This window comes from Silene latifolia, chromosome 10, assembly GCF_048544455.1.
Source record: "Silene latifolia isolate original U9 population chromosome 10, ASM4854445v1, whole genome shotgun sequence".
NCBI lineage: Eukaryota > Viridiplantae > Streptophyta > Magnoliopsida > Caryophyllales > Caryophyllaceae > Silene > Silene latifolia.
In genome coordinates, this window is record NC_133535.1 from 73,396,172 (window position 1) to 73,468,260 (window position 72,089).

Below are 72,089 nucleotides of genomic sequence, written 5' to 3' on the forward strand. Positions count from 1 at the left end.
CCTCTTCCATGTCTTCACCATCTTTATTCTCATGCTCATAATTGATTTCATCGGGTGGAGACAAAAGCGTTTCATTTGAAACGTTTTCTTCTTGGAAAAAAGTTGTATCAACTTGTGACCGTGCCTTTGTCTTAAAGATTTCACACCATGCATTTTGATTTCTATCATTTGTTGTGCTTGGATAAGTAGCAAAATACACAAGCCAAGTCATACATTGCGGGGTTCCTTGGCAAAATCAGGATACATCTGATCAAATCGTTTCCATTCTTCCCCATCACTAGGATGACTCATCTTCCCCGGAGCACGTGGGTTTTCTTTGTGCCATCTCATTTGTTCAGCAATGTTTTTGGTGGCATAGATTCTTTGAAGTCTTGGTGCGAGAGGAAAGTAAAACAATTGGTTACATGCTATTGGTTTCTTACTCTTTTTGGCCCTCTTACTACCGTTGCCTTTTTTCAACACCAAAACTGTATCTCCTTCACTTGTCTCATATCTATCCGCCCCACAATCTTTACATTTGTCAAGCAAAGTGTCATCTTTCCAAAATAGCATTCATCCTTCAGGACATGCATCAATCTTTTCATGCGGTAACTGAAGACCTTTAACTACTTTTTTGGTAGTATAGAAACTTCGGGTCATGATATTATCATCGGGGAAAGATTCCTCAAGGAACGAGGCAATGCCATCAACAGCAACAAATGGCATATTAAACTCACATTTTAAGGTAATTAGCCTAGAAGCGGCTTGTAACAATGTCATTCTGCTTCCTTCATACAAGGGTTTTTCTGAGGCTTTTAACATGTCAAGAAAGGCTTTTGCTTGTGGGTGTGGCGGTTGTTCTTCAGAAATAGTTGTATGGTCATCACTATTAAACATAGTGGAATCCATAGCATCAACAACCATCTCTCTATATGGGTTCTCATCATTTTGTATTTGTTGGGTGTGAGCTTGTTCATGAATTGGAGAATATGCTTCTCCATGTGAAATTCAATTGTAATAATTTGGCTTAAACCCGTTTATAATGAGATGTTTTCTACTACAATGTCAAGCTGGTATTTCAGGTTTTTGCATTTGGCACAAGGGCACCTAATTTTTTTGTCTACCAAGTCATATTCATCTTATTGTTTAGCAAATTCAATAAACTCGCTAACACCCTTTATAAATCTAGCGGTAGGACGTCTTTTCTTATTGGAATGGTCTAATCTTCCTTCATACATCCATGAACGTTCCAATCTCTTCATTTTAATCTAAAGAAGACCCCACAATAATTTAAACATTTTTAAAAAATAACAATAATATTACATACAAAATTTAAACATTATACTCCACATTATACAATAAACATATGAAAACAATATATAAATATTGTCAATAAGTAATCCATCTTCGAATGGGGTCCTTATCACTCCAACCTAAACCCGTCAATGTACGTTTCAAGTCACTAGCAAACACACTTGTAATTTATTAATGAGGAAAAAATTCGGCAGCAATTCCCTTTAGTTCTCCAAATACACATCTATGTAGAATAACTAATTAATCCACATATACATGTATTCGGAGAACATTATAGGGATCGCCACCAAACTCATTCCTCATTAATAAATCACAAGTACGTTTTTACTACCTAAATGACTTGAAACGTGTAAAGATAGTCCCAAAATGGGGACTATTCAAGAATTACTCCTAATGAGTAATTCTTGAACGGGTACTAAGTCAACATCAAATCAAACAACAACACAATCAAGAACTAAATTAATTAAGTCAATCAAGAGCACAATTCAACCACATAATAAAGGTTTCTATCCTAAAGTCCGTAGCATAATTTGAACTAAAATTAGTAAATTTAAAAGGTAACTGGTAAGAGGAGGTTACCTAATCAAGTAAAAGCAAAAATGAAAAGAAAACAAGAAGCAACAGCTACCGCGTACGGTGGTGCCTAGCAGCGCGGTGACAACCCTGAAAAGAGAAGAAAAAACAAAAAAATCAAGGTTATTCAACCTCAATTCATCAATAACATGAATTATCAAACTAAATTTATCAAAATCAAGTCCTAAAGAAGGTTCCAGTTAGCTAATAGCTAATTTCTCTTAATCCAAAAGGCGGTTCCACTTAACTAATTCCATTAATCCAAAAGACGGTTTCACTTAGCTTAATATTAATAATAATACGACGATTTCACTTAACTTAGTAATAATAATAATAATATTATTAATTAAGACGGTTTCACTTAGCTTAATACTAATGATAATGAGACGGTTTCACTTAGCTACCTAACACCATACACCACCCACGACCCACCTAAGGCCACCCCACGACCCACCCATCCACGGCCCACCACGGCCCACCCCCGACCAACCCCTCCCCCCCCCCCCCCATAACCCTAAACCTAAAGACAAACCTCTTAATCATTTCCTTTTAATTCAAACACAAATTAAACTAAATCTAACTACAAATTAATCTAACATACTAACTACAAATAAATCTAACAAACTAACCACAAATTAATCAAACTAACTACAAATTAATCTAACAAATTAAACTAATTAAACTGAAATTAAACAAAAAAAAACTAACCTAATTAAAGAGGGTGGAAGTGGCGGTGGAAATGGAGGTGGAAATGGCGGTGGAAGTGGTGGTGGTAGTGTAGTCTCGTCGCCGTTCAATTAACTCGTCGTAGCAATCGCCTTTTTTTTTTTTGGTTTCGAAAGAGTAAAGTAGGAGAGAGGGGGTCTGGTTTGTATAAAAAAAATTGGCGACTGAATTTTGATTTGGCGACTGATTTTCAGTCGCCAAATTGGCGACTACATTAAAATCCGTCGCCAAATCTGACATATCAGTCGCCAAGTTTGATTCCCTTTTTAAAAAAGACAGTCGCAAAATTGGCGACTGATTTCAGTCGCCAATTTGAAAATCAGTCGCCAATTTTGTCATTTGGCGACTGATTTCAGTCGCCAATTTTGTCATTTGGCGACTACCCAGAAAATGACAAAATGAAATGAATCTCGCGAACTTGCGTTTTTATATTAACGCGTCAACAGCAGCCATACTCGGTCGAGTATTGGCATACTCGGCCGAGTAGGCTCTACTCGGTCGAGTATAAACAATACTCGGCCGAGTAGCCTCTGCTAGGTCGAGTAAACACTCCGGTAAGGTACCTATTCTAACCTAGTCTCTCACCTATTCCTTCCTATGATCTTTCTTGGTCGAAGGGTCGGTCACAAGAGTCCTTAAATATCCTGGGTATTACAGTGCTACTGGCAATCCAAGTAGAAACAAAAAAAGTGTATTGGATTGACTCTCGCGAAGGCAAACCCTCTGACAGTTGTGTAAGGATGATAACTGAGTAAGTTTACAGCCTTCAATAATGTCATTTGTTATTGTATGAATTGAGCCATATATATGCAAATAATAATGTCATGTGTGTATATTTATGAATTGGTGTTTTTGAAGCAAAAAAAAAGATTATGTCCACTTGGGAAATATGAAAGCAACGTTGTTCCCAATTTTATCACGCCATTAGTAAGTGTATTCTTAATAATTACTCGTATAATTTAATTTATGTTTTTGCGAGAGGTTGATTATCTAATTCAGCTTATTTGTGTGTGGGTTATATAATAGTCTCCTAAAGCACCAGACGACAAACGATGCGCCTTTTACGTTTGTCAATCCATGTGGGAGGTTATCAAGAGAAACCTTTCTACCATTCCGATACGAGTTAGTGTGATTTAAAAACTATTTCACACGTAAATTGAATTCAATTATGTATACTTCCATGTATAATATCTATTTTGATTATGTATATTTTGAATTGTAGTTTCCACTAATACTCAACAAAGCCCTAGAATATTCGCCAGAGGACATCAACCAGATGAGAAATATGTGGGCCAGTTATGTTGTTTCATTAGCAGAGTCTCAATATTTTTCTCATGCTTTATGTACGAGTGTGTATATATAGAGCCATCGTGTATTGGCTTCTTTTGTTTTTCTGAGGAAGTTGTGTTTTGGCTTTTGATCATCCTGTTTGTACTGTTTAGAAACTGGGTTTAACTTTTCGCGGGGTGTAATATTTTGATGCAGGATTGAATTTTTGCAGTGCACAGCTGCTGGAATGCTATTTTCAGCAGCAGCTACAAACGCTGCTGAAAAAATAGCATTTCAGCAGCTGCTAGAAAAGCTAAAATCATTTTTTAAAAAAAATAATTAAAAATGATAACGGTTAAAAACAACTCGTTGAAAACAATTATTTGACCACAGTTTTATTTAGATAAATAACCGTTGACATATTTTCCCTCCAATTTCAAACCGCCAAAAATATAAGATAACGAACGATAACCGTTGTCGAGTTCAAAACTTTTACAACAGTTTATTTAAGCGGAACCGTTGTCAAAAGATGAATATAACAACTGTTTTGCACGCAATAAAGCCGTTGTAAAATTTTGACATTCAATTAAATATGATAACGAAATGAACCGTATCATATATAATATTTAACAACAGGTTTGGAACGATAATACGTTGTCAATAGTAAACTACGACAACGGATTTGAAACCGCTCTTAAGATTTAATAACAGTTTCTTGAAAGATTTTATAACAGTTCTTGATGTTATATAACGGTCACGTAATATTTGTACAACCGTGGTATATATTTAACAACCATCATTGCAATAACGATCCCGTGTTTCTATTTAAAAATGGTAATTACGTTATTTGACCGTTATTGAAGGTCTTATTTGGCGTAGTGCATTTGTTGTTCTTTATGTAAGTAGAATGAACCCACTTCACCCAAAGATGATCTTCTTTCTTCTCTATCCACCATACGTATTTTGATGCGTGCATTTTATATAGACTTTTTGTACCATATTTGCACGCATCTCTATGCATTTTGTGTAGTGTTTAGCTACAAATGTCCCCCGAATTGTCTACTTTGATTTCTCTTGCCATATTTGCAAGAATGAACGAAAGAGAAGCGAAATCAAGCTTAGAACATGTCCTTATGCATGCATTTAGGAGATGAGTTGAGTAGGAGCTTGGAAACTACTAATTTGTGATGCGCATAGAAGTAAGGTCGCTAGGCGAGCATAGGAAGAGCTTTATATAACTAGTGCCTACTTTGAAGAGCCATAACTTGATTTCTACAAATGATAATCAAGAGATTCAAATTGGAGATGAAAGCTTGTCCTATTATATTTCCAATGCCACCAAAAACGCTCTGTTTTCCCAAGTAACAAAGAAATGGAGGCCATTTGAAGTTCAGTACGCAAAGTAGGAATTACGCGCTGAACATTGGGCAATCGAAGGGTTAATCTACTCGATCGACCCCTTTAACCACTCCAACGACCACCTAATCTACTCAATCGAGCACTTAAGTATTCGATCGACCACTTTTGAGAAGTTTACTGTTCGATCGAAAGCTTTTTGGGAAGATACCTCTCGATCGACTAACTTATAGTTGGTCGATCGAGCAAATCATGTCCGACGCAGCATATTTCAAGTCGAGACCTTTTAATTCTATCATAGTTTATCTTATAATAATCATATCATATAAATCAGAGATTATTAGGTCATTTAGGGGGCTCTCTTCTTTTTTCCTTTTCACCTTTTATCTGACCTTGTAATCAGTTTCGACGTTGCTTATTCCCGGATCTACAATTGTGTATTTTCTTTACTCTCCCTTCATCTCTTTTATTACTATGTTTATTATAGCTTTATCTTTCATTGTTGCTTTATTCATTGTTATGCGTAGCTATATCCCTTATTGTTAGGATTAGGGGAGCCATGGTAGTAAAGCAATAATGTTATAATTAGATTAGACGGTTTTGACTATGAGAATTGATTCATAGCAATATAACTGTAATTATTAGGTTAAATGCATGCAATTGAAGTAATAAACTGGTTAAGTTCAAACTAGATCGGAAGATTGGGATGAACAGACCTGTTATGAACACTAGACTACTCTAATGAGGGCGGAAGCTAAGTTAGTAGTATTTTAGGGTGGATAGCGGACCGGAAGGACCTTTCCTTTACCTTTCTCACATCAGACCGACTGACCTTACCTTTAGCAGAATTGTCTAAAATCATGGTGAACCCACATCCTGGAATCTTTTTCTCTCTATTTGATCACATCTTTATTTCACTTTGCTATTTCAGTTCGATAGTCTAGAAAACAACTCAAATACCGCAAGAAACAGTTACTTAAACAGACTTAGTTTAGCTTATAGAATTCTCATCTCCCTGTGGATACGATACCCGAGTTACCTCTGCTGCATTAGTTAGAGCCGGTTGGTTTTTATTTTTGATAGGGTTGCGACAGGCGTGTCAAATTTTGGAGCCGTTGCCGGGGAGACGGTGATATTTTTTTGTTTTATTTTAGTTTGTCTTTTGTCTCAGGGAACTTCAATTCATTGGGACCATTCTCATGCTACTTACCATCAGGTTTCTGCAGGATGAGAACGAGTCTTTTGGTTCATATATAGACAGGTGCGAAGAGTGGCTCAATACAATAAATCATGGAAATTTGTCCGCCCTCCAAATTTGTTTGTCTATTATCCAGGGTATAAATGGCCCTACACGAGCATACCTCAACTCAATAGGTAAGGGAGACTTTAGCGGGAAACCTGTTAATGAGGTTTTGGAATTCTTTAACTGGTTTGCCATTGAGAGCGTTAAACCCGCTTTCTCACTTCAGTGAGACATGGATGAGGGTGTGGTTGAGACCATAAAAACCATTTCAAAGAATGAAAATGATATTGACAAAAACATAGAGGATGAGACCATATATTCAGTTGATAACCGCTTCTTTGACGACAATCTAGAACCCCTCTATGACGATTTTACAGACAATGAGTAACATAAGGAAGACTTGACAGACCCTTTAGACTACCCCTTTTGTGATGAGTCTTGGAATAAAGAGAGTGACGATGCGCGATTCGAAGATCTTGAGGTTAAATGGGACTCATGTGACGATTTACTGACTCTTTCTTTTGATACTTCCCCTTCAGTTGTTGCATTTGATTCTAATTTTGAGTCTAGTGAGGTTCATTTTATTACGCCTGCGCAGAATGCATGTTTTGATGTTTCTGATGTTGAAGATGATATTGATGAATACTCTGCACAAGGGCCCCCTACTACGGACCCTTTAGACGCTTTGATATCTGTTGAGACATATGCAGGTGAATCTCCCATTTGGAAAGCTGAGCTGGATGCCTTAGAGGCTGAAATATATAGGATAGAGCCTATCAACAAGGGGAACAAGAAGGTATATGTGTCAATGAATACTTCTAGCCCGGTAGAGGTAATATATTCTCTTGCCACTGATTCTGCCATTAGGAGTGATAAACCTCCTGAACAAGAGGTAATTGTTGACGATAACTTCATAAGGATTACTGGTGTGGTGAGTGATCAATCATCTCGTATGACTTCTACTTTGTGCTTTGATACTCCATACTCTTTTGGTTGGGCGAACAATTTGATGTGGTTTTGCTATAATTGTCATCAAAAATTTGATATGCTGAGACGATCTCTAACATTAATTTTCTATGCTCGTATTGTATTTTGGTGCTACTTATGCTTTTGTGTAGCACATGCGCAGATTTATGATCGATTGCTAAGAGCTTTGAGTTGTTTTGATTGTGACCAACTGGAGCAATTGAGATGAAGACAACAAGAGGTTGTGCGGGACCTATCTGAAACCAGCGCTGACCAGGAGGCAACCTGGATTTTTAATACTCGTTGTAATTTGATTTTGAGACATTTTAGTCGGTAGCGTGTGTTTTAGACTTTAGTAGTAAGTTTTACAAACGATAGACTGGAACGTTTGAACTAGTTTTGTTAGTTCTATAGGTTGTTTATCGCGTTTTTGAATATGTTTCAAATGACGCCTAGAAAATCAGGCCTAAAGAGCTCGATCGAGTACCCTTTTCTCTCGATCGAGTACTTTCCTCACTCGATCGAGTACTGCTGCTCTCGATCGAGCACCCTACATATCAAACCTCTCGATCAAGTGGACTTGTCTCTCGATCGAACGCTTCTGATGCCCCATTTTACTCGATCGAGTGCTGTACTCCTTTGATCGAGTTCTTTTACTTTAACTCGCGTGCTGCGATGTTATGGGACTATTTGCGACCTCCCATGTTGCTGGCTGGTTTGGGGAGGTCCCTACTTCACGAATATCTTGTAAGTTTTCCGAGCTTCATTCTTCTTTTCAGTTTGCATTCCCTTTCCCTATTTTTGAGTACAATGAGGGCATTGTACGGTTTGGTTTGGGGAGGGTATATGCATCCATATCTGTGTCTGCATTTTTTTTATTGCATTTCAGTTAGCACGTTTAATTTTTGTATGCATTGTTTATTTTGATTTCAAAAATTGAAAAATCTCATAAAAATCAAAAAATTAGAAAATTTTGAAAAATAAAAAAAAAATCACGTTTATTTTTGCATATAGGTTGAGTCGGAACGGTAGATTTCAATGATGAAATTGCACTACAATTAGTCTTTTTGCTTAAGCCTTGCGGTAAACTAATATTATTTTGGCATTGTCATATTTCATGATCTACGAGTTTATGTTGAAATTTAGCTGAACAAATAGACTTGATCTTAAATTTTGGCAACCTACTTATAATTTCTAAGTTTTAGAGCCTTAAAACTGGTGTCATTTATGACCAGTTTCATGTAGGATTGTGAGTTGTTTCTCCCTTCATAGCATGTATCATTAATTTGCACAAGTATGAAATTCAATTGCTTTTTGCCTGCATACATTCGGGTTAGCGGTTGGTGTCACATGCAGGGAGGTGCTTACATTCCCTTTTTCTTTCGTTTTTACCCATTAAACTCCACATTTAGCCAAATTTGCCTTTTGACCCCATAACTACATCCAAATTTAGCCTGCCTTGTCAAGCTAGTTTAGTGTATGTTTTTGCGGTATATAATATATCGTGCTGAGTTTGGTTTGTATTGTATAGAAGGGAGTTGGTATATGGAAAAAGGAGGATGAAATGATGAAAAAAAAGAGAAAAATAAAAAAAAACCGAGAAAAAGAAATGAAAATGGAAAATGAAAAATTTGGTGAAACGGTTTTTGCTTCTATGTTCTTATTATATCTTTTGAGGAGCTGATATTATTGATTTAGTGAGTTTGTATGCCAATTAAGGGCATTTGTGTTTATTTCTATTGGTTTTGAAGCTAATGTTGTTGTTTGGTTTTGTTAGGTTGCTAGCTTAGCTTATTACCTCACATATCGAAAAATGTTTTGCCTTTTCTTACCCATTGCCTCACTTTTCCATATTTTTGTAAGCCCTCGGCTGTGACGGGACCTTGATTGGTTGGAATGTATGTGCACAGTAGTTAGAATTGTCTATCATATTAGCTGCATGCATGTTTATGTCGGTCGAAGTTTAGGTGAGCGACTATTTTTTCTTCTTCTCTTACAATTAATTGCTTACCCTTTGCTTTATGAGAGAAGAGTGACCCGTGAGAGTCCATTATCAAAGGTCTTGTACGGTCGACGATTCAGCTTTATTATAGACATCTCATAACTCGTTTGCATTTGACAGTTTTTGCTATAAGTATTAGTTTGCTTGCATTAAAATGGTTTAAGTGGACGATTTGTAGCTAGCTCTGAATTTTTATTCCGTTCCATTAGTTAGTTGTATATAGTTCGGTTGGGGACAATCAAAGGTTTGGTTTGGGGAAGTTTGATGCGTGCATTTTATATAGACATTTTGTACCGTATTTGCACGCATCTCTATGCATTTTGTGTAGTGTTTAGCTACAATTGTCCCCCGAACTGTCTACTTTGGTTTCTCTTGCCCTATTTGCAGGAATGAACCAAAGAGAAGCGAAATCAAGCTTAGAACATGTCCCTATGCATGCATTTAGGAGATGAGTTGAGTCAGAGCTTGGAAACTACTAATTTGTGATGCACATAGAAGTAAGGTAACTAGGCGAGCAAAGGAAGAGCTTCATATAACTAGTGCCTAATTTGAAGAGCCATAACTTGAGTTCTACAAATTATAATCAAGTGATTAAAATTAGATATGAAATCTTCTCCTGTTAGCTTTCCAACGCCACCAAAAACGCTCTATTTGCCCAGGTAACGAAGAAATGGCGGCCATTTGAAGTTCAATGCACAAAGCAGGAATTACGCGCTAAACATTGCTCGGTTGAAGGGTTAATCTAATTGATCGACCCCTTTAACCACTCGATCAACCACCTAATCTACTCGATCGAGCACTTAAGTATTCGATCGACCACTTTTGAGCACTTTACTTTTCGATCGAAAGCTTTTTGGGAAGATACCTCTCGATCGACTAACTTATAGTTGGTCGATCGAGCAAATCAAGTCCGACGCAGCATATTTCAAGTCGAGACCTTTTAATTCTATCTTAGTTTATCTTATAATAATCATCTCTTATAAATAAGAGATTATTAGGTCATTTAAGGGGCTCTCTTCTTTTTTCCTTTTCACTTTTTATCTCAGCTTGTAATCAGTTTCGACGTTGCTTATTCCCGGATCTAGAATTGTGTATTTTCTTTACTCTCCCTTCATCTCTTTTATTACTATGTTTATTATAGCTTTATCTTTCATTGTTTCTTTATTCATTGTTATGCGTAGCTATATCCCTTATTGATAGGATTAGGGGAGCCATGGTAGTAAAGCAATAATGTTATAATTAGATTAGACGGTTTTGATTGTGAGAATTGATTCATAGCAATATAACTGTAATTATTAGGTTGAATGCATGCAACTGAAGTAATTAAACTGGTTAAGTTCAGACCTAGATCGGAAGATTGGGATGAACAGACCCGTTATGAACAATAGACTACTCTAATGTGGGCGGAAGCTAAGTTAGTAGTATTTTAGGGTGGATAGCGGACCGGAAGGACCTTTCCTTTACCCTTCTCACATCAGACCGACTGACCTTACCTTTAGCAGAATTGTGTAATATCATGGTGAACTCACATCCTGGAATCTTTTTCTGTCTATTTGATCACATCTTTATTTCACTTTGCTATTTCAGTTCGATAGTCTAGAAAACAACTCAAAATCCCCAAGAAACGGTTACTTAGACAGACTTAGTTTAGCTAATAGAATTCCCATCTCCCTGTGGATACGATACCCAACTTACCTCTGCTGCATTAGTTAGAGCCGGTTGGTTTTTATTTTTGATAGGGTTGCGACAGCCGTGTCGTATTTCTTTAGAGCAGCAAGGTTCCAGGCATACAAGTTCTTGAGTCCTAATCCCCCTTGCTTCTAAGGCTTACAAATCTTTTCCCAAGCAACTAAAGAACGGGATTCCTTTAACTCACTTCCATGCCATAAGTATCCTCTACAAATGGCTTCTATCTTACCAATTACTGTCTTTGAGATGACAAAAATACGAGCCCAGTAATTATGAAGAGTACTGAATACAAATTTAATCATAACTAACCTGCCAATGTAAGAGAGCTTTCTGGAACCCATACTTCTAATCCTTCCAATAACTTTCTCCACCAACACCTCACAATCAAGGACAGATAAACGTTTTGGTGAAACATTAACACCCAGATATTTAATAGGGACAGTCCCTTTTTTCATACCAGTAGCAACTTCAATTTCTTTAACCAGCCAATCATCCATGCCATTACAGTAGAAATTCGATTTACCTGCATTCATAACCAAGCCATAAGCTCTAAAGAAATACGTGAAAGCATTGACCAGAAGCTCAATAGAGGCTTTCTCCCCTTTACAAAACAAAATCAGGTCATCCGCAAAACATAGGTGTGAGAGATTAACCCTATTACAAAGAGGGTGGAACTTAAGATTCATATGTTGTTGCACCACCATAAGGATCCTACTGAGATATTCCAAATAGAGGGTAAAAAGCAGGGGGAAAGGGGATCCCCTTGTCTAAGTCCTCTTTGTCCTTTGAAGAATCCAAACACTTCTCCATTTACTGATAATGAGTGTGAGGGAGTTGAGATACACTACATAATAAGATTAACAGTCTGTACTGGAAATTTCAGACCCTTCATCATACCCTTAACAAAAGACCTGTAACACCCCCATTTATTAAGGAGCCTTTAGCAAGACATTCCCAAATAAATAGGACTGTTACCATCTCGGTTTTCCAAGGCAGTGAATAACAAAGTCCAACTCACCAAAGCACTTTAAATTAAAACTTAGCGATTACATGTTTATTACAATTTAACCAACTAAAACTTAATATAAAATAATTACAACTCGCAGCGGAATAAATGAAGTGATTAAATAATCTATGTGGTCTAAACTTCTAGGTAGACTGGCCAAATCCTCACGCATTCCCATAAACTCCCAAGTCAGCTAATCTTTAGTACCTGTCAAATCTACTCCCCATTATGGTTCATCACAGGTGTTCACGAATACACTCTCAACCACGAGGTTGAGTAGGAATAACTAACAACAGTAGATGATAATAACAATATGAGTATGCATAATATGACTTAATAGAACTATTCAGCCGAGTTCATCACTCGCAACACTATTCATCCCGCCAATCCCTGGCCGGGGCAGCCTCAACCCAAAGGTGAGAAAACATACTACATTACTATAAAGTAATGTCTGCCTCAACACACAGTTGATAAATATCCACCAGACGGTCTGAAGAACCAGCCTGGGGCCTGCCTCGAGAATTCACGATTATAATCGTCTGCCAGAATAAATTTGATAACCACTATACATTACTATAAGTAATGTCTTTCAGAATAAATCTGATAACTAATGCAAATGCCATACTTATATGAATGCAACGAACAATACTAATCATCAGCCGGTTATAATCCACAATACTCCATCAGAACGATATAACAAGTATACTTCCAACCACAAATACTCATGTGAAATACAATAATAACAGCTAGTTGAGTAGTTATCCCACCTCACAGCAAATCCAAATCAAGCTGCTCATCCAAATAATTAAAGCAGACGAACCCAATTATAAATTCTTCACAAACCGTCACCTAACATATATATTATAATTATTCAATATAAATTATTTATACTTTATTTATACTTTATTTATAACTCATTATTATTAATTATTATGATATACGAAAACTCGGGTTAACTCAACTTAGAACCCGACTCACAAATATTAACTAATTAATTAAACCCGTCTTAAATAATTAAAATAATTATACGATTAATACGGAGTTATTATATTTAAATCCCGACCTCTCAAAACTCATGCCAACACCCAAATAAACCCGTTCCCAAAACCCGTCTAACAACACCAACAATATAAGAATGTTTAAAGGTCACGTGTAAAACCACGCTTACAAAACCCACACCAAACGCACCCCCACACCCACGAAAACACACAGAACAACCACCCATAATCCCGACTCATAACCACCACCTAGCTACCACCTAGCCAGCCACCTCACTCACCCACTTCCACGGCACCAGCAGCCCAGACCCACTCTCACGACACCTCCACCGTCCTTAACTCAAAAACAACAAACAACAACACACAAAACACGACAACACCGCACAACCCATCCATGTAATTAGCCCAAACCCGACTCACTAGCTACATGGTACCGCCACCCCCATCTCAGCCCAGCCACCACCGTGGTCGTCACTGACCCACGGTGGCACCAGAAGTAACACCAGACCACCACCCACCTCCGGCAAGCCTGTCCTAACACCCAACATTAAACCACGCACAATTATTGAAAACCCGGCAATTATTCGAAAACCCGGCAACCAACTACACAAACCACCACCCCTGCCATCCTAACACCACCAATAGCGCCGCCTATCCACCACAAACCCAACCAACCCAAGTTCAAGTCAAACCAGACACGACAAGGGGTATAAAACCGGTTTCATCGTGTTTAGCATTGCCATGCCCTATCGCGTGTTTTCCGGCAACCACCGCGCAGAACACCACTTTAGACCACCCATGACCACCCACGGTGGTCGACTCCTCACCTACCAACCACCCTACCAACCACAGGTCAAGGCGCGCTCAATAAAGGGTCCAAAACCCGTGTTCAACGCACCCAAACAACCACCCTAACCCCGCCTTAAACTCCCTTTACCCGTGGTCCCTGCTGGTCAACGGTGTATCCTGGTAAATCCCTGGTGGTCCACGGTCATGGTGACGGTCTCGGGTCAGTCAACGGTTGTCTATTTAACGAGTTATATTAGTCTTAAGGTGAGTATGTTATGAGACGATTAGAAAATTACCTTGTGACGATCTCCCTGCTAATTCTTCCTTCTCTCTTCTCTTATTTGAATTATTTGTGTTTTATGATGAATAATGTCTATTGTTGTAGGTTGCCATCTATTTATATAGGTAGGTTAAGGTTATATGGATACCAATTAGGAATATTATTGTATTATTATTATTATTGTTTATTATTATTATTATTTATTATGCAAATACTACTATTATTATTATTACTGCTATATTACTCGACCTACACTCGACACGCGGCCCAATGCACACGACCCATCAATTAATCCCGACAATTACTCTATTAATTTACGCAAAATACATGGCCGGCCCAAGCCCTATAGTACACGGCCCAACTCCAATTCCGTCGTTCTTTATTTTATTATTATATTTATCCCGTATTATTTTTAATTATTAAATATAAATGCCTTTAATTAATTATTCGAATTACGTAAATTAGTTATATAAATTTCACTAAATTACGAGGTATTATAGTCTTCCCTCCTTAAAATGAACTTCGTCCCGAATAACTTTCACACAATCCAACCCAGGTCCAGGTCAGATAAGTCAAGCCACGGTGTTTAAATTGTGTAAACCCATATTACAACCCCCTTCAAACCACCCTCGAAACACCCAACGAACACCTTTTTCCCGTCGGTCAATGGTGGTCAAACAGAGGTCCACACCAATATAAATGGGGGTGTTACAAATTGCGTGAAATTATGGGTATCATATTAAGTTTTACTTATAATGTGATATTACAAATGGTTTGAGTTATTATTGTGACATCTTGTGATAAGATTGGTGTGGTTGATAATCGTAAATGGATAATTATGTTATCATAAGTTGGATTGTGTTGGGTTATGTGAATGTTTATAGATGTTGCTATAGTAGTTATGGGCGAACTTCGGGACGAAGTTCATTATAAGGGGGGAAGACTGTAATACCCATGATTTAATAATGACTTACTAGAATAAATTATATTATTTAAATAAATATAATTACTGGAATTTTTGATAATAGTTGCGAATAAGATGTTAGTTAAATAATAAACTAAGTAAGCATGTCGGGACTTGGGCTTAGCTAATAGTAAGGCCTTGAGCCGTGTGCTATAATAATAAAATTAGTAAAAGGAGTATATGGTAATCCTACTTATGGAAAGACTAGTATAATGTGTAATAATAATAATTATATAATTTATAATGGTAATAATAATTGTATAATAATAATAATAAGGTAATAGTGATAATTTCCTAATTGATATCTCATACACCCTAAGCATAGACTATAAATACAAAGTAATTGTAAAGGAAGTAATTCATAACATAGAGGAAGGAGATTTTGGAGACGAAAGAGGCAATTAGCGATAAAAGGTAAACCGTCTTAAATTCAATTAAATTGTTTTGAAGCCTTGTATACCGTGACCATTAGAACCACCATACACCACCGTGTACTCAACCTTCGGGTGCACCAACTTCGACCCTAGCAAGATTGAACCACATAGACTTGGCCTGACCCCGCTGTGACCTCTAACGACCGACCTAGGGTGGTGTTTGGGGGTGGTTTACGCTGGTAGGTGGTAGTTGTAGCTGTTAATTGGAAATGCGAATTACACCCATAAAAAGTGACCACCATGACCTGGGTTAGGGTTGGTTATGGTGTGGTGGTTGAGTCGACCATGAGGGATGTGTCAAGGGGTAGTGGTTGGTGACGGTGGTGGCGGTAAATAGAGGAAAACAGGGGTAGTGTCGTGACTGTCTTTGGAAGGATATTGTGGCCATGTTTGTGAATGTACCGGGGAAAGGGGACTACTCCTGGAGCCACCGTGGGACAATGGTGTCAACGGTGGTGGCCGGAGGTGGTGAAGGTGGCTGTGGTGGTGTTGGTGAGGGGTTCTTTATGCATGGGCTGGGTGTGGTTATGTCGGGTTGTTTTGAAGGGGGCTGTTAGGGCGGGGTGTTTGTGGGTTGATGATGGTGGTTTTGCTGGTGGTGTTTGGTTGTCGATGTTCGTCGTGGTGTGGACTAGGAGGTGGCAGGCTTGGGTGGAGCTGATGGTGGCTAGGGGTGTCGTGGTGCAGACAGGTTTTGATGGGCGTGTTGAACACGGTTTCGACATGTTGTATGTGGTTTGTGTTGTGGGTGTTTTCACGGGAATGTATGGGTTGGTTAATGGGTTTGGGGTTTTATTTGAGTCGGGTTTTAAGTCTGGTTTGACTCGGGTTTTCGTATATCGTAATAATAATTAATAATAATACGTTATAAATAAAATATGATAATTAATATAATAATTAATAATGAATTATAAATAAAGTATAAATAATTGATATTGAATAATTATTAAAATTGCTAGGTGACGGTTTTATTGAAGAGTGCTACTAGTTGATTAGCTCAGATTGCGTTATTGGAATTTGCTGACGAGGTAGGATAACTACTCAACTGGCTGTTATTATTGTTTTTCAGATGAGTATTTGTGGCTGGAAGTATACTTGTTAGTATTTCGCTGGATTATTATTGAGGTGAGGAATCAGTGAATTATTATTATACTGGAGTAGCATTTGAATTAATTATCAGACGTGTTCTGGCTGGGTTATCATTGTGGTCGATTATTGTGAATTATATCCGGCCGATTATTATTATTTATCGTTGCATTCATATAAGCATGACATTTACATTAATTATCAGATTTATTCTGGCAGACATTACTTATAATAATGTATAGTGGTTATCAGATTTATTCAGGCAGACGATTATAATCGTGAATTCTCGAGGCAGGCCCCAGGCTGGTTCTGGAGACCGTCTGGTGGATATTTATCAACTGTGTGTTGAGGCAGACATTACTTTATAGTAAAGTAGTGTGTTTTTTCACCTTCGGGCTGAGGCTGCCCCTACCAGGGATTGGCGGGATGAATAGTGTTGCGAGTGATGAACTCGGCTGAATGGTTCTATTATGTCATATCATGCATATTCATATTGTTATTGTCATCTACGGTTGTTAGTTATTCCCACTCAACCTCGTGGTTGACAGTGTATTCGTGAACACCTGTGATGAACCATAATGGGGAGCAGATTTGACAGATACTAAAGATTAGCTGACTTGGGAGCTTATGGGAATGCGTGAGGATTTGGCCAGTCTATCTATAAGTCTAGACCACATAAGATTATTAAATCACTTTATTTATTTCCGCTGCGAGTTGTATATTATTTTATATTAAGTTTTAGTTGGTTAATTTGTAATAAACATGTAATCGCTAAAGTTTTAATTAAAGTACTTTGGTTTGTTGTACTTTGTTATTTGTTATTCACTATCTCGGGAAACCGAGATGGTAACGCTCTCATTTACTTGGGTTTTCTAGCTAAAGGCTCATGAATATATGGGGGTGTTACAAATCACCTTCTTCTCAATTTCACGCAATTTCCGTAATACTCCACATGTTAATCATACTTACGCCTCCCACATATATGCCAACATACTTTCCCCATATCCATGTGCTTATAACAATGCTTAAAATCATATCACAACCTCTCTCCTTAAAAGCAAGGTTACGTCCCCGTAATCGCAATCATCAATGAAAACAATAATCATACAAGGCAAACAAAACTCCTAAGAGAAATAAACGATATTCATTTTAAATTACCCTAGACTGTAGCATCTCTCAAGGTAACCGGTTCAAAACTAAAAGGGCCAGAGTACGAATTAAGGGATCCTTCTTAACCGCACTGTGAGAGGCTCCTAACAGTTTCTACCCGGGGTTTATTTTACTAAACACATCCTAAGTTCATTATTGTTCATTGGTTAGGCCTGAGGATCGTATTGCTCTGATACCACTTTGTAACACCCCCGTTTATTAAGGAGTCTTTAGCAAGACATTCCCAAATAAATAGGACTGTTACCATCTCGGTTTCCCGAGGCAGTGAATAAAAAGGTCCAACTCACCAAAGCACTTTAAATTAAAACTTAGCGATTACATGTTTATTACAATTTAACCAAATAAAACTTAATATAAAATAATTACAACTCGCAGCGGAATAAATGAAGTGATTAAATAATCTATGTGGTCTTGACTTCTAGGTAGACTGGCCAAATCCTCACGCATTCCCATAAGCTCCCAAGTCAGCTAATCTTTAGTACCTGTCAAATCTGCTCCCCATTATGGTTCATCATAGTTGTTCACGAATACACAGTCAACCACGAGGTTGAGTAGGAATAACTAACAACAGTAGATGACAATAACAATATGATTATGCATGATATGACTTAATAGAACTATTCAGCCGAGTTCACCACTCGCAACACTATTCATCCTGCCAATCCCTGGTCGGGGCAGCCTCAACCCGAAGGTGAGAAAACACACTATATTACTATAAAGTAATGTCTCCTCAACACACAGTTGATAAATATCCACCAGGCGGTCTGCAGAACCAGCCTCGGTCCTACCTCGAGAATTCACGATTATAATTGTCTTCCAGAATTAATCTGATAACCACTATACATTACTATATGTAATGTCTGCCAGAACAAATCTGATAACTAATGCAAATGACATACTTATATGAATGCAACGAACAATACTAATAATCAGCCGAATATAATCCACAATACTCAATCACAACGATATAACAAGTATACTTCCAACCACAAATACTCATGCGAAATACAATAATAACAGCCAGTTGAGTAGTTATCCTACCTCGCAGCAAATCCAAATCAAGCAGTTCATCCAAATAATTAAAGCAGACGAACCCGATTATAAATTCTTCACAAACCGTCACCTAACATAAATATTATAATTATTCAATATTAATTATTTATACTTTATTTATAACTCATTATTATTAATTATTATGATATACGAAAACTCAGGTTAACTCAACTTAGAACCCGACTCACAAATACTAACTAATTAATTAAACCCGTCGTAAATAATTAAAATAATTCTACGATCAATACGGAGTTATTATATTTAAATCCCGACCTCTCAAAACTCATGCCAACACCCAAATAAACCCGTTCCCAAAACCCGTCCAACAACACCAACAATATAAGAATGTTTAAAAGTCAGGTGTAAAACCACCCTTATAAAATCCACACCAAATGCACCCCCACACCCACGACAACACACACAACAACAACCCATAATCCCGACTTCTAACCACCACCTAACTACCACCTAGCCAGCCACCTCACTCACCCACTTTCATGGCACCAGCAGCCCAGACCCACTCTCACGACACCTCCACCGTCCTTAACTCAACAACAACAAAAAACAACACATAAAACACGACAACACCGCACAACCCATCCGTGTAAACAGCACAAACCCGACTCACTAGCTACATGGTACCGCCACCCCAACTCAGCCCACCCACCACCGTGGTCGCCACTGACCCACGGTGGCACCAAAAGCAACACCAGACCACCACCCACCTCCGACAAGCCTCCCCTAACACCCCACATTAAACCACGCACAATTATTCGAAAACCAGGCAATTATTCGAAAACTCGGCAACCAACTACGCAAACCACCACCCCTAACCATCCTAACACCATCAATAGCGCCGCCTATCCACCACAAACCCAACCAACCCAAGTTCAAGTCAAACCAGGCACGACAAGGGGTATAAAACCGGTTCCATCGTGTTTAGCATTACCATGCCCTATCGCGTGTTTTCCGGTAACCACCGCGCAAAACACCACTTTAGACCACCCATGACCACCCACGGTGGTCGACTCCTCACCTAGGAACCACCCTACCAACCCGAGGTCAAGGCGTGCTCAATAAAGGGTCCATAACCTGTGTTCAACGCACCCAAACAACCACCCTAACCCCGCCTTAAACTCCCTTTACCCGTGGTCCCTGGTGGTCAATGGTGGGTCCTGGTAAATCTCTGGTGGTCCACGGTCATGGTGACGGTCTCGGGTCAGTCAACGGTTGTCTATTTAACGAGTTATAGTAGTCTTAAGGTGAGTATGTTATGAGACGATTAGAAAATTACCTTGTGACGATCTCCTAGCTAATTCTTCCTTCTCTTTTCTCTTATTTGAATTATTTGTGTGTTTTATGATGAATAATGTCTATTTTTGTAGGTTGTCATCTATTTATATAGGTAGGTTAAGGTTATAGGGACACCAATTAGGAATATTATTGTATTATTATTATTATTTATTATTATTATTTATTATACAAATACTACTATTATTATTACTACTACTATATTACTCGAGCTACACTCGACACTCGACCTAATGCACACGACCCATCAATTAATCCCGGCAATTACTCTATTAATTTATGCAACATACATGGTCGGCCCAAGCCCTATAGTACACGGCCCAACTCCAATTCCGTCATTCTTTATTTTATTATTATATTTATCCCGTCTTATTTTCAATTATTAAATATAAATGCCTTTAATTAATTATTCGAATTACGTAAATTAGTTATATAAATTTCACTAAATTACGGAGTATTACAAGACCATTCCACTAAGTCATAAGCCTTTTGAAGGTCTAGTTTCATCAGAATCCTGGGAGAGAAAGACTTTCTATTATAGAGTTTGATCAGATCCTGGCTAATCAGGATGTTTCTAATGATGTCCCTTCCTTTTATAAAAGCACCCTGCGAAGGATTAGCCAATTCAGGCAACACTTTATTTAATCTGTTACAGATCACCTTAGACAAACATTTATATATGGTGTTGCAGCATGCTATTAGTCTAAATTGCATCACATTATCTGGCACATCCACCTTATGAATCAATGTAATGATAGTGTTATTACACTGTTTCAGCAGCTGTCCAGTCTAGAAAAACATTTTTAATAGCATCACAGACCTCCTTACCAACTATATGCCAGGCATCTTTACAGAATTGGCTGCTGTAGCTATCAGGCCCAGGAGCCTTAGTGCCAGGAATGTCAAACATAGCACTTCTGATCTCATCCTCAGTCACAGGAGCAGTCATAATTTCACTTTGTACCTGAGTCATATAATGTCCTTGCCTGATAACTCCCCTGTGAACCTTTTTAACGGATTTGGAAGTACCCAACAGATAGACATAGTACTCCTCAAATGCACCTTTTATATCCTCAGGTTTAACACAAACTTTATTCCTAATATCTCGAATTTGATACACTTTGTTCATGGATCTTCTTTTCTTGATGCTAGAATGCAAAAATGCAGTGTTATCATCCACATCTTTTAACCAGATTGTTTTTGCCTTTTGAGCTAAGTATTGGTGACATGCCTTCCTCAAAAATCCCAATTTAGCAGCACTCCCTCTCAGTATTACAGAGCACCTCATTTAAAGGGTCAGTTCTCAAAAGTTGTTGTTAATTAGCCAGGGCTAGTTCAGTGACTTTTGTTAGGTTCTCAATGTCACTAAATTGGTCCTTGTTTAGCTTTTTCAACTCCCTCTTTAAAGCTTTCAATTTAACAACATTCTTAAACATGGGTGTCCCAATCACATTGCCCTTCCATGCTGTATTGACCATCTCCTCAAAACCAGCAGCTGCTGACCATATATTAACATACTTAAACGGGGCCCTTCTTCTATCAGTGCTTGCATCAAACCTAATAAGACATGGGCAATGATCAAAATTCCCCTCTGGCATAAAGTTTGCAAAACTCTCAGAAAACGTATCCAGCCAGTCATTATTAATCAGAGCTTTATCAATCCTGCTATACACTTTTGTCCCCTGTTCATGCTTATTGTTCCAGGTGAAAAATGATCCACATGCTTTTAAATCACTCAAATGACAATCATGGGTCAGCTGTAACAAAGGGATTATCTCTTCTCTTGTTACATCAGCCCCCCAAGCCTTTCATTCACTCCCAAAACAGCATTAAAATCTCCACAAAGCAGCCAAGGTCCACTCACAGTACTGTGAAACGTCATAATCCTCCTCCAAAGACTTTCCCTCTCAGCAAACTTGTTCATACCATACATTACTGTATACCAAAACTTCAATTTTCTCATCTTATCAAACACTAGAGAATATATGCATTGATCAGTAATGTCATACACCTCAACCTCAAACATTGTAGGATCCCAAATCACCCATATTCAACCCCCTTGATGTAAGGCAGAATTAGTGCATAAGGACCAATTCTCACACAAATTATTTCTAACGTGTCTCCTGTTAGCACTCTTTATTTTCGTCTCTAATGTTCCAACACCCACAACTAACCATTATCAGAATGTGATTTACTGGATTCACCCAGTTCCCTCACCCTATTCTCCACAATAGCATTCCTGGGTTTTTGAATAGAGTGTGTTAATGTTTTCATAAACATCAAACCACCTGGTGAAAAATTTCTCTTCTCCCAATTGTCATGTCTCATCATTATAGATATGATTCTCCTAGGAAAAGAAATTTCCACCACAGAGATATTGATGTAGCAATCGGGGTTGCCAACACCTCAACAGTTTGCTGAACTTCTTTTTGCTTAGGCTTCTGTATCACCACTTGCACAGGTTCCTTATATTTTAAGGGAACTTGCTGTTTAGGTTGAGGATTTTTATCCTTTGGCTTCCACACTTTCTTTACAGGAGCATTCCCATTACCCCTTCTATAGTTGACAGCTATGTGTCCTATCCCCTTACAAGCCATGCAAGACACAGGGAGCCAATCATACTCCACACTAAAGGTCTGGGTCTTATCATTCTCATCAATGAAGACTATCTCAGAAGGAAAGCTCTGTCCAATTTGAACCTCCACCATTAACCGAGCAAATCCAAGGAAATGTTTCTGATACGTAGCCTCATCACACTTAAAAACCACGGTACTAATTTTCCTCAAACATTCAAGGCCCCATAATTTGACATCCAAAACATATAATTTCATCCAAATTGGCACCTTCTGGATGTCATGCTTAATCAATTCTGTATCAGGTTGCCATTCCTTCACAATTACTGGTTTGTTGTCAAATATCAAATGACCATTTGCCAAAACTTCCTGTTGTTTCTCTTTTGTCTTAAAACGGACTAAAAAAATCCCATTCAGCGTGAAAGAGATTTTGTCAACCCCCTGAGCTTGCCATACTCTTTTCATAAATTCTGTGAGTACGCTGCTCATAGGGTTTGCCCCAAGAACATAACAATAGACAGAGGATGACCAGTAGTTAATCTCACCAGCAACGTCGTCTTTGGAAATTCGAAGCACCGGAGGCTGAGTAACAACTGGTTCCACCATCTCAGGAGGTGTCTCTTCAGGCTCTTCTTCTTCAACAATGGATTCAAGGTTTGATTCGAATTCAGCAGACGAAAATCAAATGTGTCGTTGTGGGGATTTCCCCTTATTTGTGGAATTAATACGTAAATTAACCTGTTTTTGTAAAATTTTTCCAGATTTGTTAGGACTGTTGGTAGATTTCCTATTCCTAGCCATTTCTTGAGTAATACGAAACCCTACGAAAATTTATAAAATTTTCTCTCTCTAAGTTTCTCTCTCATCCTAATTACCTTTGTCTTCTCCCTTAAGATTTCTTACCATTCTTTAGTCTTGTTGTGTAAGGCCATCACAAAAATTCACAAGTAGGTCGTCACCACTCAATCCATGATATGGAAATTGGGCAACCAACCATTTAAATCTCTCCCAATATTCAAACAAAATCTCACCAACATCTTGCTCCGGAGAGGTGATAGCTTTCTTTGCATGATTGTCGGGAATCGGGGTAGAACTTCTCAAGAAATGCCGACTTCATTGCTTTCCAAGTGCGAACTGTACCCGGTGGGAGGCAAAGAGCCAATCCTTTGCCGCATCTAGCAAAGAGAATGGAAAAGCCCTGAATTTGAATTGGTCTTCCGTGACTCCATTGGGTATTGCCCCCTCACACATCATGTGGAAATCGGAAAGGTGACGATTGGGGTCATCTCTCGAGTGCCCATGAAACTTTAGCAGATTGTGGATGAAGTAGCCCTTCAACTCAAAGTTTGCATTAGCCCCCATGGGTGGGTAGGCAATGCATAAAGGTTGCGTGTCATAGTTCCTAGCTCTTAGTTCCCGGATGGTTCTTGTATCATTAGCCATTTGGGAATACTCAACTTTTATAGGTTCAACCGAGATAGGTGTGGAAGGTTCCTCTTCACTTTGTTCTTCCCTTTGAGGTCGATTATATAACAGATTTGAGAATAACCAAGAATATGCTCCAAGTTATTCTTCCAAATCAAAATCACTATATTGGTGTTGAGACCTAGGCATATAACAATCCTACACACTTGCAAAAAACAAGTTATAACTTCCCCTCACTTGTAATAAGCAAGCAAAGTGAGAAATACCAATTATCCAACTACAACAATTAATAAGATTTTCTATGAAAATTATTAAACAATGTAAACTAACCAAATTCAAGTCTTAGCTACGTCGCCTCCCCCGGCAACGGCAACAAAATTTCATAGGATAAAACCAGTTGTTGTAAATACTAGAATTAAACTACCAAATTAACAATTTATAAGCCAAACTAGCTCTAGAGTACTCTAATTGATAAAGTAATATAGTGCAAGTAAGGGTCGAACCCAAGAGAAGGATGTTGAACTAAGGTGTAATACCCCGTAATCTAGTGAAGTTTGTATAACTAATTTACGTAATTCGAATAATAAATTAAAAGCATTTATATTTAATAATTGAAAATAAGACGGAATAAATAAATAATAAAATAATAAATGAGTCGGAGGGCGTGACTTGGGGTGTGATTATAAGTTGACTCGGGAATTCTAGTAACGGGATTATATAATTATAATAATAATAATAGTAACAAAAATAGTAATAACAATATAATACGATATAATATAATAATATTTCTTAGTAATTTCCTAATTGGTTTCTTATAACCTTAACCTATCAATATAAATAGATGGTAAATCTCAATAATAGTCTTTATAATTCATAAGTCTGAAAATAATTCATAAAAGAGAGAGGGAGATTTAGAAGGGAGAAAAGGGGAAGAACTCTGCTTTTATTATCGTCTCAAGGTAAGTTTATATAACCGTCTCACAATATAATGTATGCTTCTTAGGATTATAATAACTCGAGTTATAGACCACCATAGGACCTGATTTGACCGTGACCTTGACCATGAGACACCAGAGGGTGACCGGACCCATGTTGGAACACCGTTGACCGGCGGGGAGAAGGTGTTTGACCGGGGTTTTGTGATGGTGGTTGTTAGGGTAAATAATACGTTAGACTCGATTTTTTACCCTTTTTTTGTATGACCCAGACCTGACAGGGGCTAGGGGTGAGACCTAGGAGAGTAGTCGACCATGGTGGTGGGTTAGGGTGGACGTAGGTGGTAGTACGTGGTGGTGGTGGCCGTAAATTCGAAAACAGGGGAGGAATTGTTTGTTGTAGTTGCTGCCGATATTGGGTGCTGCTATGGAGGTGTTGTTGAGTCGAGGGGATTGAGGGACCACCCTGGAGTCACCTTGGACCAGTGGTTGCAACGGTGGTGGATGGGCTGAGCTGGGGGATGTTAAAACCGTGTGTTGGTGTGAGAGTGTTGTCGGGTTGGACTGTTATGTCGTAGGTGTCAATTGTGGTGGTTGTTAGGACAGGTTTGGGTGGCCGTGTCTTATTGGTGGTGCTGAGTACGGTCGGGCTAGGTCTGTGGTGGCTGAGTTGGGTTTTGGTGGTGTTAGAGAGGAGTTTTATAGGCGGCGTATGTTGATGCCGGGTTTTCGGTAATTTGTATGATTGTGGTTATCTTGGCTAGGGCGTGAATTTGTGGGTTGTAGGGAATGGCTAGGCTGGTGGTTGGTGGTTGTCGGGATACGTTGTGGTGCGGGCTAGGAGTTAACAGGCTGTGTGGTGGTGCTAGGTGGTCGGTGGTGTCATGTATGGTGGGTGTAAGTGGATGGGGTACAAAGGATAAAAACCGTGTATGGGGGGGGGGGTACGTGTTTGGGGTTGTTGCGTGGATATGGGTATGTGACATGGTTGTTTAGTGGGTTTACATGGGTATTGGCCATCGGGTTCTTAATTGTTTGTTTTGGGACGGGGTTTAAGTGGGTAATTTGGGTGACTCGGGTTTGTTTAAGTAATCGGGTTTTACACAATAATTATAATTCGTAATCTTTAATTATAATAAATAATTAGTTTGAATAATTAATATAATAAAATGAATAAATAAATAAATAATTGAATCGAATTATATTATTTTGATTAGGTGACGGTTGTGAAGAATTATATTTGGATTGGTTTAATTATTTGGATTGCTTAAGCTGCTTAATTGGAATCGCTTGCTAGGTAGGGATAAATCCTACTCAACTTTTACTCGATAATGTTTGTTGGATGATTTATATTAAAGTGAATTGATCATATGAGAATTGTGTTGGTTGATATCATTGAAATTGTTGGAGGGGAGAATCATATTGTAAATGTTGGTTGGATTAGTTATGATGGAGTTACTGTTATTGCATCGGTTATTCATTTATCTTGCGACATCCCTTCGTGGTGATGTAGATTATTATTGAGATTATATTGGCACGTCGTGTAAGAGCCTTCGGGTGACGTATTTCGATTTATTTATTCGAGACGATATTTTATCGTATTTACTCGAGGCAGGCCCCAGATTGGTCTACATGCCATCTGGTGGATATTACTCAACTATATGTTGAGGCAGACATTACCTTTTGGTAATGTAGTGTGTGTTTACTCAGCTTCGGGTTGAGGCTGCCCCAGCCAGGGATTGGCGGGATGATTAGTGTAACGAGTATAGCTCGGCTGAAGTGTGCTAAGTAAAAGGGAGGAGAACGTTGCCAGGGGGTTGTGCAATGAAAAAAGGAAATTGGATTGTTTATCGTATGTTTTTGTTGTTAGTATTTATTCCTACTAAACCTCGCGGTTGACTGTGTATTCGTGAACACCTGCGGTGAACCGTTTTATGGGGAGCAGATTTTACAGGTACTAAAGATTAGCTGACTTGGGAGCTTATGGGAATGCGTGGACTTGGACAACCTACCTAGAAGTCTAGACCACATAGAATGATTTATCACTTTATTTATTTCCGCTGCGAGTTGTAATTATTTTATGTTAAGTTTTAGTTGGTTAAGTTGTACTAAAACATGTAATCATTAAATTTTAATTAAAGTACTCTGGTTTGTTGTACTTTGTTATTCACTACCTCGGGAAACCGAGATAGTAACAGTTCTATTTATTTGGGAATGTCTAGCTAAAGGCTCCTGGATAAATGGGGGTGTTACATAAGGCTCGACTTTAAACTATTAAACACTAATTAAGACTCTAACTACTAATTCAGACTCACTAATCAACTTTATAAACACACAATTTTTATTAACAATGACAAACAATAGATGAACATAGACCAAAGGGGAGTTGAGTTGATTGCTAACATAAAAGTAAAAGAAAGTTGCAATCTTTTCTAACAAGGCATTATGACAAACACTTGGTATGTAAGAAAATTCAATATTAAAGAGAACTTGGTGTAACTTCCTCTTAGTAACCAACTATTAGCAAAGCTTGACCCTTTTTACTCTCTTAAAATTATCCACCCAATACTACCATCTCAAGATGTTGATACATGTAAATTAAACCATCTACATGCACCCTTCAAGCTTTGACAACAAGTCATTAAACCATGAAAAGAGACTAAGAATGAGCATTAAGATTTAACCAAAAGATGAAGCTAGGATCAATTCATCACAAGATTAAACCATACAGATGAGAAAAATACATAAAATTCCTATTTGTTATATGAATACTTTAAACCAAATCAACATACAACAAATTTGCTTTAAACAATCCCAGATAGATTAAACCATTTTTCTAGGATTTGCAATAGTTTAACAACAATAAGCATGGATGGCCAATCCAAACATAACTCATTCAACATATAAAATTAAGCACAGGGAAGGAGTACTAGATAAATTAAGAGAGATTAGAAGGTCTTACAATACTAAAGTTGGAAACTTTGAATGAAATTACACCAAGTAATAGGAGCTTAGCCAACCATAGTCATCTTACAACCCAATTTTTGTGGAAAGATTACAATGAAAATGGAAAGATTAAGGTCTAATTATTACAATATTAAAAACAAAGCACAAGATAAAATGTTTTTCAAAAGCTTGGGGTATTTATATTGTTGCACAAGAATCTGGGTTAAACCGTCTCACAAAAGCCCAATTACGTAAAATTTGGCCCGTGTTTCATTAAAAATGCGCAGGCTCTGGGGAAAGGCGCAGGCTGCGCAGTCAGGCATAGGATGCGCCCGACACGGGACTCCTTCTTCAGAATTCGATCATAACCTTGATCCTTTGCTTCCCCGTCTTCACTTGACCATGCTTGGTTAGTTGAACTTCATGTCTCGGTTAGTGAAAAATGAAATCTCCATCTCGACTTACCCGGTCAAGGTAATGGGAGAATGTTACCATCTCGGTTTCCCGAGGCGGTGAAATCGGAGTTGCAATTAAGAAAGAAATTAAATATAAATAAAGTATTTAGTGAATTACATAACCAGAAATGATAAATGTGAACTATACAACTTGAGCACCATTTACATCATCTAACAACTATCCATATACTCGACTCCAAGTCCAAGGCTCGTCCCATCTCCCACGTGACATCAAAACAACCTGTACCTAACCTGCTCCCCATATGATCGGAAATATCATATGGATCGATACAAGCCACCCTAGAAATAGGTGACAATTACACATAGACACAACACGTCAGTTTCAATAATTAAACATACGACACAACATGATAGGTAAATATGCAATATGCCAATAATATGAATGAGACACAATTATACAATCACTACGCTGTTACAGGGACACGCCCAGACGTACCCACAATAACCACTTATGCCAGAGACACGCCCACGACGTCACACATCACAACAAGATACCGGGACACGCCCAGGCGAACCGGGTCCGGAGGCCAACCGGATCCCCTGCCACACGTCGTGTCTCAACTACACGAGTCCCTCCGTACTCAAGTCATCCAGGTGCACATCCCTCTTGGAGTGAGAAGCTCGAAGAGGCGAGCCAAGCGGAAAACAGTCTCTCAGCCGCCTTCCGACTCCTCAACAACAACCAATCAATCACACGCCGACATATCCTCCAATATACATGACAAGCACAATAAATGCAAGACACTACATATTATACCAATTCTGACTCATTATGCAACACAATCCATAATTACGATATAAACATCAATTCCTCAATATCCCGACTCCCCGAGTCGATACAATCCAACATCATGTCATAATGCAACACCAATACACATGAGACTCACCCGAATGCTCAACAAACATGGTATAATGTAATGACTACACAATAACGACATGTATGACCATCCAAACTTATTGAAACCGAGTAGGATTAACCTATCTTTTAGCATTCTTCATAAGTCCAATTAATAAGCAAGATCCGTCTCATAAGACCGTCTCATCTAACAATACCACATAATAACTATCACAAATCATCCTACACTATAACATAATACAAAACCCCTTATTATTACCCATTTATTGCCCATATTACACATACTAATTACTAATTAATCAACCAAATTAAAAAACCCCAAAAGTTAGAGTTCATAATATTAGAAAAAGGGTAGATCTCAACTTACTAGGTGAAAGGATGAAGGAGAAGATGAGCAACGCTCTAATCCAAGCTTGAATCCCCTAATATGGTGTTTGTGAGGGTTTTAGAGAGAAGGGAGAGAGTTTGGAGAGATAAGGAAGAAGATATAAATGAAATAGGAGAACAGAGTTTTGCGGGTTTAGAACACGTCTGCCCAAAGTGCACTCGATCGAGTGCCGAGTCCACTCGGTCGAGTTCCGAGTCCACTCGATTGAGTGACCCTCACTCGTTCGAATGTTCAATCCACTCGGTCGAGTACAAGGCAGTTCTCAACAATAACCAATTTTCGTAGAACAGTCATATCTCACTCGTTTTTTGGGCATTTTGGGCGTGTGACCTACCTTTGGAATCGTAAGAGAACAAGATATCACCTTCAATTTTAATCACATGAATATCATGTTTAGAGCTCATGTTATGACAGTTTTAAGATGACCCTTCCATAGGCGGACATTATCATAACTCCACTAAGTCTAGTATAGGTTATGCTCGGTCAACTATATATTCATACTTCACTCCCGAGTAGATTCATCAAACCCAAGGGTCCTCTCGCGCATCGCAAGGTTCCTTTGCGGGTCCCAAAATATCCAGGTATTACATATTGAGGTTGTTTTTATGGTGCCTTAGGGATATTTTGAAGGCGAAAATACGGCTGGGCAGTAGCAGACTACATGCTCTGTTTCGGGTCGGTTTCGGTACTAGTTCAACTCTATCGTGTGCTCTCGTCACAAGTTCGTTTGTTTTGAAACTTTAGGGACGTGTTAGCATGATCACCATGCGTTTGATATTGGTTTTGTTAATGAAAATAACGATTTTTGAGTCGGGTTTGTACAGCCTGTTAACGACCTGTTTTGGGGGTGATTAAAATGGTGTAGTGATTAGTTTGTGCGAGTTCGATGGGTATGGTGATTATGGCATTTGTTGATCGTTTAACAAATTGTAGTCATGTCCAAGTTGTACGTAGTGGGTTAACTTACTGGTTAAGTATATGTTTAGTGATAATAACTAATTTGGTTTGGAGGGAGGATTAGGATAATAAATAAATGACAAGGAGAGTTTAAGAAGGTGAGTTAGGAGTATAATTCGAGTGTATCATATATAGCATTAAATCATATTTTGGTAGCATTATTAAATGGGTGTCAGGTTGGGGGGGTTTAATTATTTATAGAAACGATTTCTAGGGTAAAATATCTTACAAATAAAATCGATTATAATTATACGTGGTATACTTATTATATAGGTTCGGATTTGATAAAGCACCATTGTTATTTATACTTTGCTAATTGGACTTGCCACCGTCTCATGTAGGTAATTCCTACTCAACATGTATTATTGTTATCTACATATCAGTTACTATTATGGCGACGTTTGATAGTTACTGAGATGGTGGTTTGGATGTCAGTATTAGACGGTCTGATTATTTATAATGAGTGTATTTTATTTCTATGGTTGCTTTATGTACTGTATTTGTGCCAGTGTTATCCTATTTGATTAAGATGCCGGTCTGCGGACCGAGGAGGTCGTTAGGATTTCGGAGTATTGATGTCGTTCTGCGGAACGAGGAGGTCGTTAGGAGTTCAAAGGGATTGATGTCGGTCTCGCGGGATCGAAGAGGTCGTTAAGAGTACGGAGATGATCGTGATTATGGACCGAGTTATTGAGTATATATTTACTTGAGTTAAACTGATATTGCTTTTAATAGCATTATATTTGCTGCTGGTTTTCTCTATTCAACCTTTGGTTGACGTGTTTTTTTTTTCTGTTGTCAAAGTAAAATTGATGTCTGCTTTAATTGATGGCATCCTGTAATGAACCATTTAATATTTCCGGTTAAATGGGGAGCAGATTAATTTACAGGTTCGATTTTAAGTTGCTGAACTGGATGCTGTTTGGGGACTTGGGCGAGAGGATGACGTCACTGTTGGAGTCTAGTTTTCACCTTAGAATAACAATAAATTTTACCTACATTATTTATCTTTCCGCTGCGATTTAATTATTATTTAATCATTTGGTTCGGAGATTATGTAACAAGGCTTAGCAAGACATTCCCACATAAATAAAAGTGTTACCATCTCAGTTGGCTGAGATAGTAAGTATAAAAGACGAATGATACAAAAGATACTTTAAGTAAATAACTGACTTTATTAAGAATAAGGGGAGCTGCTTTTTGTCGCCCGTGTTTTACTTTGTATCGCCCAAATTTTGCCTTGACTTTCTAATTTTAACCTTATTTATATATCTTTTGACTTTCCAATTCTATCTCCTCCTTATTACTCTCAAAACTTATTAACAACTAAATTCCATAACCTAAAATCTCACATCAAGAACGATGGCAATTCACACGCGAGAATCGAGTTAAATTAATCAATTCGATCATACGCTTTCTTCAATTTCCGTTCTTCCTCGGCAAATTTATTGTTTATGCGGATGGACTCTACAGGACGTAAAATAATGGACTTAAGTTGAACTTTTGGTCGAATGAAAGCAAATGAAAACATCATTCATCTTCATTCATTTGCTCCGAATCAAAGCCATTTCTACAGGCTACTCAAAAGGCAAATGAAAGCACCATTAATTGTGTATTCGTGTAATTAAAGGAGCACTAAAGAGCAATTTCCAACATCATCAAAAACACCATTTCTACCAGCCATTTCCAACTCTAGTAATTCAACCTAACCACTTATCATTAAAGGAGCACTTTCTGTCTGAGCAAGATGAAACCACTGATGTTTCGTGCGGAAATGGTGACAACCCCAATGGAAAATTCGTGCAAACAGAACGATGACATCAAAGACATGTCGTGTTGACCACACTATGAGACCGCTGCCATTTCATTCATCTTACACGACAAACCTAGCCCCATGTCATTTATAACACAACCGCTCCGCTGCTATGTCGTGTATCCAACACGGCCAACTCCACGGCGCACATACCTTCAAAGAAACGAGCCCCAAAAGCCCCGCGACGATGTAAGTCGAATCGAATTTACCATCTACAGAACTCACTCCCTCAATTTTAAAATGTAAATATTAAATCGTTTTATTGCATAATTTGCAATTCGCCACTCCACTTCATTCACAAATTTCCAGATTGGGGGAAATTTGGTTGTATAATTTACAATTCGCCACTCTATCGATTTTACACCTAATTACGACAATTCAAGTAAATGATGTAAAATTAAAGATTGTTGTTGTCGTTTTCGTCGCCGCGGCGTCAAACGGTTAAGAAATTCAGACCATTGGGGAAGTAGAGTACGCTTAAGTTGACTTTAGAAGGGTAATTACGGAAGTGCGGTAAATGTAGAAGGGTAATTTAGTAATTTACACCGACATTAGTAATTTAGAAGGGTAATTTAGTAATTTACACCGACATTAGTAATTTTCGGGCATCAAAAAGAAAAAGTGCTTGCTAAAAGTTCCTGGATAAATAGGGGTGTTACAAGTATAAATTTAGAGAAGACCAGAATATGATGATTTTCCTTAAAAATAAACATGCCTCCACTTATATATATATATATATATATATATATATATATATATATATATATATATATATATATATATATATATATATATATATATATATATATATATATATATATATATATATATATATATATATGGTCGGGATCCAGTGAGAACCACCCATATAATGAGAACCGTGAGAACCACCTTAATCTAATCTAATACCAATAATAACGCTACAAGCAAATCGCAAATCAACCACCTGCCCCTAAACATTCTAAACTCCGTCATTTTCCAATTTTCGTTTCCCTCTCATCATTCTTTCTCTCTCCTCGAATATTACCATCTTCACAACACCATTGATCCTCAACTACTGATCCATCAATCTCTTCAACGATCTGCCTATTCGACGCGTCCTTCATGAATGGAACCTTTTAATTCAAGGTACTATTTGAAGTTCTTTGATTAATTTGTTGATTTTGAAAATTAGGGTTCGGTAATTTGAGAAATTGTTTAAATTGGTTGAAATCGTGATATTATTGGCTCGATTTTATGAATTAGACAGGTTTTACAATCGTCAAATTATCATCTACGTGCATTAAATTGTTGCTATGTGCGTCAAATTAGGGTTTATAGTTTGATCTGTTTGTAATTTTTCAATTAATCGATTAAAATTAGGGTTTATCGTTTGATCTGTTTGTAATTTTTCAATTAATCGATTAAAATTACGGTTTCTGATTTGATCTGTTTGTAATTTTTCAGGTAATCGATTAAAGTTGTTGAATTTGAGCAATTAGGGTTTCGTAATTTGAGAAATTAGGGTTCTTTAAAATTAGAAATTGCTTAAATTGGTTGAACTCGTGATATTGTTGGCTCAGTTTTATGAATTAGACAGGTTTTACAATCGTCAAACTATTAGCTACGTGTATCAAATTATTGATATGTGCATCAAAAATTCTAAATTTAGTTGTAGTAATAATTACCTGGTATGATTTTATTGTCGATTACTTAATTTTAAGTCGTCGTTATTGCAAAGAATGACATTCTTAGTTCAATGGGGTCGCGCAGTTCTTCTAATGTCATTACAAATGGCATTACAAATGAAGGACAGATGGTTGAAGTTATTGCATCTCAATCAATATCGAAATATCGCCCTAACATTGATGTTCCTGAAATCGTACAAGGTACAATTCTGTTGAACTGTTGAATGATCAGATATTGTTCTATATAACCGTGCTGTTGAATACTTGAGTTATCCAGTAAATCTACGTTAATTTCATCACATTTGCAGATAACGTAGTAGACGAGGCAGAGGTAATAGAGGAGGCAGAGGTAATAGAGGATGCAGAGGAGGAGGGGGAGGAGGAGGAGGAGGCGTCCGGTTCAAGCAACATGAATCGGATTTTTGGTTGTCCTACCCATCTCAAGCCTGTTATTGGTATGGTCTTTGATACACTTGAACTCGGTATTGCTTTTTATGAAGCATATGCAAAAGAATGTGGGTTTGTGACTAGGAAAGGCTCACAAAAGAATAAACAGGGTGTCACTACACATAAAACTTGTTTGTGTAATAAGGCTGGAGAATGTGAAGCCAAAGGCAAAAAACACCGTAGGCAAAGGACTAGGGTAGGTTGCCTTGCTAAGATTAAGTTTAAACGAATTGCTAACGGTAAATACCAAATTTATGGTTTTGGTGAAGGGCATAATCATATGCCAGCTACACCATTAACAATGGTACATCCGACGCAAAACGAGAGAATTGAATATAGTTCATAAAAAAATGATAGTTGACAACTCAAAGGTTAACAAAGGTCCATTATGACCTATAGGATGTTTAAGGAGTATGTCGAGGTTATCGAATGTGGGTGCTTCATTGGAAGACTTTAAAAACTTTTCAAGGGATATCAAAAGTTCTTGTCAGAAGGGGATGCTCAAATGCTTATTGAGCATTTTATGAAAATAAAAAGAATGTGTCCATCCTTTTACTTTGACTTTGAGGTAGATGAGAAAGGTAGATTGTCACATGTTTTCTGGGCTGACCCTATTAGTATTAAAAATTATTTGTTATTTGGGGATATGACATCCTTTGACACTACCTTTAGGAAAAATAAGTATAGAATGATATTCGCCCCTTTCACGGGGGTGGATCATCATAAGAGATGTGTGACCTTTGGGGCTGGGCTTCTTATTAATGAGAGCAAGGAGTCATTTGCTTGGTTATTTACGAAATTCCTAGAAGCTATGGGGGTCGTTATCCTGTGTGTATAATAACCGACGAAGATTTGGGGATAGAAGGAGGACTTAAGAAAGTCTTTAAAGATAAAGTGCAACATAGATATTGCATGTGGCACATATTGAAGAAGTTGCCGAGAGAAGGTAGGGCTGTTATATGTAGAGAAACTGAGTTTTTGAAAGAGATAAACTCATGTGTTTGGGGCGAAGATGTGGAGCCTGCTGAATTTGAGGAAAGATGGACAGCCATTGTGGAAGCTCATGGGTTGTCGGATAATGAGTGGCTTCAGAAAAGTATGACATTAGACATTTTTGGATTCCACTTACTTTCGTGACTTGTTATTAGGAGGGTTGATGAGAACCACCTCGAGGTCCGAGTCAGAAAATCATTTTTTAGCAATTTCACTAATCCAAATTTGACCCTTGTTGAATTTTGGATGCGCTTTGAGAGTGCAATGGATACACAACGATGGGCTCAATCGAAACCGATTGCACAATCTAAGTACTCATTTCTGACTTGGCTACTCCTCTAGACACGGAAAAGCATGCGTGAAACCTACACTCCGAGAATTTTCGAGGAGTTCAAAGTGGAAATAAAAGCGGATGCTTTACATGTGCCATTGGGGACAAACAAAAAGATAAGAATCATGCAATTCTCTGCATAGATGTCAAGGATCGTGAGAGAAAGAAAGACTATAAGGTGGGTTATAAGACAAATGAAGTGAAACTAGTATGCGATTCTGCAAGAAATTTGAACGACATGGAATACTTTGTCGACATATTCTCTGTGTCCTTAAAGATTATGGTTTTGAGAAAATTCCAAGCAAATACCTACTTAATAGGTGGAGCAAACTAGCAACCCGCCACCAATATTCAATTCTCGATGGGCGATTGCTTGCGATTTGATCAGAGATCGTCGATGCACAAAAGAACAAACCGATCGAATTGTGGTCGAAATGTTCACTTGTGTGTCACTAGTTGAACAGAGTCCTGTTAATTATGATGAGTTACTAACCATTTTACGCTAGTTCAAGGAAAGGGTACTTGCAAAAACAACAAGTAGTGTCGCTGATGATGGTGGTAATAGTAGTATTGGAAAGAAAAGGGACAAAAATGCGGAAATTGGAATGCTCTTGGGTACAAGTGTGCCTAGCGAAATTACAATTTTGCCGCCAAGACAATGCAAAAACAAAGGCTCGGGAAAAAGAATGATTTCACAAAGAGAAAGAGCGGGGGAAGTCAATAAGAAACCACTAAGAAGATGCAAGGCTTGTGGGCAGATGGCGAACCACGACAGCAGGAATTGTGACCGACCAAAGGATCACTGACAAATAGTCGAGTAAGTGATGTCTCTTATTAGCGCAAGTTTTCTACTTTTACCCTTTTTGTTTCCCTCTAATTTTTATCTTTGTTGACATTTGCTTTCTTATGTGTGAGATTGAAGTTTTTTGCGAGGAATTGGACTGTGCGGAATTTTTTGAGCATCATTTGAGAAGTCAACACTTGTTTTTGAGCATCATTGAAGTTTTTAGGATTATTTTTGAGCATCATTGAAGTTTTTAGGATTATTTTTGAGCATCATTTGAGAAGTTAACAATTGTTTTGTAATAAATGTAACGGGAGGCTTCCCGATTCTTAAATTGTATATTTGAGAAGATGAAATTGTGATTCGATTTAAGAATAGGAAACATGTGTTTCTCTGAGCAATTATGACATGCACATACAAGCTCATTTTATGCACGTACGAGGTCGTTTTATGCACATGTGATAATTGTGTCTCCAAATTTGGTAATTAGAAAGTCAAAACATGTGATCAATTTACGCCAAACAATAAAATGTGATTAGTTGAATCATCATCGTGTATGACAAGTCGTTAAATATCATGCAACTAAAAGGTTATTCCATGCACATGGATTTCATCTATGATACATGTGTTTCCCTTGGCAAACATGAACATGGCATGTTCATACGAGATCATTTTATGCACGTACGAGGTCATTTTATGCACGTGATAATTGTTTCTCCAAATTTGGTAATTAAAAAGCTGAAACATGTGATCATTTTATGCCAACAATAAAATGTGACTTAAATGTGGGTTTTATTTCTCATTTCAAGTCTCGAAACTTAAATGTGAGTGATTATTGAAGAAGTCGGGCCAATCCTATTAGCACTTTAGGCACGGCCCAGCACGGCACGCTCAAAGTACACTGGGAACTCTAAATAATGCAAGTAATTTTGTTTTGAAAATTTTCATGCATGTAGAAGGCTGTTCCATACACATATAACGCCTTTTCATGCATGTAAATATGCAAGTTACTTTGGGATTTAAAAACAACACCCTGACAAATGGGGTAATTCTCATTACAAGTCTCATTTAAAAAGGCCATAATCTAGTAACATAATTGTGCCCCACACAGTTAAAAAGCTGTTCCATTCACATATAACGCCTCCTCAGGCACGCTCGAGTCTCGTTAAACATACCCGAAAGTCGACAAATTACATGCACGTAAAAAGGTATTGCATACACATAGAACGCCTTCTCATGCACGTAGGAGGGTCTTCCATACACGCAAAAGTTACTTGTAATACCTACACATCTGCAACCTACAAATTTAGTCCACAAACAAACTAATGCCTGCCCAAATCAAAGAATCAACAAAAGACAATGAGAAGGTTCTCTGCCACTCCCAGTTGCTAAGCACATACAACGCCTTCTCACCATATTCTTGCAAAAATAACACCTAGGTATAATCCTACAAAAAAAAGGTAGGGAAATATTGTTACATTTAAAGTCACTTGACATCAATATTGAAAGTCTTGCAGTTAAATGATTGGAAAATAATAGAAACAAAATTAGATAAAGCATTCGGAAGATATTGTTATTACCGTTCTCTTGTTTTCCTCCCATCTGATAAGATCTACAATCTTACTCTCACCATATTCATCCAAATTCTGCATATATATTTGACAACAATATTGAAAGTGTTACATTTCACCAAAAAATATTGAAAGTGTTGCAATAAAATATGCCGAATAATATTTGACTAATATAACTTGGTTTAGACATCATTACCTCGTAACAAGTCTGATCGGACCATAATGATTGACAACTCAAGTTTTCTAGAAACTTCAGCAAATAGACTCCGCAAGAATACCTTTTGAAATAAGGAAATTTGTTAAACACTTTAAAATGGTGTGTATCCCATCGAAAATATTTAAAACGAGTAGAGTATAGTTTAAACAAGTAAGGTACCCATTCTTTTGTCGAGGCACATCCACAATCCAAACGGAAAATTGTTTATTTGCAACTTTTTTTGTATCCTGGAAAGTCTCTTGCAATAATCTCCAAAGCAAGAAATAACTACAAAAAACCAAAAAAAGGAAAACACAATAATATAAAAGCGAAGGAAAACCAACACAAAATTGAGGTAACAAACCCCTAAGGCATGCGGATATAATCATACCGTTTCAACTAAAAATTTACATCTTGTGTCAGGACGCCTAGGCAAGTTTGAGTCAAGTATAAAGTTGGTCTTTTTAACAAAGTCGACACGCAAGCAAACCAATGTTCACGGTCAACACAAAGAAGGGAAGAAAGCCTGCAAAAACGCCCATAAGGAAATGAAAAAGTGAGGGGATAATTACCGATTCGACGGGATAATATACAAACAGTTAGACAGATATTTAATAAAGTTCTTTCTTGGGCAAGAACTTAATTAAGTTCTTTCAAAGTAGTAAATTCCGTCGATATAATAAAATTAAAAAGTGACGGGATAATTACCGTTTAGCTTTGGTTAGACTTTTGGGCAAAATCTTGAAAGCTTAATGTACTGACTTTGAAAACTGTTTTTAGGGACAACATCCTGAAAGTTGAGAAAATTTGTGAAAAATGTTGGTAATTCCAAGTAGAAACATTAGCGGTTACTAAGGATGAATATGAATACCTTGATTATTGTCGGAAAGTACACAAGACTTGGTCTTTCAAGTGTTAAACGAAGACCAACAAGGTCAATTACCATATCCATGATCCATTTTCCTCCAAATAAAGTCGACATTCCTTCTTGGGTTACTTGCAGCCATGGAGTGTCTACAACAATGTCACTAATAATGCACATATTGTAATTAGATGCACACACAACAGCAAAGTGGACAAAAACAACTCAAAAAGATGCTATATGGTCAGTGATAACTTACTCCGTATTTGCCACATTTGTCCTAATAAAATTTATCAAGTGTTCATCTGTATAGGGCAAGTCTCGTGGAACTTCATTCCTGGGGAGAAAAAGGGAAAACACAGAACAATTACATAACCATAGCACACTTTTAATAAACCAGGAGTCATCATATAGTAATGAGAAGCATTGTTGGTAATAGATTTACGATTCACGAATCACACAACCATTCTTGTAAGCCTTTGCTTTAGACGTCACTTGATCTTTCACGATGTTGTCTTGCCAAGTCAAAATTTCATTGCAAACCCTCACAATGTAACGCTTCACATCGTTCTCCGAACAATGATATAAAGTAAAATCAACCGCAGAGCCTACACATCTAATACACATACCTACATATCTAATACACATACCTACATATCTAATACACATACCTACACATCTAATACACATACCTACATATCTAATACACATACAAGGCTGATTCATGAAAGAACAAAGCTAATACATGCATGTTGATGGCTTCTCGTCGGAAATATAGAAACACCAACTAAAAATTTGACTTAAATAATGGAGACTTACGTCCTTGAGCAACTTTAAAGTATACCGACACTTATTCCCATTGTACGTCTCCATATGTCGCATCATGTAAATTCCAAAGATCACGCTCGACAGAGAAACTTTTATTCGGAACATACTCTATGGCTACTACAAAATATGTAGCATGCAAACTTGGGAATCATGGAAGAAAGCTTTGCACTTAATCTGTTTCTTCTGTTAGACATAAGACAATGCCAAGCAAATAAGTTCGCTATATAAGAATTAAATCAGACATTTAACATACTTATTGCCAAACGGTGTGAAAACATACCACATATTGAACACTGGCATGAAAATCTACACATCCTGGATCACACGGGTGTATAACTTCATACAAGTTATGATCAATATCAAAACAATGAAGAAGTGGGCTAGGTGCAACAACAGGGAATAAAACCTGTCAAACAATGGTTAGTTGGGTTTGTATATTATTTAATTATGTACTTTTAAAACTTTTAAAATATTGAACAACTTACCAATTTCACGTCTCTATAGTTGATATCCAATGAGGCTATCTGTTGTTTCAATTAGGTGACCCGTATTAGAGAATAAAAAGGTACAAGTTGATAACTCGAGACCAACAAAATTTAAATATCAAACTTACATCGATTGTTTCGGTGAGAAAGAGACAGGAAATTGATCTACGATCTCTTAACCTGTTTCCATTATTCAGATAATCACACCACACATTGATCACGTCGATGTTAACGCTACCACCAAATAGCAAGGTCTTCATATCATATCGTGTAAGAATCTTGCCGCCACGGTGACCGAATTAACCTCGCTACAAAAATAAAACCTTAGTGTTATAGAAAGAAAATATAATACATATACTGAATAAGAAGAAAATAAAAGCAAAATTAATAGACTAATACATACCCTTCATCTAAGTCAGCGGCAAATGCATAGTCACCCATCAGTTTTTCAGACTGACTCAAGGCATCCATCACGTTCACATTTCGTATGAAGAAAGGTGAACGAAAAACGTCAGGTAACTCAACTTTCCTCTTACACTTCCGAGTCTGGGAGGGGACGGTTGGGGACAGTTCTACAAGCGGAGAAGAAGGCATAATTGGAGATTCATTCAATGACACTTGTGACGAGATAAGTATTGGTGATGCGGGGATGGATTGGAAGGTGCGGTGATGTGCTTGCACGGGGAGGGGAATGAATAGAAGGTGCAGCGGGAGTGCTTCCACGGGGAGGGGATGGGATTGAAGGTGTAGCTGACATTGTTGCACGGGGAGGGGATGGAATGACAGGTGCAGTTGACGTGCTCGCATGGGGAACATCACACATATCACCAGGCCTCGTGCCGCGGAACTCTTGAGATGTATATAACGCATCCTCACCGTGAAAGAGACTGAAAGATGGTCCCTCCATGAGTTCCTTGTCCATCTTTTCCTTCGTAACTTGGTGTTCTTTAAATGCCTCACCAACACGGTTATATGCACTATTCGAATCCCCTCTAAATCGCCAAGATGTTGGGATCGTTGTAAAACTCATCAGAGTCCATATAATCCACATACTTCTTCCCTTCCTCCACTTTACTCTCGTCCTTTCTCTCCTCTTCCTCCATTTCATGGTCATCTTTCTCCTTGACCTTATCAAATTTATCCTCCACTGTACCCTCATCGTTTCTCTCATCTTGCTCCAATTCATGGTCATCTTTCTCCTCGTCCTTTCTTTCCTCTTCTTCCATCTCGATTCTTCTTTACTTTGTTTGCGAAAGTGAAAACCCTTCAAATAACGAATCGCAAAGTCGACATTTTGGTAACAGACTTCCATATGAGGAACCACAAACTTTGCTTGCATGATCGCTTTGAGAATGCACCATAACAATCTGCAAGAGTAACAACAATCCCGCTAAAACCTTGATACAATCTGTTGTTTTCTTATGAACGGACCTCCTTCTTCATATCCTCAACCTTTCCCTTTCCCTTTGTTGTCACTCCAAAGACCCCTCAACATTTTCCTTTCCCTGTGTCGTCCTTTGCATCGCATCATCAACCCGTTTGTCGATTTCGATACACGGGTGGTTTATAAACAAATCTGTCTTCTACACGCCCCTCTCCGAAACAATTTACATCATGTTTTTCCATCTTCACCCTCTCTTTGATACGTTAAATCGGACCAATTGGCTAACAAAGGGAAAGATCGAACGACCATTCTTGTCTTGAAAACGACTCTATCCAAGTAGATAAGACAAAAAATGAGAATTGGTCCCTTAAAGGACGTACCAGGGTCTTTAGTCACGCTTTTTTCCAGAAATGACATTTTCAATCATGTTGACTCGTGCAAGCTTGCACCAATTAAATTTAGGTACATCGAGACGGATCGGACAGCGACTTAATATACGAGTCTTTGGGATAATCACTAGCTACCCCCATCAACAGAATGTAAGTAATGTATACAAGAAAATTCCTCTTAAAATCATCTCCAAAGATCCCGCCGCTCAATCATCTTCTCTAGTAAAACCTTCTTGGTAATATCTCGTGGTACTAAATTGGTCCTTAAATCTCCTGGACAGACCTCTAAATAACCCTCTTCTTTACAGTACCTCCCAACTGGATTAATATCTAATGGCCCCATAGGAATTCCCGTGACAAGGTAGACATCCTCATCCGTGATAGTCAAATCCCCATTCATCAACGAACAACTGAATGGATTGAAAGACTCCACAATCCATCTAGCCAAATGGCCATGGATTTCTTCCGATCAAGTTTTAACGACTCTCCAAAACCCATGCTCTTAATAGCTTCAATTTGCTTCTCGAGACGGTTCGACTTGATAAAATTAATTATCAAAGAAGGACTCATCCTAGTTACCAGCGTATCATAATCTTTACCACACTTCCTATGTGGACTTCCTTTCTTACTAGCAACGCCGCTAGCATCTTTCTTATCGATAATAAAGGACACTCTCCTTTTCTTGGTAGATGGTTCTTCAACATCTTTCGGTAAGACATCCTCATCAACTGGTTTTTTAGTACGAGGACTCACTCGACGCGAACAATTTGGTTCTGTTTTAGTAGCTTCCTTGTCACCAAGTTTACGTTTAGAAGCTTCCTTGTCAATCATTTACATTTGTAGTAGCTTCGTTGTCAATCAAGCTTTGAGAAGACATCCCCATCATCTCACAAATGTTAAACAACATTAATTAGGTGATGTCTGAAGTTTTTGGTGAAGTAATGTTTCAAAGATTTCAAATAAAATGACAAATTTTAGCATTAATGCATCAAATAGCAAAGCAACAGGTGTAAAATTTTAATGCACATATAGTGCTTCGTCGTACATGTAGAAGACTATTTAATGCACATACTGTGTTTTTTCATTCATGTACAAGGTTGTTTAAATAAAGACACCGTAGAGGGGTCGAGTGAACACTTGTTTGGGGACGGGATTAAATGTAGAAGGCTAGGTATCCTAAAACGGGACGGGAAAGGGTTGAGGGATGGATTAGGCGGACCGCTACCGCGGATCCGCCTAATCCAACCCTCAACCCTTTCCATTTTTTTTAAAACATGTAGAAAACTATTTAATGCACATACTCTACATTGTCATGCACATACACAATTGTTTAATAAACATATGTTGCCGGGTATCCTAAAACGGGACGGGAAAGGGTTGAAGGTTGGATTAGGCGGACCGCTACCGCGGATCCGCCTAATCCAACCCTCAACCCTTTCCCTTCTCACATTATCGGCCGCGAGACCAAAAGACACCCTAGAGAGGATGAGTGAACCCTTTTTTGGGGACGGGATTTAAAGTAGGGGGCCGGGTATCCTAAAACGGGACGGGAAAGGGTTTAGGTTGGATTAGGCGGACCGCTACCGCGGATCCGCCTAATCCAACCCTCAACCCTTTCCCTTCTCACATTATCGGCCGCGAGACCAAAAGACACCCTAGAGGGGATGAGTGAACCCTTTTTTGGGGACGGGATTTAAAGTAGGGGGCCGGGTATCCTAAAACGGGACGGGAAAGGGTTGAGGGTTGGATTAGGCGGACCGCTACCGCAGATCCGCCTAATCCAACCCTCAACCCTTTCCCTTCTCACATTATCGGCCGCGAGACCAAAAGACACCCTAGAGGGGATGAGTGAACCCTTTTTTGGGGACGGGATTTAAAGTAGGGGGCCGGGTATCCTAAAACGGGACGGGAAAGGGTTGAAGGTTGGATTAGGCGGACCGCTACCGCGGATCCGCCTAATCCAACCCTCAACCCTTTCCCTTCTCACATTATCGGCCGCGAGACCAAAAGACACCCTAGAGGGGATGAGTGAACCCTTTTTTGGGGACGGGATTTAAAGTAGGGGGCGGCTTTCCTAAAGCGGGACGGGGAAAGGGTTGAGGGTTGGATTAGGCGGACCGCTACCGCGGATCCGCCTAATCCAACCCTCAACCCTTTCCCTTCTCACATTATCGGCCGCGAGACCAAAAGACACCCTAGAGGGGATGAGTGAACCCTTTTTTGGGGACGGGATTTAAAGTAGGGGGCCGGGTATCCTAAAGCGGGACGGGGAAAGGGTTGAGGTTGGATTAGTCGGACCGCTACCGCGGATCCGCCTAATCCAACCCTCAACCCTTTCCCTTCTCACATTATCGGCCGCGAGACCAAAAGACACCCTAGAGGGGATGAGTGAACCCTTTTTTGGGGACGGGATTTAAAGTAGGGGGCCGGGTATCCTAAAGCGGGACGGGGAAAGGGTTGAGGTTGGATTAGGCGGACCGCTACCGCGGATCCGCCTAATCCAACCCTCAACCCTTTCCCTTCTCACATTATCGGCCGCGAGACCAAAAGACACCCTAGAGGGGATGAGTGAACCCTTTTTTGGGGACGGAATTTAAAGTAGGGGGCCGGGTATCCTAAAACGGGACGGGAAAGGGTTGAGGGTTGGATTAGGCGGACCGCTACCGCGGATCCGCCTAATCCAACCCTCAACCCTTTCCCTTCTCACATTATCGGCCGCGAGACCAAAAGACACCCTAGAGGGGATGAGTGAACCCTTTTTTGGGGACGGGATTTAAAGTAGGGAGCCGGTATCCTAAAACGGGACGGGAAAGGGTTGAGGGTTGGATTAGGCGGACCGCTACCGCGGATCCGCCTAATCCAACCCTCAACCCTTTCCCTTCTCACATTATCGGCCGCGAGACCAAAAGACACCCTAGAGGGGATGAGTGAACCCTTTTTTGGGGACGGGATTTAAAGTAGGGGGCCGGGTATCCTAAAACGGGACGGGGAAAGGGGGTGAGGGTTGGATTAGGCGGACCGCTACCGCGGATCCGCCTAATCCAACCCTCAACCCTTTCCCTTTTTTTTTTAAAACATGTAGAAAACTATTTAATGCACATACTCTACATTGTCATGCACATACACAATTGTTTAATAAACATATGTTGCCGGTTGTTTAATCTGGTCATGGAAAGGGTTGAGGGTTGTTTAATGTACATATATTTTTCTTTCATGTGTGTGCAACGTGACGTCATGTACTGATAAGGAATTTTGTTTTCATGAATGTGCAAGAGTGAACTAAATTTCTTACTCAAATTGCTTGGTCAACAGAATTAGTTGTGGCGACTTTCGATTTTCTTTGAAAAATAATCTTTGACTGACCGTCCTCCTCTTGGTAGAACTTTTTTCTTTGATGCAACACTCTTTCGCCCCATATCTATCAATCATTTCAGGGAAATTATAAAGACAGTTGAAAGACAAACTATTGTACAAATCACATGGTTATAATGAATGTAGATTGCAGCATTTCACAGTTAATTATGTTGCAAAACAATAGTAAAAAGCGTAATACTACTTGATGAATACAGATGAAAACTAAGTAAAATTGGGAAATGAAAGAACATAAGTCAGAAAGTCAAACCAAAAATATAAAATGTATATATATATATGTGTCAAACCAACATTCATAACAACTTCTACAATCCAAAATACCAAAACTAATTACATAATTATTAGTAAAGCCCGACAAAAAGTACAAATACAATTCGTTGGCCGTAAAGTTGTACAAACTTATGATAGACCTACGTCAAATCAACGACTTCAACATAAGACAACCTTCGACGAGCTAGTAAAGATGTTGCTATTGATTTCGCTTCTTCATGTAACAAAGGTGGCATATCCCGTAACATCTCATCAACTTGCTTAATTTGACTGTCATTAAGTGGATTGAGATGTGTGTTCTGAAAAGCATTTCTTCGTTGGTGTACATGCATGATGAATTTGGCTGCCATATTACCCGTCATAAAACACTTGCATCTTTGGGAAATTAGTCTACCACGACTAAGCACTATCCTCACGCCATTAATGTCATTAAATCGCAAAGTTTGCGGTAAGCTATCAAAGACACCAGGTGAATACGGAAGAAAACAAAGAGTTTAGCCCACAATAAGCGGACATTGGCCATGTTTGCCCTATCGTGAGCATTTATCAAGGTGATTGAAAATTTGTAACACAAGATCTGGCTCACTTAAGACATCATTTCTTGACTGATTGCGACGATCAGTGAACTCCACTGTGGTAACTTGACCAAGGTAAGGCAGAGACTCAGTTTTCTCTTTGACATAATGTTGGATAAAAAGTTCTTGTTCTACTTCCTCGCGATTGACTACCCAACCATTGCACCAATTTTCCATTTTTTAATGTTTCGTATGCGAGAATGAAAAGAAGGAATACTTGTAAATGGAGAAAATATGTAAAAAGTTACTTGACTCAGTGGAATAGTTACTAACGTTAGTAGCTTTACTTAGTATGCATTGTTTGAGCTTGAGATGTAAACAATTTTAGTAGAAAATCGAAACAAACATCAACAACATGGGGAATCAGGGTTTGATCATTGCGTAATTAGGTTTATTAGCGAAAATGTGAACAACAAGACTACAAATCTAAGAATCTGCCATATAATGACAATGAATTAGCGTAATTAGCAATAATTTTGGAAGTTCAGTCCCTAATTTCATGATTTCAACTAAGAATCTGACAACCCTCATTTCCAAGTTTCCCCAATTGAATTCACCAAAACCCTAATTTAACAAACATAATTCATTATTCCGACTGTAACACATTAATGAAGGCGTAAATTCAACTAATATGGTCGACAAATGTAAAAATTACAAACACAGAAACACTGAAACCCTAATTTCGCAAAATCAGTTCCTAATTTCTTGATTTCAACTAATGTACCTAATTTGACAAACATAATTCATAATTCCGACTATAAAATATTAATGAAAGCATAACTTCAACTAATTTAGGCGACATACAAATTGCAAAGACAGAAACACATAAACACAGAAACCCTAATTTCGCTAAAAATTAATCATGAATATCGGAAGTTTACCTCGTTGAATTACCAAGATCTGTTGCTGGAAAAAGCGTCGAAGATTTTGATGGACGAGGAAGTTGATCGGAAGATTTGTGATGCTCGAAAATGGCGGAAGGATCTAGAACGTTTGTCGCGAAGAGAGAGAAAGGGAGATGAGTGAAAAGGGTAAGTTGTAAAATGAAAATGATGGACGGGTTTGGGTGATGGCCGCGTTAATTACAAAGTTTGGTTCAATTATAAGTGGTTCTCACGGTTCTCATTATATGGGTGGTTCTCACCGGATCCCAAATCTATATATATATATATATATATATATATATATATATATATATATATATATATATATATATATATATATATTAGGATCACATGAGTCCACCCTATCTTTTTGAGTCCGTGAGTCCATGATACAATATCACACGTTATATTAAACAATATCACAGCTTATACTAAAAAAAAAAACTTCTTGATATTGTTTTGTAATATAATATCACCCATTATGTTACACAATATCACATTGAAAAAAAAAAGTTTTTGAAAAAAAATCGTGATATTGTTTTGTAATACAATAGCACACGTTATACTAAACAATATCACAGCTTACAAAAAAAAAAAAGAACTTTTTCGAAAAAAAAAATTGAAATAAAAAAAATTTCGAAAAAAAAAAAATTGTAAAAAAAAAAATTTAAACAAAAATTTCGAAAAAAAAAATTCGTGATATTATTTTGTATAGTGCGTGATATTGTTTTATGGACTCATGGACTCAAATATATAGGTGGACTCACCGGATCTTGCCCCTCTCTCTCTCTCTCTCTCTCTCTCTCTCTCTCTCTCTCTATATATATATATATATATATATGAGTAGGGAATTTGTCTCAAATTTTATTTCATCGTAATTTTAGGATATGTTATAAAAATATATTTAAGCACGTACCCCTGTTATCGTAATAAAATCAGGGCCATCATCAGAATCTTTCGTGGGTTGATCCTGATCGTTAGCTCTTCTTTTCTCAAAGACCCTTTTTTTTTTTTAAAAAAAAAGGAGGCAGAAACTCATTTTTTTAGGGGCAAAAATGAGCTTTTTGCTATAAATAAAAATTGAAACTTAATCTTATTATAAATAAATCAGTATTATAAACTTACTTATTAATCAAGCGCTTAAATGTCTCGCTTGGTTGATTATGTAAAGAGTCAAACCAAAAAACTTTCTTCTTTGTCGGCATGATGGCTGCTAGCACCCAATGAGTCCTACTAGGGCTGTTCACTCAGTGGTCCGGACCAAAGACCAGACCGGACCGGACCATTTGGTCCGGACCAGACAGGACCGAATTTTGTTTGGTCCGGTCCACGGTCCACCTATTTACTCTACTTTGGTCTTCGGTCCGGTCCTGGACCAATGCGAATGGACCGCGGATCGGACCATGGACCGAAGTTATGTAATAAAAGAACTTTTAAATTTGTAATATTATTGATTTTATTTTCTACTTTGTTTACACGTATTATAAGATGTATAATTATGTAGTTAAATCTCGTAAGAAAATAATGTTGTTTATTTTGATCATTACGAACTTCTCGAGTTCTAGTTTTATATGGTAAAACATGTCAATGACAATAATATTTGGTCCATTTGGTCCGGTCCGGTCCGGTCCACGTGTTTTTGTGGTCCGGACCGGACCAATATTAATATGGTCCGGTCCTTGGTCCACCTCTTAACCCTTATTTGGTCTTCGGTCTAGAGAGTTTGGTCCGGTCCGGTCCGGTCCCGGACCAATGAACAAAGGGGCACAGGAATCCGTATTGATCAGATGGAATCTTCTTCTCGGGGATCACTCTCAATTTCAATATCCTACATTATTACGGTATTAATTCCGGTATTTAAAACACTATCTAGTAGTCAGAATATTATAATATGAAATTATTTATTAAGAAACTTACTTCATCCAAACAAATAGGTGTTGAACATCAATCTGGTCTAGGCCAGCCCAAATGGCTAGCATATCCCATGACATAAGTGCTTCGCGCTCAACCCCTAGAATATCCCCCTCGAGCGGAATAACTATCAATTGCTCGTTGGCTATGCGACGGCCAGCCTCCTCATGCAGTTTCCTCATCGTCACCGTTCTTACTTTTTGCATGTAATCCTTCCCAGAATATTGTGAGGAGTTTAAACTCCTAACTTCTTTCAGGTCGGGGAAATAATGATTCTTTGAGTTTGTGCTACTACCACCAGCCTACACATGTAGATAATTAAAATAATAAAAAATCCAAAGGTAACATATCCTAGTTGGAGTAATAAAAATAAAACCGTACTTAACTAAATACCTCATCAACCTGCTCTTTCAATGATGAGGTAGTAGTAGTAGTATGATTTGGGGACTTAGGCTTATCAGTCTTTTTTGTCCCCTACACAAAATTACCATGCATGCTTTTTAGAAATACAGACAAAATATAAGGGAGCGAGGTTTTTAAAAAAATGGAGAAGTTAATTAAATACCTCATCAAGTTGTTGTCTGGACGAGGTAGTTGGTATGTCCGGGGACTTAGGTTTATCCGCCTTAGCCGGCTTTTCTGTTCCTTACATACAAAAAATTTCCATGCTTTTTAGAAATACAGAAACAAAAAAAATTAAAGGGAGGTTTTCATACAAAGGGAGAAGTTAATTAAATACTTCATCAAGTTGTTGTCTCGACGAGGTAGTTGGCATGTCTGTGGACTTAGGCTTATCCGCCAAAGCCGGCTTTTTTGTTCCCTACAAAAAAAAATAACATATAAATTTAACATATAAAAACATTCAACAATTAAAAATGTAACATATATATAAAGGTATTTCTTCTAACCCCAACTGCTTTCGGCTGCTGAGGCGGAGACGACCGAGCCAAGTAGATGTGAGTTTCAGGCCATTAGATGAAACTTCCAACTGCATCTCTCAGAATGGTAATGTCGTCACGAACTGGGACAGGCAGTTGAAAGTTTTCATGGCCTGGAAAGACTGTAGTTATCTCTACTTTTCTGTGATTCGGCAAAAGTTTTTCGCCATGAACTACTACAGTTTCCGCTGCTGATTTGGTGTGCATTTCTACGAGACCCCGGCCAACACGCACATATGGGTTTTAGAATTTAGGGTCAGCAAGAATAACTGGCCTCTTGTTTACGGCCTGAAGAATATACATATACATTATTATATCTCAAAATTTAATAGAATTCATATAAATTTAACTAATTAAACACTTCATGCATACCTTACTGAAAATAGGGAAATGACTTGAAGGGGATGTATGCTGTTTTCTATTAGCCGTCTTCTCAAGTTGCATCTCCTTTTCAGACCCATTATTTACCTAATAAAATTAACCGATGGCACGATGTCAGAAGTTATAGCATTAGAGCTGGCAGGGGCTGATCTTACCCAAAAAAATAAAAAACAAATAAGGAAGTATTAGGTACCTGATCGGCTTTAGTTGTTATAACTTCAGAAGCATTAGGTACCTGATCTTTCTGAATCTCGTTGACCGATACTTCCTTCTCATGTATTGCCAAGGTAGTAGCGGCTTCTTGACCAATCTGTTGTACCTTATTACTCCCTTTATAAATGACATCCTCCATCATCTTCACTTCTTCTTCTGAAAGCTTGCCTCCGAGATTCAACTTTAGTAGTACGGATGCCATTAATCAAGTCAAGTGTGCCAAGAATGTAATGTGTCAGCAATTTTTATCCCAACAATAACATGTGAATTGAACTTAAATGAAAATAATAGAATAAATTAAATGGTACCATGTCAGCCTTCTCAGACTTAGTCTTCCTTTTATTCTTTATCGGGGCAGTTGTCCCATAATATTTCGTTACTCCAACCTGTAACGGGATGCCCCTCAAACGACCTGGATGTTCGGGTCGGCCGATCGCTCTAGCAAGAACGTCATTACGACCACTGGGAGTGAATTTCCCTTCTTCTACCTCTTTCAATACGTTGTCCTGTAATATATTAAATAAACTTCAAATTATATTTGTGACTAAAATAATAAAGTTAATAATGAACTCGTCTTAATAAAATAATGCTTACTATGTTGGCCAACACTTCCTCATCATATTTGTCACGCGACCGGGATCCTTTAGGCGTGTGCCCTTCTTTCTAAGTTACATGCCGATCCAAGTTGGTCACTCCCTTTGCCACCTACACATTAACATGGTAACATTTATACATGTAAATGTGTATCAATGCAAGTTCAAGTGTGATTAAAAAAATAAAGTCTCACAGGGGAATAATGCATGCTACTTACGAGGTTCTCTTCTATCTTTCTGTAACCGCCTCGAGAACCATACCATTTCCCCTTCTTGCATGAAATGTTAGCACGATTTCTTCTACTAACGGCCTTCAAATAATTATATAAAAGTGCAAGTAGATGAGATAATAAAAAGATTATATAAAGGACTCATTAATTAAAAAAATGATAGGTAAATTGTTAAAAGGCGAGGATATTTAACCTGAAACTTCTCAGTAGTTCTCATCTCTTTGAAAAGATCCCATTGTTCCTGACTGATGGTGGGACACTTGTTTGCCGGTGGGCTCTTACGCATCTCCCCCGTTGCCTTGTCCACATACAACTAATCCTTAGCAACGTCACACTTCCACTGCCTGTGGACATCCGCTGCCTTATGCATTAAATACTTATCATGACTTTCATCGGGTATAATAAAGGCTTCCTTTACACGAGCCAAGTATAACTCCGCCAATTTTGGATTCAAATTTCTAACATCATCTAAATGGATAGGCACAAACTGTCTTGTGCAACATCCAATCCAACTGGATAAATAACCCGCATTTGGACCAGTAAGGAAACCCTTCAAGCTCCATGTTATTTCCATCGGGTCTTTAGCGGCTATAGCTGCAAGGGCTTTCGGGCACTTCGTAACACCCCTCTCACCAGGCTTATTATCCCCAGGATTATTATTCTTTTGACTTGTTTTCCGTTTTTCACCCATGATAATCCTAAAACCCAAATATGAATGATATAGGAAATGAACAACTTAACAACGTACATGCAGAGTATTATCTAAAACTCTAAACCCTAATAGGAATGAAAATTTAAAACAACAGATTGAGCTTCTAAAATCCTCAACCCTAATAAGAGAAGTGAAGTAGATGATGCCGGATGATAAAGATAACAAAGAAGACGAAAAACAAATAGATGCATGAAAAAGAACAAAGATGATCGTCTTAAAACCCTAATGACGAAACACAAAATTAAAGTGAACATACCTGATGATGATGATGATGATAAAGAGAACGAGCAGGATGATAAGGGAAGGCAATGGAATCAAGCGTCGGAAATCGGCGGCGACGACCGGCAACGAGAATGTAGAAAGCGAGGAAGAGAGAAGAATAAACTCAGGATACCAACGGTTGAACTGGTGTTGTGTGTGTTTGTGTGGTATGTTGTATGTGTTTGTAAATTATTTTTTTATTAAGACAAACTATTGACAACGGGTGCTCAAAGCAAAACCGTTGTTATATGTTAATAACAACTGGTCAATAAAAGTAAACCGTTGTCAAAACTTTATTACAACGATTAAAATATACCCGTTGTAATATATTTTCACCAAATTTGCGCCAAAATGAAATATGTCAAAAAAATCAATGACAACGGATAGGGGTACTACAACCGTTGTTGAAAGTAATAACAACGGGTAATGTAACTATAACCGTTGTTGATTGTAATAACAACGGGTAATGTAACTATAACCGTTGTTGAAAGTATTAACAACGGGTAATTTAAATATAACCGTTGTTATTGTTGAACCTTTTTTTTTTAAAAAAAAAATTACTGTAATTCCATTACAGTCCAAACTCAGTAACAATACATACTTTATTCGTGAAAGCACCATATACTTTGCAACATTATTCAAAAATTTCAACACCAAAGATCCACATCTAATAATAAGATCAAGAAAATAAGACAACACCAGGATGCATGCATACTGCATATCTAAGCTACAGGATTTACCATGCCATGCAAATTTGGGAATTTTTATTTAACAATGACCATTATTGATTTACCAATAAATTAAACCATCAAATTATTGGTCCGAAAATGACTCAAAATGTTGGTCGTCCATATCACCGTGTCCCGATGAACTATCTCGGGATCGGGGCGTTTCTTGGATGTCATAGTTTCTTCGTTAACCCAAATACCTTCACCATGGTCATCACGCATATAGATGCTTTCGGTGTCCTCATGATCCGTGTCAACATCGTCGAAATAAGATACAGTGGTAGAGTGATCCATTCCCTTAAAAACGACATCCTGATCATCATCACCATTATCGGATGGACTAATCCTTCTACTCCTTATAGACAAGACAACGGACCACTTCTTATCCATAGGATCGGTGACATAGAACACTTGTTTAGCTTGGGATGCCATTATGAAAGGATCATCCTTATTATTGCCAACCTTACCCAGATTGACCAACGTAAATCCCATCTTATCCTTTCGGACACAATGGAGGTTGTTATCAACCCAGTTATATCGAAACAAAGGCATTGTGAAATCAATGTAATCTAGTACCAATATTTCTTGAATAACACCATAATAAAGGCAGTTTCCCCAAATAGGCTTTTTATCTTTTGAAGTAGCAAAGTGCATTGCCTCAAATTCAAAACTCACACCACTATTTTGCATTGTGCTCAACTCATCTTGCCCGCGGGTGTAAAAAGTATATCCATTAATGGCAAAACTGCTGTAAAAGGTGACCCTGTCATTTGGACCTAAACCAAGACGTAGTAACCTAGGAGAGATGTCATCACCAGTTTGATTCGTACACTCTAAGACAATATTCCTAAACCACTCTGCAAACGTCTTCGTATGCTCGTTCGCAATCCACTTCTCGGTCTTGTTTGGGTGATCGTATTTGAGCTCATCTTTGTGTTGTTGAATATAAGGTTGCACCTCATCTTCGTTGTTTAGCACATACGTGTTTGCTAAAATCAACATTTCACGTGTCACAATTTTTTCAATCCGGCCCCTAATACCTTTTCCGGTCATCCAGTCACTATGACGATTCTTAGGAACGCCAATCAACTCTTCAGAGGAGAGATGAGCGTAACAATATGAAAGAGCTTCGTCTAAAATAGCGCGTTCAGCAATACAACCTTCCGGACGATACCGATTAGATGTATAGTCCTTGTAGACTTTCATCAATCTTTCGAAAGGATACTGGTATCTCAAGTACACGGGCCCAAGGTACAAAATCTCCCTAACCAAGTGAATGGTCAGATGAATCATGACAGGAAGAAAGAGGGTGGAAAATACATTTCCAACTGACAAAGAGAGGTTACAACGAGGTCCTGCAATGAATCCGCGTCATCGGGATCGATGACTTTCTCGCATATGGACTGGAAGAAGAGACAAAATCTAGTTATAGCATATCTTACCTTTTCGGTAAATGGAACGAATAGCCACATGTAGTAATTGTTGCATCAAAGTGTGACAATCATGTGACTTTAACCCGCTGAGTTTTAGGTCTTGCATCGACACTAGGCTTTTGATGTTCGACGAATAACCATGTGGCACTTTAATTCCATTCAAGCATGCACAGAATTCTTTTTCTCATTCCGTGAAAGGGTATAAGTCACAAAAAATGTACGATTACCTCTCTTCTGTGGTGCCAACTCTAGCCTAATACCCATCATTTTCATATCTTCCCTAGTCTGCGGCGTTATCCTTTGTTTTACCAGGAACATTCGAAGGGTATTGATAATATTATCACGACACATTTTTCTCAATGTGCATGAAATTGAGGCAATGCCGACCTCCAGGTCGGCCAATATGGAAGTTTATCAAAAAATATGGATCTTTTCTTATACCCACAAGTAGACAATTTAGAGCCGCTCTTCTTCCCATAATCTATCTCAATATGCTTTACTTTCTGATAAACTTCATGCCCACTCAAAATTCTAGGAGGTTGACGAAGTTCTTGTCTTCCATTGAATGCTTTCTGCATCTTGCGATAACAATGGTCATGATACAAGAACCTCCTATTTCCCATATACACATACTTACGAGAAGACTTCAAGTATTCAGACTCGATATCCTCCCCACACAATGGACAAGCCTCTTTCCCATGAACTATGTGCCCAGAAAGGTCGCCATAAGCCAGATAGTCAGATATTGTACACAATAACATCGCTCTCAAATTGAAAGTTTCGTTCTTATATGCATCAAATACTTCTATCCCACTATCCCACAACAATCGCAAATCATCTAGAAGAGGTTCCAAATATACATCTATATCATTTCCAGGTTGTTTAGGGCCGGAAATTAACAACGACAACATCAAATAGTTTCTTTTCATGCACACATATGGAGGTAAGTTATAAATAGCCAACACTACTGGCCAAGTACTATGTTGGCTACTCATGTTTCCGTGTGGGTTCATTCCATCAGTGGACAGTGCTAGACGTAAGTTTCTAGGTTCATTGCCGAACTCGGGATACTTAGCGTCGAACGATTTCCATTGCATACCATCTGCCGGGTGTCTTAGCTTTCCATCATTTATTCTTCCTGTTTCATGCCAAGTTAACATTTTTGAATCATCGGGATTCGCATAAATCCTTATGACTCTTGGTATCAATGGAAAATACGACAACACCTTAGCCGGGATCCCTTCCTTATCCTTATAACGCCACTCCAAACATTTAGGGCAATTGGGTAAGTTTTGATATAATTTCTAATACAATATGCAATCATTTGGACATGCATGTATTTTCTCATATTTTATAACCACTCCTCTTATTAGTTTTTTCGCCTCATATGTCTTAACAGCTAGAACATTACCATCAGGAAGCAACTCCTTTATCAAGGCTAAAAAACTAGTGAAACACGTGTCACTCACCCCATTTGCCCCCTTGATATTATACAACTTCACCACAGCCGACATTTTTGTGAACTTACAACCAAGATACATGTGACACCCCTCGTTGAGGTAACTAAAAGTGACTAGTAAATCGTGGCGGAAACACGAGATTTTTAAAACTTTTAAGGCTTCCATTGAAGTCCAACGCGAGGTATCACTAACACGATAAATAAGTTTAGACAGTTAAGTTTAAGTTTACAAAACAAGTCTATTTATTGGGGAAAAGATATCCCACGAATTAACATAGATTCGAAAAGTAGGTGAGTCTATTATGTGATAACTAAATAAGGTCCGAGGTAAGAACTCGCTAGCTCACACGGTCTTCCCCACTTAAGCTTCATCACCAACCTGTCATTCATAATAGATATGAAAGCCACAGTCAGTGGGGAGTAACTCAGGGTTCTCCCAGCCACAATATGTCAAAATACAAGTAATTAAGAATTTAATCAAATAAACAAGCATGAGAGTAAGATACTTACGGTGACGAGAGGATCATGATTAGTATACAAAATGCAATAAGAGTAGTTACGCATAAATGAGAGAAGAATTATCGAGTCAAACGGTCAAATATTGACTCGACTCAAATGTAAGACAAATTACAAAGTATAGACTCAAACAAGACAACCCTCTAGACTCCAACCTCTTGGTAGGACGACGATCATAATACGGTCCTAGTCTAAACCTGGCCCGACTCTCGGGATGGACGACACCCGATTCGACAAACGATACCAAATCGTATCCAAGACTCGAAAAATGGTACACCTAACCGTGCCCGAAAGTCGAGTAACCTCAAGCGGAACCTTGTCACCTAACCGTGACCCCCGGTCCGAAAAAGGCGGAAGGAAAAATAGCCCAACTCGGAAACAATGGCACCTAACCGTGACCCAATGTCCGAGGGCAAATAAATAGGGAATGTCGAGTAGTCACACAATGTAAACCGTCACACTCCGGTCCGAACAAGAACCATAACCATTATGCATGATCATAACATTAATGAGTCTTAAAGTAACCAATTATCGATAGGAAAGAAGATGCATGCATAGCTCAATCATTATTAGAAGTCGCAAGTGAAATAGAACAAACAGGGGACTCCCAGTAGGGTGGTGTACTGGCCACCACCCTGGGACAACATGCCAAAATCGAAATTTAATAAAACTTACAAAGCACTCCCAGGTCAGACCGACCGCCGCGTCACCCTACTGGGACTACAACCAAATTTCAAAAACTCATAAAACCTTCATGCACTCCCAGTAGGTCAAGAGACCACGCCACACCCTACTGGGAATACGCCAAACTCAAAATCACCTAAAATCCTCGGTGTACTCCCACCGGTCAAGAGACCGCCACGGTCACCCTACTGGGACTACAGAGCTTTCTAAAATGTGTCCAACACTTACAGGGATCTCCCACCGGTCAAGAGCCGCCGCGTCACCCTACTGGGACTACAAACACGCAAATTCCATGCAAAACACTTCCAAATCATTTGAAACCAACAAAAATCGTTTCTCATCAATTGTTTACGTATCCTAGCATGATTCTAACTCGGAAAAACAACATATTTGAGCATGTGAATGGGTAATTTCGGATTCAAGAGATGTAGCATGAGATTTTCATCCAAACATGTGAGAATTGCAAACAAGCATGACATTCAACAACCAAATTAGAACCAATCATGAAAGATACAACTTTTAACATTCATATGAGATTATAACTACATAAAACCACACAATTTTAACATAAAAGTCGAGTAACCCATCACCGTTACCTTTTTGCACTTCAATCTTCTAAAGACTCGTCAATGATGTAGCTATCCTCCTCCGGGTTGTCCAAGTTCTCCCCTAAACACAAAAATAAAGGTATTAAGTCAAGAATCCAAATCCTTGTAAGATGAGAATTTCGAAATAGAGGAAGAGATGGCGACTTTCTTACTTAGAAAGAAGGGAAATGAGAAAAGGAAGAGAATGGCGCGAAAAGGAACGAGATTGGTGAAGAATTGAGTGAGATATGGTGGTTTTAGGGTTAGTAAGGGAAGGTTCAACAATGGTGGGGTGGTTGTTGGGAAATTTCAGAAATTACAAGTGAGGGAGATGAAGTTGTGAGGGTTTAGTTGAGGTTTTGTGTAGAGAAAAGAGGGGGAAAAAGGCCCATGAGTCAAGTTAAGCCCAATAACTCAAAATGAGTCGGTATCCACTAGAATTTTCGTCCCAAGTCTACTATAACTCGAGACGGAGAATAATATTATTAAAATCTACACTATTATTACCGTTACACGGCTATGACGATATTTTATGAAAATAAGCTTTAAATAATAATTATTTAATAAAAATTACTTAAAAATTTATTTAAAATATAAGGAAAGCGCGGGTGTTACAATCATCCCACCTTTTAAAAAGTTTCGCCCTCGAAACTTGAAACGAAAAGGTATTACCTTAAGAAAACAAACTAGGGTACTTGACACGCATGGAAGCTTCCCGCTCCCAAGTCTCTTCTTCTACATCACCACACTTCCACAAAACCTTCACCAAGGGCACCACTTTGCTCCTTAGCTTCTTCTCCTTCTTATCCAAGATACGAATCGGTCTCTCCTCGAAAGAAAGACTAGGCTCAAGCTCGGGAATCTCATTTTGCAACACATGACTAGGGTCGCTAATGTATTTCCTAAGTTGAGAAACATGAAAGACATCATGAACTTTACCCAAACTCGGGGGCAAATCCAACTTATAAGCCACGACACCAATCCTCTTTACCACTTCATAAGGTCCAATGTACTTTGGACTCAACTTCCCTTTGACTCCAAATCTCTTTACTCCTTTCATCGGGGACACTTTCAAGAACACTTTATCTCCAACTTCAAATTCCAAGGGTCGACGGCGAACATCGGCATAGGATTTTTGACGATCTTGGGCGGCTTTCATTCTTTCACGGATGAGCTTCACTTGATCAATTGTCTCGGCTAACTTGTCGGGTCCTAGATCACGAACATCACTTGCTTAATCCCAACAAATCGGGCTACGACATTTCCTTCCATAAAGGGCTTCATAACGGGCCATCTTGATAGAAGTATGATAACTATTGTTGTAAGAAAATTCCACCAAAGGTAAGCTCTTCTCCCAACTAGAATGAAAATCAAGGGCACAAGCACGCAACAAGTCTTCTAGAGTTTGAATCGTCCTCTCGGATTGTCCATCGGTAGCGGCATGAAAAGCGGTACTCATCAACAACTTACTACCCATAGCATCTTGCAAAGCTTTCCAAAATCTTGAACAAAACCTCGGGTCACGATCCGAAACGATCTCCTTAGGAACACCGTGGTAACGAACGATCTCTTCAACATAAGCACTAGCAAGACGGTCTAAACTCCAAGTCTCTTTGATAGGAATGAACCTAGCACACTTGGTCAACCTATCCACAACAACCCATACGGCATCCTTTCCACCAACGGTCTTAGGCAAAGCCATCACAAAATCCATGGAAATGGACTCCCACTTCCATAAAGGAACATCCAAAGGTTGTAGCAAACCACCGGGTCTCTTATGCTCGATCTTTACTTGTTGACAAGTAAGACATCTTCCCACATATGACACAATGTCATTCTTCATGTTAGGCCACCAAAACTGAAGCTTCAAATCCTTATACATCTTGTCTCCTCCGGGGTGAATCGAATAAGGTGATAGATGAGCTTCATCTAGAACTCTCTTCCTCAAGTCAACGGCATCGGGCACATACATGCGTCCTTGGTAACGGAGGTAACCTCTAGCATCAATCTCACAATCCTTTGCTTTCCCTTCAAGAAGCTTGGCTTGAAAACTTTTAAATGTAGCGTCGTCCACAAGGCTATCTAGAATCTCACGGTGAAGAACGGGCTCGGCAACCATAGCACCAAGATAATCAAAACCACTCTCTACAAGTTGCAAACCTAACTTACGAAACTCGGCACAAAGGTCATCAGGGAGCACACGAATGGCACTCAAGGAATGAGTAGACTTCCTACTAAGGGCATCGGCAACCACATTTGCCTTTCCTTCATGATACAACAACTCCATGTCGTAATCATTCACCAATTCCAACCATCGTCGTTGTCTCATATTCAAATCCTTTTGGGTGAAGATATACTTCAAACTCTTATGATCGGTGTAGATACGGCAATGGACTCCAATGAGGTAGTGTCTCCACATCTTCAAGGCATGAACAATGGCGGCTAACTCCAAATCATGAGTGGGATAGTTCACCTCATGAACTCTCAATTGTCGCGAAGCATAGGCAACAACTCTTCTATTTTGCATGAGAACACAACCCAAACCCATCTTAGAAGCATCACAAAACACATCAAAGTCAACTCCATCCTCGGGCAAGGTCAACACGGGGGCGGTAGTCAACCTCTTCTTCAACTCTTGGAATGCACTTTCACAAGCTTCGGTCCACACAAACTTGGTCTCTTTCTTCAAAAGTTGAGTCATCGGTCTAGCAAGCTTGGAAAAATCTTTCACAAAGCGACGGTAGTAACCCGCCAAACCCAAGAAACTACGGATCTCACCAACATCGGTTGGACTCTTCCACTCGATCCTGGCTTCAATCTTCGAAGGATCTACCATGACACCATCTTTAGATATCACATGGCCTAGGAAAGACACCTTAGACAACCAAAATTCGCATTTGGAGAATTTGGCAAACCACTTTTGACGACGGAGGATCTCCAAAATGATACGAAGGTGATCGGCATGCTCTTCTTCGGACTTGGAATAGATGAGGATATCGTCGATGAAAACCACAACACACTTGTCTAAGAACTCACTAAAGGTCCGGTTCATTTGGTCCATGAAGATAGAAGGGGCATTGGTTAAACCAAAGGGCATCACCTTAAACTCGAAATGTCCATATCTCGTGCTAAAGGCGGTCTTAGGGATGTCGGACTCACGAACGGGAATTTGGTGATAACCGGATCTCAAATCAATCTTGGAGAAAGTAGAAGCACCTTTGAGTTGATCAAACAAATCTTCAATCCTTGGTAGAGGATACTTGTTCTTGATGGTAACACGGTTAAGCTCACGGTAGTCAATGCAAAGTCTCATAGATCCATCTTTCTTCTTCACAAAGAGAACTGGAGCACCCCAAGGCGAGGCACTAGGTCTAATGAATCCTTTCTCAATCATCTCATCAAGTTGCTTTCTCAACTCCTTCAACTCGGTTGGCGCCATACGGTGCAGGGGCTTTAGCAATCGGACCGGTTCCGGCACAAGGTCGATAGAGAACTCAACATCACGCTCGGGAGGAATTCCGGGCAATTCTTCGGGAAAGACATCGGCGAACTCACAAACCACGGGCACTTCCTCGATCTTTGGTAAGGAAGGGGAGGTAGAAGTCACCACGCATAGAAAGATTTGGTAACCTTTCCTCCTCATACTCATCAACTTCAAAGCGGAAATCAATTTCACACCTTCTTGGGAACGGACTCCTCTATAGGACACACGAGTGCCTAGCGGACTCTTGAGGCGAATCTTTTGGTCTCTACACTCGAATCTTGCATCATACTTTGACAACCAATCCATACCCAAAATCACATCGAATTCCTCAAGGGGAAAACGAAGTAGGTTAGCGGGGAACAAGGTTCCCGAAATAGAGATAGGAATGTCGGAGAAAGAAAGGGAACAAGAGAACATTTCTCCGGAAGGTAAAGATATAGATGTTTCCCCACTAGGAATTGGTTCAAGGGCTAATTTTTCCGAAAACTTGGAAGATATAAAGGATAAAGATGCGCCGGTATCGAATAGAATAAGGCAAGGTTGATCAAAAATTGAGAACATACCCGTAATGATATCGGGATGAGCGGCGGCTTCGGCTCGACTCATGACAAAGATAGTTCCTCTTGGCCTAGCATTTGGAGTAGGGGCATTCTTCTTCTCGGGGCAATCGGCAACACGATGTCCGGGCTTCTTACAATGAAAGCAAGTCAAGGGCTTGCCATAACATCCAACTCCGGGGTGTAGAGCTTGTCTACAATGGTAGCACTTACGGTCCTTCTCAAGTTCATTAGTTGGTGTGGGAACTTGTCCTCTAGGTTCTTGAACTCTCGGTCCTTGCCCTCCATGATCTTGCATCCTTGGCACAAACCTTCTCTTGTTGGCATAGTTGGAAGTAGAAGGCACAAATGGTCTCTTGCCATGAAAGTTAGAACGATAAGAATGAGAAGAGGAGTGGATTTTGGAATCTTCTTCAATGGCCTTCAAAGAGCTTTCGGCCCAAATAGCATCATCATAAACTTCCACAAAGGTAGTTGAGCTTCTTCTCACCATGCTTTCCACCTTAGGGTTCAACTTGTTCTTGTAGAAGTAGACACGATCTTCTTCATCTTTCACGAACTTGGAGGCATAATGAGCAAGTTCATTAAACTTGTCGGTGTAGGCTTGAATTGATAGCTTCCCTTGCTTGAAATCCATGAATTCCTTCAATCTTTGTTGCTTGAGCTCCTTAGGGTAGAAGCGAGTCTCCACGAGTGACTTGAAGCGGTTCCAATCAAAGTTGGGGTCTTGAGTAACGGTAGGACCGGTCAAAGTCCACCACCTATCGGCTTCCTTCACAAGAAAGTGAGAGGCTAATCTCACCTTGTCCTCCTCTCGGGCATCAAAGAGAGAGAAGTTCTTCTCCATATCACGAAACCATTCCGAGAGAGCAACGGGATCCACTTCACCACCATAGGTCCTAGCCTTGTTCCTTGCTAGTTGACTTGCAATCCAAGCATAGCTTCCTTGACGATTGGCTTCATGTAGAGGGGGAGCGGGTTGAACATTTTGTTGATTAGCAAGCACTTGAGTGAGGGCTTGCATGATAGCATTCTCCACATTGGTCGCTCGTACCATCTTCTTTGCACAAGGGTAAACAAGTTAGAACCTATCACAAAGCATACACAAAAAGGCTACCAACTTAGGTCCTTAATTTTACCCATCTCTCATTCATTATTCAGGGTCAAGTAAGAATTTTAAGTTGGGGTACACGTGTGTGCGTCGGGAGCAATACATGCTCGATACCAATCTGTGACACCCTCGTTGAGGTAACTAAAAGTGACTAGTAAATCGTGGCGGAAACACGAGATTTTTAAAACTTTTAAGGCTTCCATTGAAGTCCAACGCGAGGTATCACTAACACGATAAATAAGTTTAGACAGTTAAGTTTAAGTTTACAAAACAAGTCTATTTATTTGGGAAAAGATATCCCACGAATTAACATAGATTCGAAAAGTAGGTGAGTCTATTATGTGATAACTAAATAAGGTCCGAGGTAAGAACTCGCTAGCTCACACTGTCTTCCCCACTTAAGCTTCATCACCAACCTGTCATTCATAATAGATATGAAAGCCACAGTCAGTGGGGAGTAACTCAGGGTTCTCCCAGCCACAATATGTCAAAATACAAGTAATTAAGAATTTAATCAAATAAACAAGCATGAGAGTAAGATACTTACGGTGACGAGAGGATCATGATTAGTATACAAAATGCAATAAGAGTAGTTACGCATAAATGAGAGAAGAATTATCAGGTCAAACGGTCAAATATTGACTCGACTCAAATGTAAGACAAATTACAAAGTATAGACTCAAACAAGACAACCCTCTAGACTCCAACCTCTTGGTAGGACGACGATCATAATACGGTCCTAGTCTAAACCTGGCCCGACTCTCGGGATGGACGACACCCGATTCGACAAACGATACCAAATCGTATCCAAGACTCGAAAAATGGTACACCTAACCGTGCCCGAAAGTCGAGTAACCTCAAGCGGAACCTTGTCACCTAACCGTGACCCCCGGTCCGAAAAAGGCGGAAGGAAAAATAGCCCAACTCGGAAACAATGGCACCTAACCGTGACCCAATGTCCGAGGGCAAATAAATAGGGAATGTCGAGTAGTCTCACAATGTAAAACGTCACACTCGGGTCCGAACAAGAACCATAACCATTATGCATGATCATAACATTAATGAGTCTTAAAGTAACCAATTATCGATAGGAAAGAAGATGCATGCATAGCTCAATCATTATTAGAAGTCGCAAGTGAAATAGAACAAACAGGGGACTCCCAGCCGGGTGGTGTACCGGCCGCCCGGCCCACCGGTTGGGACAACATGCCAAAATCGAAATTTAATAAAACTTACAGTGCACTCCCGGTAGGTCAAGAGACCGACCGCCGGTCACCCTACTGGGACTACAACCAAATTTCAAAAACTCATAAAACCTTCATGCACTCCCAAATGGTCAAGAGACCGGCCACGGCCACCCTACTGAATACGCCAAACTCAAAATCACCTAAAATCCTCGGTGTACTCCCAGGCCGGTCGATGGAGACCGGCCGCCGGTCACCCGGCTGGGACTACAGGCTTTCTAAAATGTGTCCAACACTTACAGGGATCTCCCAGCCGGTAAGTAGACCGGCCGCCGGTCACCCGGCTGGGACTACAAACACGCAAATTCCATGCAAAACACTTCCAAATCATTTGAAACCAACAAAAATCGTTTCTCATCAATTGTTTACGTATCCTAGCATGATTCTAACTCGGAAAAACAACATATTTGAGCATGTGAATGGGTAATTTCGGATTCAAGAGATGTAGCATGAGATTTTCATCCAAACATGTGAGAATTGCAAACAAGCATCACATTCAACAACCAAATTAGCACCAATCATGAAAGATACAACTTTTAACATTCATATGAGATTATAACTACATAAAACCACACAATTTTAACATAAAAGTTGAGTAACCCATCACCGTTACCTTTTTGCACTTCAATCTTCTAAAGACTCGTCAATGATGTAGCTATCCTCCTCCGGGTTGTCCAAGTTCTCCCCTAAACACAAAAATAAAGGTATTAAGTCAAGAATCCAAATCCTTGTAAGATGAGAATTTCGAAATAGAGGAAGAGATGGCGACTTTCTTACTTAGAAAGAAGGGAAATGAGAAAAGGAAGAGAATGGCGCGAAAAGGAACGAGATTGGTGAAGAATTGAGTGAGATATGGTGGTTTTAGGGTTAGTAAGGGAAGGTTCAACAATGGTGGGGTGGTTGTTGGGAAATTTCAGAAATTACAAGTGAGGGAGATGAAGTTGTGAGGGTTTAGTTGAGGTTTTGTGTAGAGAAAAGAGGGGGAAAAAGGCCCATGAGTCAAGTTAAGCCCAATAACTCAAAATGAGTCGGTATCCACTAGAATTTTCGTCCCAAGTCTACTATAACTCGAGACGGAGAATAATATTATTAAAATCTACACTATTATTACCGTTACACGGCTATGACGATATTTTATGAAAATAAGCTTTAAATAATAATTATTTAATAAAAATTACTTAAAAATTTATTTAAAATATAAGGAAAGCGCGGGGTGTTACAATACAGAGGTGCTTCAGACTCACACAACTTCTCATACATGTTGTTAAGGTCATCCCGATTACTAGTGTCATCACCTACATCTTCAAAAGCAATCGACTCATCATCATTCTCTTCATTATCTATAGACCCAACATTCAACTTCTCTACTTCCAACTCTTCCAACTCAAAAAACTCGGCAAACTCAGGATCATCAGTTAGCCTTTCGTGTACCTCAACATCATCTTCTTCAGAGTTATTCTCTTCCTCTAATGATTCCCCATGAAAAAATACAACGTTTATAGGATCGACTAAATCTCCACTTTTCTAGGTGTATTTTAACGTCCGAAAAAGCCATATAGCTAATATTACCACATCTTTCATAAGGACATGCAATACTAGAAGAACCTTTCAAATTGTTCGAAACGAATTCATAAAATTCAGCTAAACCATCCTTGTAGGTGCGGTCACTCATATTTGCATCAATCATCCAAGTTCGAGTCATTATTCTACATTCGTAATAATAGGCAACTAATTCAGAAAATACAATAATAGGCAAACAAATAAACGAAATTCAGGAAAGCAATTAAGCTAAATTATCAACAAATTAGATAATAACCCAAAAAATCCTATATCTATAACCGTTGCTAAGAAACATATATATACTTGATTGATAAACACGATAAGGGAGAGAAGACGGTGACAACAGTGACGGAGATGAAGACAGAGAGACGATCAGGGAGGAATGGAGGATGATATAGTAGCAGTATTAGCTTGTGTTTGTGTTTTGTAGCGTATAGCAGAATAAAGCAATCTTTTGTTTTTAAGATTATCATAACATTAATAACAACGGTTATTGAGTCTACAACCGTTGTTAAAAAGTATTAAAAACGGGTTCTAATATAACCGTTGTGATTACTTTTCACTAATTTTGCGCCAAATTATTAACAACGGTTAAAATGTATTACAAATTCAACCGTTGTTATTAGTTTTTATATTAACAACGGTTTTTCAAGTATGACCCGTTGTTAAACCCAATAACAACGGTTAACAACACAGAACCGTTGTAATTAAGTTTGGTAAAATTCGCGGCATCAATTCTACAACGTGTTTTGATGATTTTCGTGAATAAGCGTTGTTAAAGGGTCGTTGTAGTTGCCTGTATTTGTAGTAGTGATAAAGATGTTAATTATTTAACATACACAAATATTAAGTATGTTATATTTTGGAACTATAAAATGATAAATAAATCAAGCTAGATTTCCAAAAAATAGAATTCCATAATTATTTCGATTTGATTTAATGTATATATGTAATATAATTATATAAATATATAAACCACTTAAAATTGCATGCCTAATTAGTAAAAGCAATTATGTTAGTAGTGAAAAGAATTGTAGCAACATTGTTTATGGTAATATGATAGTATCCACTCATTTGAATAGTCACTACTAAAAATATAGGCAATAACAACGACCCTTTAACAACGCATATTAACGCGAATTGGAAATAACATTGTTAACTGTATTATTTTATTTTCGCGGAATTCAGTGAAAATTATTAACAACGGTTACCAGAATCAGAACCGTTGTAATTACTTATAACAACGGTTATATAAATAATAACCGTTGTCATTCATAAAATAATAATAACGGTTTAACTCGTAATATATAATAACGTTGTTAATTGGATTATATTATTTTGGCGCAAATCAGAGAAAAAAAACTAACAACGGTTAATTTGTGAAAACCGTTGTTATTAGTAATGACAACGGTTTATAATATACAAAACCGTTGTCAATACTTTCAGTGTATAGAAAAACAAAAACGAACACCACAATACCACACAAACACAGCCACAAACACAAACACAAACACCAACACAAACACAAACACAAACACAAACACAAACACAAACACAAACACAAACACAAACACAAACACAAACACAAACACAAACACAAACACAAACACAAACACAAACACAAACACAAACACAAACACAAACACACTCTCCCTCACCGTCAAAACTCTCCCTCGCCGTCGCTCTGTCATCTCCGTCACTGTTGTCGTCGTCGTCTCTTTTTCATCGTCTCTATCATTGTTCTTTCTCTAATGATCAGGTATATATCTATCTCTTAATGGTTTTAGGTTTTGCCATCTCCGTCATTATTGTTCTTTCTCTAATTTTTTTTTGTGTGTGTGTTTTTCTCCGTCATTGTTCTTTCTCTAATGATCCGATTAGTTTTTCCGCGTTTATTACTAAAACAAATAAAATAAAACAAAGAAGATGATGAAGAGGATAGTAAACAAATCCACATTTAATATTCTTAAAGTTAGTTAATTGATATACAAAATAAAATAAAAAACTAAACTAAACTACTACTTAGAACGGATTTTAGGAAGGCATTCTCTTCCATGAGAATGATCCTGTCCTCCTTTGCTATTTGGAGGTCTCGTAAAGCAGATGTAATATCTGCATGCAGCTGCTTCAACTCCGGCACCCAGCCACGATGGGTGGCCTCCTTGAGTGGGATTTGAACATCATCAAGGAAAAGCTTGTTCTTCCTCTCGATTTCCTCTAAGCGGCGTATGAAACATTTGTTGTACTCGATCATTATTAATGTTAAATGAATATTCTGATTCATTGTTGAAGGAAGTTTGGAGTTTAGGTTTTGAAAATTTAGGGTTTGGAGTTTAGCTTTTGGGGTGTGTTGAAAGAAAAATGAGATAATGGATTGATTGAAATATATTGTGGAATGAATTGATAATTAGTGTATGTGTCATTTCATATGCCAAGAGTTGTTTTTTAATTAATATGTTTTGGAAATGAAACTGTGTGTCCTTTAAATTAATATATTTTCATTTCATATGCCAAGTATTAATGAATTAAATTAAGTTAAATTATTAAATTAAATACTATACGACGCCTTGTTGTTGTTACATTCATGTTGAATGCTGCTGCTATATGCTACTCTAACATATATGTTTTCGTTAATGTTTTTGTTTTCAGTATGTCATCAACGAGCCACATGACTCCGAGTACAAAAAGCAACAAGTATGTCCTTGAACATTGGAGGTATATATTTGGATCAATTTAGTTCTATTATTATTGATTTAGAGCTTTAGAGTTAGGCCTTGTTCTTTTGGACTTAATTTCAGTTCTAATAAGTTCAGTTCAGTTCAGTTCAGCTCTATTAAGTTCAGTTCAGTTCAGTTCAGCTCCATTCAAATCAGTTCAGATTAGTTTATTTCAACATTAATATTATTATTCTTATTTTATATTCCTATTATTATCATTTTTTTTTATATTAATTTATTTACTATTAGTATTATTGTATTAATATTTATTATATTACAATTATATTTACTATTATTTATATTCAATGTATTTATTTATTATTATATTATTATTATTATTAGTGGCAATATTAGTAGTATAAATATTTATATTATTATTATTATTATTATATTGTTATATTATATATATATAATTTTATTAATATATTTATTTTTATTAATATTATTAATAAAGTATTTATTATTATTATTATTGTTATATTAATAAATTATTATATTACATCTATTATTATTATTATTGATATTATTAATTATTATTATTATTTATAATATTTATATTATACTTATCATATTTATATTTTATTTATTATTATTATTCATATATTATATTATTATTAATAATGCTATCATTTATATTAATAATATATTATTATTAGCAAATTTATTATTATATTACTATTTTATTTTTTATTAGCTTATTAGATTATTAATATATTATAATAATAAATAATATTATTATAATATTTATTATTATTATTATTATTACTATTACTATTACTATTACTATTACTATTACTATTACTATTACTATTACTATTACTATTACTATTACTATTACTATTACTATTACTATTACTGTTACTATTCTGTTACTATTCTGTTACTATTACTGTTATTATTATTGTTATTATTATTGTTATTATTATTATTGTTGTTGTTGTTGTTGTTGTTGTTGTTGTTGTTGTTGTTGTTGTTGTTGTTGTTGTTGTTGTTGTTGTTGTTGTTGTTGTTGTTGTTGTTGTTGTTGTTGTTGTTGTTGTTGTTGTTGTTGTTGTTGTTGTTGTTGTTGTTGTTATTGTTATTAGTATTACTATTATTTTAGTTCAGTTCAGTTCAGATTAGTTCAGTTCGGTTCAACTCTATTAAGTTCAATTCAGTTTAGTTCAGTTCAGCTCCATTAAGTTCAGTTCAATTCAGTTCAATTCAGTTCAGTTCAATTCAGTTCAGTTCAGACAATTGCAGGCCAAAAGAACAAGGCCTTAGAGCTTTACAAGAATTTTGCTGAACATTGCAATAAGACTCTGATATTGTTGTTGCATATTATAATGGAGAACATTTTAGTAATATCATTATTGTAATGGTGATGTTGTTGTTAATTGATGCAGGGATTTTGGCAGTAATGCACTGAATTTGTAATATTTTTTTAAAAAAAAAAACTCCAATAACAACGGTTATTAAACAAAAAAAACCGTTGTCATTAGTAATAACAACGGTTATCATACAAAATTCCATTGTTATTAACATCACTACAATAAACTATTAAGCGCCCGCATTACTATCAACAACGGTTTTATGTCATGAAACCGTTGTTATTACTTTCCCACCAAAAATTTATTCAATACAAGGACTTCTTTTCACAATGGATAATTAATAACGACAACGGTTCTAAACCGTTGTTAAAACCGTTGACAACGGTTATTAGTAAAAAACGTAACCGTTGTTAAAAGTTTTAACAACGGCCCGAAGAACAACGCCCGCTTTTTTCTATAACAACGGTTATTAGCCGTTGTTGTCCACCATATCTGTAGTAGTGAGTCAAAGTATGAATATTAGCAGCGAGCGGGAGTAGTGAAAGTAATAGAAGTAACAACAGGAGTAGTGAAATTATCAATATTAATGAGGCAGTTGTGAAAATAACAATAATTATGTAAGAATAATTACGGCGGGAGTAGTGAAAGTAACAGTAGTAATAATGAATGTAACAAAAGTAACAATACTAACAACAAAAGAAAATATATATGAACAATTAGCTAACCAATCGGTTTAAGTAAAATATTAATAGTGAAAGTAGTGAATTTGTCTCCTAATTTATTTCATCATTATTTTAAGATATGTCGTAGAAAAATATATTAATAATAAATTTATGAGTTGTGCAACTTTAAAGTAGTTTTATTTAATTGAAAATAAATTTTAATGCTAAATAGATATAGCCCGGATGGAGTCGGGCGTCAATACTAGTGGTATTAATTAGCATAAAGATAAATAAATCAAGCTAGATTTCCAAAAAATTATAATATTCCGTAATTATTTCGATTTGATTTAATGCATATATGTAATATGTTTATATAAATATATAAGCGTCTTAAAATTGCATGCCTAAATAATAAAAGTAAGTCTGTTTGAAGTGAAAAAAATTGTAGTAACATTGGATATAGTAATATGATAATAATCACTCACTTAAATAGTCAAAGTAATTAGCAGCGAACGGGAGTAGTTAAAATAATAGAAGTAACAATGAGAGTAGTGAAATTATCAATATTAATGCGGCAATAGTGAAATTAATAATAATTACGGCGGGAGTAGTGAAAGTAACAATAGTAATAACGAATGCAATAAAAGTAACAATACTAACAATAAAAGAAAGTATATATGAACAATTATCTAACCAATCGATTGAAGTAAAAATATTAATAGCGAGAGTAGTGAATTTCTCTCATAGTTTATTTCATCGTAATTTTAAGATATGTCATAGAAAAATATATTAATGATAAATTTATGAGATGTGCAACTTTAACGTAGTTTTATTTAATTGAAAATAAATTTTAATGCTAAATAGAGGTAGCCCGTGCGGGGTCGGGCACCAATACTAGTTTCCTTAGTAATCGATTCCTCCGTAGGTCGAAATTCTATTGGTAGTGTATAAAAGATTTGATACACTAAGGCCTTGTTTTTTCCGACTTAATTTCAGCTTTTTGAGTTCAACTCATCTCTACTCAGTTTAGTTCTATTCAGCTTCAGGCAGTTCTGTTTAGCTCATCTCTTCACAAAATTAACTAATGCATTCAGTTCACCTCAACTACATTCAATTCAGTTCAGTTCCACTCCATTTAATTTAATTCTGTTCATTTCAGCTACAGCTGGCAAAACATGACACG

The 72,089-nt window shown here is 38.0% G+C and overlaps 2 protein-coding genes and 2 long non-coding RNA genes across 4 annotated transcripts; all 4 read right to left on the minus strand.

Annotated features, from left to right (window-relative positions):
* Window positions 1-11,248: 11,248 nt before the first annotated feature.
* On the minus strand, window positions 11,249-11,821 carry LOC141607771 (uncharacterized). Its single transcript, XM_074427122.1, has one exon. It carries the CDS (start codon window positions 11,819-11,821, stop codon window positions 11,249-11,251), a length of 573 nt encoding a protein of 190 aa, XP_074283223.1.
* Window positions 11,822-21,524: 9,703 nt separating this feature from the next.
* Window positions 21,525-23,387, minus strand: LOC141607772 (uncharacterized). Its single transcript, XM_074427123.1, has 4 exons — window positions 22,576-23,387; window positions 22,383-22,447; window positions 22,073-22,182; window positions 21,525-22,013 (listed from the first exon to the last, which is right to left on the minus strand). Exons 1-4 carry the CDS (start codon window positions 23,385-23,387, stop codon window positions 21,525-21,527), a joined length of 1,476 nt encoding a protein of 491 aa, XP_074283224.1.
* Window positions 23,388-38,087: 14,700 nt separating this feature from the next.
* On the minus strand, window positions 38,088-38,773 carry LOC141609035 (uncharacterized). Its single transcript, XR_012527151.1, has 4 exons — window positions 38,747-38,773; window positions 38,567-38,648; window positions 38,380-38,445; window positions 38,088-38,246 (listed from the first exon to the last, which is right to left on the minus strand). It is a non-coding gene; the product is annotated as an uncharacterized LOC141609035 (long non-coding RNA).
* Window positions 38,774-39,312: 539 nt separating this feature from the next.
* LOC141609036 (uncharacterized) lies at window positions 39,313-39,758 on the minus strand. The gene is made up of 3 exons (XR_012527152.1): window positions 39,688-39,758; window positions 39,438-39,594; window positions 39,313-39,356 (listed from the first exon to the last, which is right to left on the minus strand). It is a non-coding gene; the product is annotated as an uncharacterized LOC141609036 (long non-coding RNA).
* Between the last annotated feature and the right edge of the window lie 32,331 nt (window positions 39,759-72,089).

Bases quoted from the DNA above. Each gene is read 5' to 3' on its own strand.
- LOC141607771 (XM_074427122.1), bottom strand. From the start codon at position 11,821: ATGGTGGTGCAACAACATATGAATCTTAAGTTCCACCCTCTTTGTAAT.
- LOC141607772 (XM_074427123.1), bottom strand. From the start codon at position 23,387: ATGGTGGAACCAGTTGTTACTCAGCCTCCGGTGCTTCGAATTTCCAAA. The intron at 22,448-22,575 runs GTGGAAATTTCT...TCAAAAACCCAG, and splicing joins GCTACATCAATATCTCTGTG to GAATGCTATTGTGGAGAATA. The intron at 22,183-22,382 runs GTTAGTTGTGGG...TATATTCTCTAG, and splicing joins TAAATCACATTCTGATAATG to TGTTTGATAAGATGAGAAAA.